General features: G+C 39.3%; 1 protein-coding gene across 1 annotated transcript; it reads right to left on the bottom strand.

Annotated features, from left to right (window-relative positions):
* Positions 1-342: 342 nt before the first annotated feature.
* On the bottom strand, positions 343-32,458 carry TSNAX (translin associated factor X). The gene is made up of 6 exons (XM_043596307.1): positions 32,288-32,458; positions 31,735-31,839; positions 28,315-28,429; positions 24,956-25,086; positions 5,242-5,369; positions 343-2,187 (listed from the first exon to the last, which is right to left on the bottom strand). Exons 1-6 carry the CDS (start codon positions 32,301-32,303, stop codon positions 1,810-1,812), a joined length of 873 nt encoding a protein of 290 aa, XP_043452242.1. The 5' UTR covers positions 32,304-32,458; the 3' UTR covers positions 343-1,809.
* Positions 32,459-72,089: the final 39,631 nt, after the last annotated feature.

Raw genomic sequence — 72,089 nt, forward strand, 5'->3', positions numbered from 1 at the left:
TCTTGGGGCACCTGGGTGGCTCAGTCGGTTAAGTGTCCAACTTCAGCTCAGGTCATGATCTCACGGCTTGTGAGTTCGAGCCCCATGTTCAGCTCTGTGCTGACAGCTCAGAACCTGGAGCCTGCTCCAGATTCTGTGTCTCTGTCTCTCTCTCTCTCTGACACCCCCCCTCCCCCAACTCATACTCTATCTCTCTCAAAAATAAACATTAAAAAAAATTTTTTTTTTTAAGTAATAAATCTCCATATTAAGTTAGTCTGTACTAGGCTTCCTATTTAGGCCCAAAATTCTACAACCTTTTGATTAAATATTTCTCAATATGATCAAAAAATAAGCTTTAACTTTTCTTTTAATATTTTATTTAAAGACTTCAGTTTTAAACATCTTTAAGACATTCATCAATCCATTTATTTATGTTACCTTTAACATTATAAATTTAACTTCAGAAACAGAAATACGTAATGAGACTATATTTTAGCAGTGTGTCTTCAAATAGGGAAACCGAAAGAAATGCTACCACCAAAACAAACCAACCAACCTAATTTATCAGGCATGTCTATGTTTTATTTTCCTTTACATGATTATTTTTTTGGAAAATTTCACTTTCAAAGAATCAGGCCTTGCAAACAGAGCAGCTAATCGTTCCAAAAATAAAATCCAGTATCTAGATTCTCAAAACTCACAAAACCAAATGGAAATGTCTGGTTGTCAGCCAATAGTGTCATGCTCACATCAGTTTCACATCACAGGGAATAATCTAGAACTAATTTCAGTAGGCAAGTTCCAATTCTAAATATTACTAAAGACTACCACTGTTATTCCCAACTGTGTTGGCAATTGTCTTATTGCTGAATTGTACATGATAAATTTTCTTTGGCAGCTTTTTATACTATTAAGTAACACAACTGGACAACTATAAAGGCTTGAATTAACTCAGTATTTCAAAAATTTCAAACTTCACTGTAATTATTTAAATGTAATTTCTTATAGATGCATCTATAAGAAACATGCCTAATGTAATAGAACGACAACAAAAGAATTGCTAAATAATCACTACTAAAAGCTTTTCAGATGTATGTACAAGTATATAATTGAACTCAAACACCAGGGAAAATATTACCATGTTAGCTCCAATTCACTACCAGACTTTATGTGCTAAAGGATAAAAAAATTAAATGTAGAAACTAAAATCTAGGTTACCTGTTAATTTTTCTGGAAGGCTCTTTCAAATGGGTTCAAAATGGCCTAAAAACTGGCCAGAATATAATATGAATTCTCACTATAATACTTCATAAAATTAAGTCTACTGATAACTTAATAATTTTTAATTCTTGTTCTACGGAATAAGCCTATTTTGGAGGCTTCACAAAATATTACCAAGAAATTTTAACGGGAAGCTCAAGTCCAGATGTGTAGCTAGGAAATCTTTTCTATATATAACAAAATCACCAACTTAAATTATAAATGGCTTCCGCTAAATACTACCACTCCACACTTCACACAACGTAAATTGAAATAGGTATGGCAGAAAGTGCGCTCCGAAGCATGTTCACGTTACAAAGATAAACGATCAACTACAGCCAGCAAAAATACAGATAGGCATATATGCAAACCTTTGTATGCAAACTTTCATGGGGAAGATGTAAGAAATGATTCGTTTCGATAATTTTATGTACAGCTTGTTTACAATTTAAAACAAGTACCACTGAAAACATTTCTATTTAAAAGCCACAATAAAGCCCCCACGAGATACTAAATAACAGTCTTACAAACTGGTCTCTCAAGAGAATAACAACTGAGGACGGTATTCTAAGAAATGCCCTCTTCTTGATCGATCATTTCTGTTTTAACCGAAAAGACATCTGCCAGCATATGTTTTGGAATTTCTGAGCCTCTGACTCTCAAGGCGTAACAAGCATTCTCCACTTTGGCCAGACTTTGTTTCAAAGTATACAACTTCTTAGAAACCTCGTAAGGTCCAGTATTGCCAATGAATGAAAACCCATCATAAACCTGACGTAAAAACTGGCTCACTTCAAAGGGGGTGTCAATGTCCCCATTCCCCACACTGTTAATACACATCCGCATCAACTCTCCAGTTAAATCAGCCACTCCCAGAAGGTAATCAACAGGTGTGATTTTCAGTCTCCAGGTACCAAACTGCTTATCCTGTGCATCAGAGGAGGGCTGGTAAAGAAAACACACACACACACAAAGAAAATACAGCGTGAAAAAGAGTGAATATGCATGTATCACATTTATTATAAAGTATAAAATCAAGAGCAGATCAGTCATGCTAATCTCTAAATAAAATGATCTTTTTTGCTTAATGACCATTTGGGACGCTACAAGAAGAACTCATGCCCTGGGTAGAAAGTGGAACTAAATGACTTCAAGATAATTTCAAAATCTAATACTGTAGCATTTTAAAATCAACTATTCCCAACCTCACTTGACATACAAAATAAAATTAAAACATTCTGAAAACAAAGTCTGATGACTTTACTGCATGACGGTCACTTAGTTATCTAAATGACAAGTCACAAAGCCCTCTAGGTTGGTGATACACTCACGTTTTCCTAAGTCCCTTACAGTCCCTTTCTGGCCTCTCTTCCATCCCCACTCAGCACTGACCATCACGATTTATTACTCTCTTGTTACCTCCTCCTCAGTGCCCTTAGATTCCTTTGTGGGTTTGTTTGTTTGTTTGTTTGTTTGTTTTTTTACTGCACCTGCCCAACAAAAACACAACCCTGCATCAATATTAAAGTCTACTCGCACTAGTGCTTTGTTCAAGTGGCTGAGTACCACAGAGCTAAAAAAAAAAAAACAACCCCCCAAAACAGTAATGATAGTCACAGCTATACAGAATTTATACAAATTACTCACCAATCCTTTTTACTTATTCCTCTAGTTCTGTCTCCTGACTCTTCAGACACTGTTCCAAACCTTTACCAGAACTCTCCTTAGCCCCCTACTCAATCCCAAACCTCTCCACTCTGAGTAGACAATCTTGTCTACTGTCACTGACCTGGCCATGTGCCAGATCACCTGGCACAAGCTCTCTCAATGACCTTATTCCTACAAAACAAAACAAAACCAAAAAAAACTTATTTATGTCCATATCCATCTTTACCTTCTATCCTCCAGTCTCAGATGATGAGTTGTCCCTCCTCTTGTTTGAGGTTAACTCTTCCAAATGACCTTGACCCATCTCCTCCCACCTCTTCCAGGACCTTGCTTCATAAGGTGTATGCCCTTGGGCAAGTTATTTCATCTCTCTAAACCTCAGTTTCCTCATCTGTAAAATGGGATAACAGTACCTACCTCAGAGGTTTATTTTAAGGATGAGATAACATTTACCAAGTTCTTGGCATAATGCCCAACACAAAGTAAATACTCAATAAATGTTAGCTGCTATCACCATTACCATCATGTCAATCTCCTCTTTCCACAACAATTTTTTCCTTGCTCTATTGGAGCCTTTCTGGAAGAGGAGATGCCTAAATTGTTATTCGAAGTCCATAGGAGACTCAGCTAGGTGAAGTTGCAATTATACTGGAGGCCATTTTAGGCAGAGAGCACCGCAAAGGCATGCAGGTGAGAACTGTGTCGTATGTTTGAGGAACGAGTGAGGTATCTCCTCGAGTCAAGTTTAAAGTAAGAAATGGTACAGGATGACTCCAAAAGGACAGTCAGGGGTAGAAAGTCACATTAAGGAATGTGAACTTCAATCACTGAGAAATTTAAATGGTTTTGACAATATTCTCAACAGGCAAGTCAGAACAAAATACCTTCCCCTATCAAATCCCAGAAGTTTTAGCACCAAGAATCTTTAGCACTAAAAGGAAAAACTATCTATGAACGTGGCCTGGTTTTGAAAAGCATATGTGAATATTATGACACCATAATCTTCAAATAACTTACTACCTAAATCCTGAAAACAGCGCATTTACTCTCAGTTTCTCTTTACACTCTTGCCCTGATATTTTCATTCTGAATTAGAAAGAACTTGAAAGAAGGGTGTGGTAACTTCGGATAGAGGATCAAATAGGCTCTTTACTTCTTTCTGCGATGCAATCTTCACCAAACACATAAAAGACATACAGGAATTTTACTTCTCAAAAGTGAATATCCTCCTTAATAAACTTCATATAATTTTAAAAACTGAGAAAATATATACATGGCTTCCTTAAAGTAAGTTGTATCTGTCATGCCAAATTAACTCTGACCTTTTGATGCTAACATTTTAGTTAATATTCAAGAAAACAGTATTTCTACAGCTTCCTCCATCTTCTGCCTGCCCATTCCGGCTCTGAGTAATGTTAAAAAAAAACAATAAAGAAAAAATTATGAAAAATAAAGACAGGAAAAAACTAATTTTATCCTTAAGTGTATTGGTATCTCAGGAAGTACCAAATATTCAAAATCTCCTCTTTCATTGCCTGAACACTATATATTGAAACCCAGCATAAAAATAGTATTCACTTAAAAGTCACACTGCAAAAGTTTCTCTTTTCTTAATTCGGAATAGCTATATAATTTTCAGATACAAGTTTTAGGGAATTAGTAAGCGATTAAGAGCTCTCACCTAATATAATAACAATTTTATATTAACTGACTATTGAGCACGTATGGGTCATATGCTATATACACTGCCTAATTGAAAACCTTTCAATCAAATCCTGTAAAACACTCCTTTGAGGTAGATACTTGGTGCAAGGGTTCCTGCAGCACACTCTGAGAAACAGTGGCAGGGTGGACAAGGGCACCTGGCTTACATTTCAAAACACCTGGTTTCAAAGTTTAGCTCTGCCACACTTAATTAGTTGTGTGGCTTTTGAGAAGTTATTTAAATTCTCTAACGCCCACTTCTTTGCAAAATGAGAGTAAAAATTCTTACCTCATACAGTTAATGAAAGAATTAAATGAGATAGTGCTTACGAAAGGCACACTGTAAATGCACAATAAAATCAAAAGTGGACTTAACAGGAATCACTTAACAGCGCTTTAGGTGAACAGCATTGTTTTCCCTCCAACATACCCATAGCTGTTCTTGTTCCATCCACTAACAAAACTATTTTAAAAGACCATTTCCTTAGTTGGGAATCTTGGAAACCACACTCTAGAAAAGAACACTACCGTCTCAATATTCTTAGCATTATAAGCCAGCAAACCTCCTATAACCATTATACGGTTACATAAATTATATAAATATGTGAAGTGATTTTAAATTCTTACGGTCTTATTTTCTTTTCCATATTCTTCTGTTGTAAATATCAATTGTTTATTAATTTCATCCATACTGATAAGTGATCGTGTTTTGATGAAGTGTTGAAAAGAGACTGCCTCCACATATTCCTGCAGTCCTGAAATACCAACCAAGAAAATTGCTAAGGAACAACCATTACATTAGTCAGACCGTCATTAATAAAAAAAACTTCAAATTGCACAACACCTAGCTCATCAAAAGCTTAATGGATGCCTACTATAATGGTGGCACTGGATTCAATACTTAGACTACGAAGAATTACCTGGGGATAGATGGTGGGGATCAATACTGAACACAGCAAACATTTCTGTCACTGAACTTTACGAACAGCTCAAATACAAATGGATTCAAGTTCTTCTTTCTACTTCATGCGGCATTAGTCTTAGAAATCTACTCTCTCTGCTATGGGGAAACGTCAAAGATTTTTAGAAAAAAAATTGATTTAAGGAAAGGCTATTATAAAAATTACTAAGGCTTTAACAGAAACTATACAATTAATTTTTGCTCTCTAAGGCAACAAAACATAATGATTTAATCAAATGAAGCATAAAATTAAACACCATTTGGATCTTTCTTGAAATTTTAATAGGTAGAAAACACTTTAAATAATGCAGAATAAAGTGTCAAAATACAAAATACTATTTTTCTCCTCCTACTCCAAAATGGATCTAAGAATAGGTAACTCCTTTCCACTTTGATAATTTAAATTAAAAAAAAGAAACAGGGGCACCTAGGTGGCTCAGTCGGTTAAGCGTCCAACCTTGATGTGGGCTCAGGTTATGATCTCATGGTTCACGAGATTAAGCCCGTGTAGTGCTCTGCACGGACTCACTGACAGAACAGAGCCTGCCTGGAAATCTCTCTCTCTGCCCCTCCCCATGTGCATTCTCTCTTGCTCTCTCTCTCTCTCTCAAAATAAAAACATTAAAAAAAAAAATGAGCAATACAATCTTGTATCAGATGTAAGTTCTACAAAATTAACACTGAATTAAAACAAATTTTGGTAAAGGTCGAAAGTAGTACTATACTTTTTCAAGTGTTTTAAAACAACTAAGTTCTAGGACACCTGGGTGGCTCAGTCAGGTAAGCATCCGACTTCAGCTCAGGTCATGATCTCATGGTTCATGAGTTCGAGCCCCACATCTGGCTCTCTGCCGGCAGTCAGCATGGAGCCTGCTTCGGATCCTTAGTCTCCCTCTCTCTCTGCCCCTCCCCTGCCTGCACGCGCTTTCTCTCTCTCTCAACAATAAAAATAAAAAACAAACATTAAAAAAATACATATACATATAAAAACCAAAGTTCTATGGCCACAATTTTCAATATTAGTTTATTATGGCATAATCTATAAGATGATACAGGGAAAAAGTATTTCTTAAAATGATTATCATTACTGCTGAGTTAAGAAACAGTATTCTTTGTAAAGGCTTTATTGTAGAAACAAGAGAAGAAGGAATTCTGACTCCAGAAAGAAAACTCAGGACTGAGTAGAATCCCCAGATCCAAGCTGTCTCCCTGGCACCTGGGAAGAACACTCCCAGCCCTGACACCGACAGTCAGGCGTGGCGGCCGCAGCGTTGAGGCTCACCCCACTGTGGTATCGTCGCATCAAATGCCGCAGCAGGGTCAAAGACACAAAAGGAAGTGGATGACTTGGTTCTGATAGCAGTAAGAGGAAACAACTGAATGAAAATATCCTGACTCATTTGGGGCCACGAGTGATGTTGAAGCAAGGTCAGAAATCGGTGCCTTTAGCTGACAGAACAGGACAGAATAGAATAGGTCACTGTTTAATAAACTATAACATGCTGAGAAATGAAACAATAAACTTCAGGTTGACAGAATAGATAACATCTTCTACGTTTACAATAAAAAATATTTTTGTAAAATTTTAGTTTTAAGAATAGGTGACCACCCACTTCTCTTTCCCAAAGACAATCTGTACTTCACATTTCCTTCCAGAAAGAACTTCGTGCACACAAAAAGAAAAAGCAAAACCTAAGGACCACTCTAGTATCTGTCAATAGGCTCTCCTTCGGTCAGCTCTTATGAATGAGCCACACAGAAGACACGTGTGCAAGGATATTCATCATTATAATCATTATAGCAAAACAGTGGAAAAAGTTTTAAAGATCAATAATAGACATCACTTGCCAATTTACCGTCTCTCAGCTCCACTATTTCGGATAATGGAGGCGGACTCTAAAACATTTCTCCTTTGCCAGCTGGCACGATATTGAACTTTGTTGGTAGACAGCACTGGAAGGAAAGCAGAGGAGGAGAAGGTGCTCTTCCTCGTTCTAGTGTGTCCCCCCCCAGCAGCCTTCTACATGTGGGGCAACCTGGTGCTTGAGGTGGCCAGTAGCACGTGGCATTTCCTCGGGAGCAGCTTCCCCAGGGAGCCACCACCGTGCGCAAGGAGCCTGATGGCACAGCACCTCCCCATAGACAGCTTCCCAGAGAATTTTATCTGCTCCACACCTCAGCAAACTCCCCTGACACCCAATGGGCCACGCCCTCAAGGGGCTGAGGGGTGCACTCTTCCAGATTTGTTCCTCTCTTGGATGCCCTGGCCTTAGCCCTGGGGTAGTGGCTGTCCCTCTGATATTCCTATACTCTTTAGAGTACAATTTTCCTCTCATCAGATAATCTCCAACACAGTTAATTCTTTTTTTCCCCTCATACACAGTTAATTCTTTGTGTTAAACTTGCCCTGTTCAAATTACTGTGCGGCTCGTTTCCTGTTCAGACCCTGATGAATATAATAGGGAATTAGGAAAATAAAAAATGGTATTATTTCCCCTTTACCCCATCATTATAGAGGAGGTACTTTATCTTTTGAGGTTGTACTGTCCCCAGGATCAGGATAAAGATGCGATCCCAGTGGGAAGCTGAAGGCAGATTCTCCCTTCGATGCTCCACATTATTTATGTTCTCTGTTGGATGCTAATGGTCAGTAAAACATGCTCAGATCTCTCCATCTATTGGTCCTATCTCTCTTCTCCTCTTCAGAGCTACTTTCTGCCACATTCCTCGATAACCGCACCTCATACTTCTCAACCTACTTCATCCTAGTTTGAGCCCATCTCTACACCACAACAGCTCTCACTAAGATTATACTATCTCGTAAGCTGAATGGACATGTTTTCAGTCTCAATCTTAGCAGCAGTCAGTAGTCTGACCACTTGAAAGGAGGGATTCTTTAAACAAGTTTTCATTTGGTCCCTTTGAATGCATCATCCTCCGATTTCCCGTTTTTTCTACTTCTCTGGCCAGGTCTTCTTAGTCTCTGCCTCTATCAGCCCCAGGCTCTCTCAAATTCACTTACACTTGGCTTCAGTGAACCCTGCCATCCCCCAACTTCACATCTCTGGCTCAGAGTCACATATATCTAAATACACACTTGACAATTCCATCAGAAGGACCTCAAAATCAATACGCCCAACAATGAATTCACAATCTTCCTTCCACATGCAGTCCCCTCCCCCTCTTTGTTTTGCCAATTCTAAGAGTCTCCTGATCTCCCCACCCCATCCACTTCTGACCTTTTCTCATCCATTCTCACACTACTGAATATTTGCCTTTTTAATAAAGAATTATCACATCACTCTCCTGCTTAAAGCCCAAATAGCTCTCCATGGTTCTCAGAATAGAGAGCAAAATCATTAACATGGCTTGTAAGACCCTGCTTAATTTCACCCTCCACCTACATCAGCCTCAACTTATACTACAGTCAAGTTACAACGCACAAAAGGTTAAATTTCAAAGATGGGTACATAAACCCATATTTGTATAATGTCAGAATTGTTCTTAAAATCCTTAAAATCAGTAAGACTTGTATATATTCTACAATACAAATTTTCCCTACAGTTAATAGAATTCACTACTTCAGTATTTCTAGGCATAACCTGTCCCCAAATTCCTGCAGCTGGCTTACATTTCAGGGCCAGGTTTCACAAAAATAGCAGTGCTTTAAATGTTAGAATCAAACACAAGTGGCAAGGCTCCTGTTCTACACATGTTAATCGACAGGGATGGGAGAGCACAGGAACCAGGACTATGTCATGTACCAGCTGAAGGTGGTAACATAAATTTCTCTGAACCTTCAAGCTATGGCTCAGTGACACCACCAAGCAGTCATCGTCTCAGCTGAATAGTGTAAGCCTGAAGGAGGATAATCACATCTATACACCGATAATCTCAAGCTGATCTGATGGTCAAGGTACGAGTTCCAATGAGCAAGTCAAGGTCGAAGATACCAGAAGTGAGGTTATCGCTTAAACTAAACCAGCCTATTTTCTATTCTCTTACAGCAATACTGTGTACAGTGGCTACTTTTAGATGTGATTAATATTTAAATCAGTAGAACTCCCGAGTAGAGCAGATTACCCTCCATAATGGGGGTGGGCGGAGGTTGTTCATCTAGTCAGCTGAAGGCCTTATGAACAAAGAACACGGTTTCCCAAAACTGCAACAGAGAAAGCTTGCCTGCATTTCCAGTCTGTAGATTTCAGACTCCAGACTGCAGCATCAACTCTGTATTAAAATTCCAGCCTTCCAGTCTAGTCTGCAAATTTCATACCTGCTAGCCCCCACAATCACGAGTCAATTTTTTTAATTTTTTTTTTTTTAATGTTTTTATTTATTTTTGGGACAGAGAGAGACAGAGCATGAACGGGGGAGGGGCAGAGAGAGAGGGAGACACAGAATCTGAAACAGGCTCCAGGCTCTGAGCCATTAGCCCAGAGCCTGACGCGGGGCTCGAACTCACGGACCGCGAGATCGTGACCTGGCTGAAGTCGGACGCTTAACCGACTGCGCCACCCAGGCGCCCACGAGTCAATTTTTTTAAACACATGTATCAATCCCTCGCTTGCTCGCTCTCCAGCTTCTCTGGAGAATCCTGACTGTGAAATGCTAGTAGGCAGAATGCTTAAGCTGAATTCAGAGAACATGAATGTGTCTATAATGCAAAACTTTTGTAACCTCCTTCACTTTCTGTGCCTACGGTTTTCAGTTCTTCACCTATACTGTGCCCTCCCTTGCCTCAAGGGATTTTATATGCTCTTCCCTCAGCATCATAACACGGTCTTCTCACTCTTTCACCTAATAAACTGTTACTAATTCTGTAGGGTTCCAGGAAGTATCGACTTCTGAAGAAACTGCCTCAGACAACCCCCATTCTAAGCCAAACCCCTATTAGATGTTCTCCTAGTACCGTGTGCCTTTCCCTTCTAGGACTAATCAAAGTTGTATTTCAATAATGTAAAATTCCTTATCTAATACCTAGCAGTATCCCCTGCTAGGAGGGCAGTACCACAACTACCTTGAGCACAGTTCTATCCCTAGTGCTTAGCCCATCTTGCACAAACAGACACCAAAAAACATGATTAAATGAGGTAGATCCATTTCTGAAAAACTATTTAATAATTTTTGATTATGTTTTATAAGAACATTCAATTAACAAGGAAGTGCCCATTTTGGGGGAAAAACCCATAAAATCATGGAGAAATAAAAAATTAAAATGTAATACACATGCAGTGATTACAAACAGTGGGAAACAGGAAACCTGCTACTTGAAACAACATCTGGAGGGGTGGCACCTGGGTGGCTTAGTCGGTTAAGCATCTGACTTTGGCTCAAGTCATGGTCTCACTTGAGACCGAGTTCATGAGTTCGAGCCCCGCATCAGGCTCTGTGCTGACAGCTCAGAGCTTGGAGCCTGCTTCAGATTCTGTGTCTCCCTCCCTCTCTGCCCCCTCCCCCAGCTCATGCTCTGTCTCTCTCTCCCTCAAAAATAAATATTAAAAAAATTAAAATAAATAAGTAAATAAAACAACATCTGGGGGCACTTAGGTGGCTCAATTGGTTGAGCATCCAATTCCTGATTTGGGCTCAGGTCATGATCCCAGCTGTGTGGGATTAAGCCCCGTTCAACATGGAGCTACTTAAGATATTCTCTCTCTCTCTCTTCCCCCACACCCCCCCACCCCCAGCTCACACTCTCCCTCTCTCTCAAAAACAAAAATATTTAAAAAGTTAAAACAACATCAAAAGGATTCTGACCACCTCAGCTCTCTAAACATGGTGGCTTAAATCATTCTAGTGATTCTAGAACAAATACCACTATATTGCACTAATTTGCTTACAAAGATCAGCAAGGGCAAATCATGTCAAATCATGTGGAAGAACTTGATCCTGTTCAAAACTGAAATTCTAGGACCTTCTTCATGATGCTTAAGGATAGCATCCCAGAGTAGATGTCCCTTTGTTTAGAAGTCCTTTAAGGAGTGGTGGGACATGAAAGGGTAGAAATGGAGCTAAATTTAGTACAGGGACCATACAAATGAAATGCCTTGAATAGTCAAAGAGAAATAATTTTGTTTTATCGCTCAACAATGGGAGGGGGGGACAAGCAGTGAAATAGCAAACCAGTATTTTAAAAACTATTCCTGGGGCACCTGGGTGGCTCAGTCAGTTAAGCATCCAACTTCGGCTTGGGTCATGATCTCACAGTTCGTGAGTTCGAGCCCCGCATCGGGCTCTATGCTGACAGCTCAGAGCCTGGAATCTGCTTCAGATTCTCCGTCTCCCTCTCTCTCTAACCCTCCCCTGCTTGTGCTCTGTCTCTCTCTCTCTCTCAATAATAAATAAGAAACCGAAAAAAATTTAAAAAAACAAAAACTATTCCTGATTCTTAATGGACTTTCTTTAACCAAGATGCTATCTATAGTGGTAAAACCACACTCCTCTGTGACTGGAAAAATATATTTGGCAAAATTCATCAGTTGTACAGTTGTTTTATCCACATGAGCCCACTCAAAGCACGGAAAACGGTTCCAACAAATACATTCTTAAAATGATTTGTAGTTAATAAAATCAACTAAGTCCAACCAACTCCCAGGCCTGTCCCTCATTTGTAAAACAGAAGTACTAGATACAATGATCTCTATGGTACTTTTCAAATTCAGAATGGTAGGAACTAATCTTCCTAATGACATGTCAAAAAAAAAATCCATTTAGTGAAACTAGATTATACGGCAACAACACAGAAACGTCATTTGCTTCTGCAACAAAGCACTGCCGAATGACGTAAAAATCAGTAGTAAGTTGTTGCTAAAATGTTTGCATTCTTACAAATGAATGCATATGCAGTAGTATTAAACTCACCAAATAGAGCAGACGACATAAAACTAACCATTTTAACAATTTTTAAGTGTGCAGTTTCGTGGCATTCATTCACACTGTGGTGCAACCGTCACCACCATCTATTTTTTCTTACAAAACTAAAACTCTATACCTGTTAGATAACTCCTCCTTCTCCTTTCCCTCAAGCCCCTAACAACCAGCATTCTTTTCTCCGTCTCTGAATCTGACTATTCTACTTACCTCGTGGAAGTGGAATGGTATGGAACTTATCCTTTTGTGGCCGGCTTATCTCACTTAGCACAAGGTCCTCAGGGTTCATCCACCCTCTAGCCTGTGTCAGAATTCTCTTCCTTTTTAGGGCTGAATAATACTGCATTGTATGGACGTGTGAAATTTTGTTTATCCGTTCATCCATCAATGGGTACTTAGGTTGCCTCCACCTTTTGGGTATTGTGAATAATGCTGCTATGAACAGAAGTATACAAACATCTCCCAGTCCCTGAAGCCTCCAACAAAACTTTTTAAAAATATAAATAAAATATTAGTAGCAGCTTACTAAGTCTTGAGGGTCAGTTATACAGAAAATAATGTATCTGGTACTTTACATCCATCTTTTTAATGTTCATTATAACCTTACATGACTGTATCACTATCCTTCCTTTATAGATGAACCGAGGCCCAGAAGAAATTCAGAAATTCACCCAGGTCACATAGTAAAAAAACATTCCTACAACCCAGAAGCTCGTGCCCTTCCGCTTTACCTGCCTCCTTACGTTCAAGTCCATACAAAACATTTTCACTTTTTCTCAAACTTTTCCCCCACTAAATCCCCAGTTCAGCTGTTCTCCAGGCCTTAACCTTATTCTCCAGGCTCTCACACCATATACTTTCATGATTCTGTGCTATTCTGTGCCTATGTTGCCTTCTCTCAAATCTTCTTCTATCTGTAAAAAAAAAGTTGACATGTTCTGATACACCCAGTCAAGGCATTTCTTCATAGCCACTACATAAAACTTAGTCAGCCAGCTCCAAGTTATGAATGCCTGTTTTTTTGCACCACAGAGTTTTGAGGGAATGAATGATGTCTTCACAACTTTCTCCTCTCCCCACCCCAAAGCACCTTGAGAAAGAGACTCAAATGTTAGTAAATTCTTCAAAATAATCTCTCTCTCCTCTTACTGGTTTTAGGAAACTTTAAGTGCTCTGGCAAAACTATTTTAAAATCTGCTATTCAAATGTTCAGAATTCTCCAATTTTACTTAATATATAGTACTTTGGATTTAAGTCCACTAAGAAAGAAATATTCTTATAAGATAAGAATCAAACTTTATCAAACTGATAAAGTTCAGAATTCGAGGTCTTCAAGGTATCGGATTTATTTTTCACGGGGGCAGAAAGAGATACAGACAACAGCCCTCAAAATCCATCTGTGGTGTCAGTCTATATTAATGTGCATGGCTGTCAAACAGTACATTTTCAAGTGTATCTAAAGTCACCATCTAAGTTGTCCCTGGGATGTGTTTGTTTAAAGTTACTTCATGGATGAGGTGGCCATTTTTGCTCCATGGTTATTAGGTTTCATGATATACCGCACAGAGAGTTCAAGGACATCTGGCCCCAAACACTGAAAAGCATTTTTGGTCACATCTAGGTAAAAGGATGTTTAAACAAGTTATGTTTCAACTTGATAAAAAGGACATCCGCTATTTTCAGTGAATAATCCCCAAGGTGAAAAATTTCAACCTACTGCCATATTCCATCAAACAATGCCTTCCCCTTCTGCTTTTGCCTTGGATGAAATCCAATTAGAATTATTTACAGAATCAGCTGCCAGTAAGAGAGAAGTCTGTAGGTTGTTTTTATGTAATTTGCTATTTTTCTCCATGTTCTCCTATTAGAACATATACAAGGAAACCCAATTAAACGCTTCTGATTATTTTCACTTATTCTTATAATATTTAAGCAGTATACACCCAGTCCAAATCTCCATCAAAAACCATATATAAAGGGGGTGCCTGGGTGGCTCAGTCAGTTAAGCGCCCGACTTCGGCTCAGGTCATGATCTTGTGGTCCATGGGTTCGAGCCCCGTGTCGGGCTCCGTGCTGACAGCTCAGAACCTGGAACCTGCTTCGGATTCTTTGTCTCCCTCTCTCTCTCTGCCCCCTCCCCCGCTCACACTGTCTCTCTCTCTCAAAAATAAAGATTAAAAAAAATTTAAAAAAAAAAAAAAACATATATAAAGAAAGGCAAACAGACCAGGCAGAGGTTTCATTCTAAACTAGCCTTTTTTTCCAGGCTTTCAGTGTTTAAAAAAATTTTTTTAATGTTTATTTATTTTTCAGAGAGAGAGGGAGAGAGAGAGGGAGAGAAAGAGAGAAAGTGTAAGTGGAGGAGGGGCAGATAGAGAGGGAGACACAGAATCCGAAGCAGGCTCCAGGCTCCGAGCTGGCAGATCAGAGCCCAACACGGGGCTCGAACTCACAGACCACGAGGTCATGACCCGAGCTGATGTCGGACGCTTAACCGACTGAGCCACCCAGGCACCCCTAGGCTTTCAGTGTTTTAAAAAAATTGCCTGCCATATGACCCAGCAATTCCACTCCTAGGTATATATATACCCAAGAACCTGAAAGCACAGGTTCACAGAGGCTTGTGGACACATGTTTATAGCAGTATCGTTCACAATAACCAAGGAGCAGAAACAACCCAAATGCACATCGACTGATGGATAAGCAGAATGTGGTATATATGCGCAAGAGAATATTATTCAGCCTTAAAAAGGAATAAAGTTCTGACATGTGCTAGGACATATACGAGTGCCTTGAAAACATTATCGTAAGTGACAAAAGCCAGACACAAAAGGCCACATTCTGTATTATTCTATTTATATGAAATATCCAGAATAGGCAAATCCATGGAGATGTAAAGTCAAATAGTGACTGCCTAGGCTTGGCATGGGGGAAGGAAGATGGGGAGTGGCTGCTAATGGGTAGGGGGTGTCCTTACAGGGTGATGAAAACATTCTGGAATCAGTGGTGAAAGCTACACAAACTTATAATCACAGTAAAAAGCAACGAATTACAGGGGCGCCTGGGTGGCTCAGTTGGTTAAGTGTCCGACATCAGCTCAGGTCATGATCTCACGGTTTGTGGGTTCGAGCCCCGCGTTGGGCTCTGTGCTGACAGCTTGGAGCCTGCTTCCGATTCTGTGTCTCCCTCTCTCTCTGCCCCTCCCTGCTCACACTCTGTATCTCTCTCCTCCAAAAATAAATAAACACTAAAACAAAACAAAACAAAACAAAACAAAAAAGAAACCAATGAATTACACAATTTAAAGGGGTTAATTTTATGGTGTATAAATTGTATCTCAATTTTTAAAAATTACATTTATAACTTTTTTTTACTGTTTATTCATTTTTTGAGAGCCAGAAAGACAGCGTGAGCGGGGGAGGGGCAGAGAGAGGGAGACACAGAATTCAAAGCAGGCTCCAGGCTCTGTCAGCACAGAACCCACGAACCACAACATCATGACCCAAGCCAAAGTCAGATGCTTAACTGAGCCACCCAGCTATTTTTAAGAATACCATCAGATTTTTTTTTCAAAAGTTAGCTTTTTCAGATCCCTGAAATGTTTAAGTAAAATCAGATGCAGGTTTGATTCACATGCCACTCTGCTAAAAAAAAAAATCTACTCTCAAATATATAAATTATACACCGAAAATATATCCATAAGCCTTAGCTTTGTAGAGTATATCCAATTATACTATCAACAGTAAAACTTAAACACAAGTTCACCAATTTGGATTTTGCCTAATTGGATACTGTCTATTTGAACAGGGCTTTTTCTTCAGCACTGAAGAGTATGTGTTCAGAAAATAAGTATTACTGAAAATAAATTTAATTTAGCACACTATTACAGATTAATTCTGCTAAATTCCAAAAGGGAACACAAACACATTAACAGTGATGTGCCAAACAAAGTAAGAAATGCCTCCCATACACATATTTCATCTAGTTTTCAAAACAACCCGTGAGGCAGCTACTATCGTTCTCCCATAACAGGTGAGAAAGCTGAAATTTAAACAAGTTGCATACTGTGCTCCAAGGTTATGGATCTAAGGAACATCAGAGAAAACACATAAGCCCAAGCCTGTCTGACAGCAAAAGCTCTCTTTCTACTTCACCTCCGTCAGTTTTTATCTGTTCAAAAAGCAAACATGAATGAGTAGAAAAGTTAATAGTAATCTGGGGATCTTCTAAATCCTTCCAAGATGACTCTGCTAATACCAGAGGATCACATTCTCTTCCTATCTCACTTACTCGTGATAGCAATCCCTTAAACGTCTCCTGTCAGCATTGTCAACTCCCTTGTCCCTTGCAGTAATATTCCAACTCTTTTAACAGGAACATAATTGTTATGTAAGGCAATATAAACCGCAAATTTCAAATACATTCTTGTACTATCGTACTATGCTAAACTCTGTTTATTATAAAACTGCTTATCAAGTGCTATAAGATACAGCATAAGTTATTTATCAAATCATTCTGATAACTCTCAAATTATTTCTTGATTTTTAGGTGCTGATGGAAAGATCTTTTGTTGCATTTGTCTTTCTTTATCTAAATGAAGCCACTGTCAGAGGCATGATTTGATATCGGGAACATCATCAAACTCTTCCCATGACTGTCTCCGTTAAAATGACAGTCATTTGGTGACCGGGGACCCTGACTGTGTGGGGAGCCTGCCTCCATCTCAGCTTCCAACTCTCTCCACACTCATCAAATCTCTGTTCCTCTCTCATCATCCTCTCTCTAACCCCTGGGATATATATAAAGGGAGTGGAAGAGAAGAAAAGTTTGGATGTCACTTTTTGGGGGGGCTGGGGGGAAGGGTGTGCCCAGGGCAGATTCCCTTCCCCCAGACCTCTCCCCTATGTGTTGCTACCCTCACCATCATGGGGTATGTCTCAAACAAAGCAAAGCTCTGCTGAACCAACCTCAAAGACTATTACGCAATCTGAGCACATATGCTTTGCATGAAACACCTGTTTATATCACTGGTTCCTGACAAACCTCCCAAATGCTATCTGCTTGTCCCCTTAGCACATTTCTTTGGAGGTTCACAGATGGGGGCCACAACTCAGCTGCACAACACAAATCCTCACAGCTGCATCTCTGGACTTAAAGCAACTCCCCAGTCTCCCCACCCCTCAAATAACATAATTCTGCAGCTTGCCCCCTAGCTGCACTGCACAAAATCAGAACGTATGTTGAAGCGTGAAGAGATGTCCTTCCTGAAATTCTCCCACCTCTGGACTTATTTTAAGAAATAACAGTGGCACCTGGGTGGCTCAGTTGGTTAAGCATCCGACTGTGGCTCAGGTCATGATCTCACGGTTCACGAGTTCAAGCCCCACATTGGGCTCTGTGCTGACAGCTCGGAGCCTGGAGCCTGCTTTGGATTCTGTGTCTCCCTCTCTCTCTGTCCCTCCCCTGTTCATACTCTCTCTCTCTCTCTCTCTCTCTCTCTCTCTCTCTCAAAACTAAATAAACATTAAAAAATCTCAGGGCACCTGGGTGGCTCAGTCAATTAAACATCAGACTTTGGCACAGGTCACGACCTTGCAGCTCGTGAGTTCAAGCCCCACGTCGGGCTCTGTGCTGACAGCTCAGAGCCTAGATCCTGCTTCAGATTCTGTGCCTCCCTCTCTGCCCCTCCCCCGCTCTCACTCTGTCTCTGTCTCTGTCTCTCTCTCTCTCAAAAATAAACATAAAAAAATTAAAGTCAACAGGTAAATTAAATCCATATGGTAAGAAACCAACCATATCTTATAGTAACTTATCTTGGGCAAGTTGCTTAAACACTGTGAGACTCCCCACTTACTTAGCAGTAAATATAATATCTCTAACTTAGGAATACTGCGAAGGTCACAAAGAACAATGGCTTAAAAAAAATCTCTGACACAAAACATCCACTGAACACATCATTCACATTCCTGAATAAGAGAATCAAAATATTAGTTAGGGTCTGAACTTAGTTATGTGCACCAAAATGTCTCAAAATTAAATAATTTCATTATTATCAGAGTGGTATAAACAATTGTTTTCTTTGAGATGGGTAACATTTTCCCCCAACTGTTAATTCCTCCACAGGAGAAAAACACAAAACAAAAACATGACAGAGCCCAACATTTTTTTAAGTGACTTATTTCAAGCAACTAATTATTTGTTCATTTGTTTAACCATCCCTTGGGACAATCTGTAATCTACTCTGATAAGAAATGTGTAGAAAACAGACCTAAGTTTTTGTTGTTGTTCAATTATTAGGAGGATACTCGACATTTGAGCTCACACAAGTATCCCTTAGGGAAATGCTCTGCGTGCCATTAGCACTATTCTTAATGAGGAAAAGCACAGAACTCCTTTAGTTCAATGCCAGAATTGTTTTATCTTCGAGTCAAAAAAACAACTATTTGGAGTAACACCAAAACAAGCATTTAACAATTATAAGCAGCAAGCTATTCAGAAGCATCATATTGTTAATGCTTCTCTAGTTGTAAATAACCTTATGGTATCAAATAAAATATCTGTCAGCAAAAATTTAAGTCCCAGATACCTCTTTATTGAACTGCTTTATTCCTTAACTTTAAAAGAAAAAAAAAAAAAAACAACTTTTGTTTCCACTTAAAGAACCTCATTTTAAGGACTTACTACAGAAAAGTGAGATGTAGGGAACCCTTAAAATTTTAATCCATACGTAGCTAATCTTCCAAAAAAATGACAAAGGGGCCCCTGGGTCGGTTGGGTGTCTGACTTCAGCTCAGGTCATGATCTCACAGTTTTTGAGTTCAAGCCCCGCATAGGGTTCTCTGCCATCGGCCCCGAGCTGGTTTCAGATCCTGTTCCCCCCTCACTCTGCACTTCCACCGCTCGCCCTCTCAAAACAAAAAAAAGAACATTAAACAAATTTTTTAAATAAACTGACAAAGAAGAGACAGGGACCTAAAATGAAATATGGTGCTTAAAATAATCCTCAATGATACACTGAAGTGGGAAAATCTAAAGATCGCTCCCATTTTATTAATGCCCTACCTAAGCTCTTTCCAAGAGTGCAGTGTTTCTTTCCTAAGAAACACGACTGATACTCCTCTGGCCTTTTTTTCTGCATTTCTCTGTTTTGTTCTATGAGCGAAGTGCAACTTTCTAGTTTCTTTTCATATCACTATCCATATGGTCCTTGCTCTGGTTTAAAGTCTTTCCTTACACTTTACTCAGTGATGAATGAAGAACATACCAAACACATCACTGGGCCAAATCAAGCAGATCTACAATGTCCCGCCAGAACTTTAAGTTGCCTGGGTTCGTAGGGCTTAACCTTGAACTAACTTGAAATTCAGATCTAAATACATCATCACATGACAACGCACCAACACTGTGAGGAAAATATGCAAGTTTTTACCGAAGTGTAAAAGTTTTAAGCACGGATTGAAGTCAAAGTGAAGACAACTGTAGTCAGCTTTTAGTATATGTATTATGTTGCCATGAATTTTTATGAGATAGGCTTACTGCACGATGTGACAGAAAAATGATCAAGCTTATGGAAGTTATTCCAACTCTTGCCTCTAGTTACCCAAGTTAATCGAATGTTTAGAAGGTGTAGAATGGGATTTGGTTACTCTGATGCAGGAAGACATTAGACCATACTGCTTCTTCAGATCAAGGACTTTCTAGAAACTGAGAGAGATCCAACTTGCTCCCCAGTACCAACTCCACCACCTAGTACAGTCCTTGAGATTATACACGCGTGCCTATTTACGCATAGCAGGACCACCGTGACTGAAATCTGCCTGCCATGGATCTCTCTAGTGTGGTCAAAGCTACTACTCCAGCTCTAGGGGAGGGAACAAGAGCACTAAGTCACTGGCACTCCTCACGGCAGTATACTACTCACGTATCAACAAATGATAAATACCACTCCTCCTGATCTCTAGCCACGAAAAGACCTACAACATGTCCGTGGCCTGGAAATGCCACTTTTGGATTCCAGTCAACCCTGAGCACTGACAAAGGTCAACGTGCTGGATGTCTAAGCTTACCTCCTCCCCAATCCACTTCCACTGGAAGAGGCAGATAAAAATTTCAGGAGATCAAAGAGAACAAGGCAAACGTTGCCGCAAACGTTATCTGCCCAGCCTAACAACTAGAAATGTCAGGGTGCCCAAGAGAAACCTCACCAAAGGGATTCTGACAAAGGACGTCATTAATATGAATGGTATGGCTGTTTTCACTAAACATGGCACATATTTTCACCACAAGACTGCCATGAAGGGTTTTTTTTAAGTTTTATTTATTTAAGTAATCTCTACACCCAAAGTGGGGCTCGAACTCACAACCCTGACATCAAGAGTCACACACCCTTGACTAAGCCAGCCAGGTACCCCTGCCGTGAAGAGATTATTGATGTGATTTCCCAATACAAAGATCGGCTCTGGAAAAAGAACTAAGAAAATGTCAACAGTGACTTTGTAAAAAAAAAAAAAAAAAAAAAAAGAGAGAGTTAAAATTTATATATAAGCTGCATAAATCTTAAATATAAATCTCAAATGTTTAACTTAATGAATTTTTACATACGTGTACAACTATGTAACACCACCCAGCTAGAAACAAAACATTTCTATCACTCCAGAAGGTTCCCTCATGCCTCCAGTCAGAAACGCCTGCCCCCAACCTCTAACCCCTAGATAACCACTATCCTGCCTTCTAACTCCCTAGATTAATGTTGCGTTTTTCAACTTTACATAAGTGGAATTATACAGTATAGATACTCCTTTGTGTTTGCTTATTTTGCCCAACAGAATGTATGTGAGATTCATACTTACTGGGATGCATGTTTCTCATTTTTTATTGCTATGTAGTATTACACTGTACAAATATACCATCATGTACTTATCGACTCTTCTGTCTGGGTCATTTTTCAGTTTCAGAATATTATGACTACAGCTGTTATAAGTTTTCTTGCCTTTGTCTTTTGGTGACACAAGCCTCACTTTTATTAAGGGTACATATCCAAAAGAAATCATACAGTAGGAGCATGTTTTTAGCTAGATACTGCCAGAGTTTTTTAAAGTATATTGTCAGTCTCAGTGCATCTGGGTGGTTCAGTCGGTTGAACACCTGACTCTTGATTTCAGCCTAGGTCATGATCCCAGGGTGATGGGATCAAGCCTGCTTGGGATATTCTTTCTCTTTCTCTCTCTCTCTCCACCCCCCCCCCTTTGCCTCTCTCCCCCACTCATGCTCTCTCTCTCTCTCTAATAATAATAATAAAGTGGTATCATCAGGGGTGCCCAGGGGGCTCAGTCAGTTAAGCATCTGACTCTTGACTTTGGCTTAGGTCATGATCTCACAATTCTTAAGTTTGAGCCCTACATCTGGCTTTGCACTGACAGTGCAGAGTCTGCTTGGGATTCTATCTCCTGTTCTCTCTGCCCCTCCCCGCCTGCTATTTCTTTCAAACTAAATAAAAATAAACTTAAAAAAAAAAAGTGGCATCATCAGTCTTTATAATTAATCATGCCGGTGAGTGAATAGTATCTCATTTGACTTTACTTTGCATCACTCTAGGCAATAATGCTCAGCACCTTTTCATAGGCTTCTTAGCCATATGAATATTCACTTTTTTTAAGGCCCCTGTTCAAGTTTTTTGTCCATTTTTTTAAAATGGAATCTCTAGGGGCGCCTGGGTGGCGCAGTCGGTTAAGCGTCTGACTTCAGCCAGGTCACGATCTCGCGGCTCGTGAGTTCGAGCCCCGCGTCAGGCTCTGGGCTGATGGCTCAGAGCCTGGAGCCTGTTTCCAATTCTGTGTCTCCCTCTCTCTCTGCCCCTCCCCCGTTCACGCTCTGTCTCTCTCTGTCCCAAAAATAAATAAACGTTGAAAAAAAAAAATTTAAAATGGAATCTCTACACCTAACATGGGACTCAAACTCATGACCCAGAGATTAAGAATCACAAGCTCCACCAACTAGCCAGCCAGGAGTCCCTGTCCATTTTTAAAATTGCTTGTCTTTTCATTGATTTGTAGGAATTCTGTATATGTGTCTTTTACCGAACACATAAATGTAAACGTCTTCTCTCAGACTTCAGCTTGCCTTTTCAACTTAAGAAAAGGAGGTCTGATAAATGATGTCTTAATTTTGATGAAATTCAATTGATCCATTTTTCCATCAGCAGTTAATGCTTGTGTCATTTTTTAAAATTTATTTTGAGAGAGAGAGAGAGAGAGAGAGAGAGCGAGCATGAGCATGGGCATGGGAGGGGCAGAGACAGAGAAGGAGGGAGAGAATCCCAAGGAGGCTCTGCACGGTCAGTGTAGAGCCCGACACAGGGCTTGACACGGGCTCGACGTGGCTCGATCCACAAATTGTGAGACCATGACCCGAGCCAAGACCAAGACCAGATACTCAATGGGCTAAGCCACCATGGTGCCCCAATTTTTTTTTAAGTTTATTTATTTATTTTGAGAAAGAGAGAGAGCATGCGTGCACCCATGGGCAAGTGAGGGAGGGGCAGAGAGACAGAGAGAGCCCCAAGCAGGCTCTGCACTGTCAGCACAGAGCCCGGTACAGGGCTCAAACTCACGAACTGTGAGATCATAACCTGAGCCAAAACCAAGAGTAGGATGCTTAACCAGTGACTGAGCCACCCAGGCACTGCAATGATTGTGTCATTTTTAAAACATCTTTTCTGCTACAAGATCATGAAGATATTATCACTTTTTCTTCACGAGGATTGTCTCAGCTTTTGCTTCACCCATCTTACCGATACTCCGATCTTCTCTCCGAGCCGTGCCGAATCTGTCATGGTCAAGGTCGTGCCACATGACAGTACAGACTGAGTTCATTAAACCTTTTCCATTATATGCACTATTACTTAAAAAAACAAATCCCTGGTAGTAAATAACAATGACAGAAATATACTATAATGACTCTTCATTAACTGTTTATCACTTCAGTTTCTAGTAATACACCCCAGCTTTAACTGAGGTGAGCAGGTACTTTCTTTCACTAATATCAAAAGATATTTCAAGTGGTTGCCAGAGGCGGGAGATGGGCAAAATGGGTGAAGGGACTCAAAAGGTACAAACGTCTATAAAGTCCTAGGGATGCAATGCACAGCATGGCAACTATAGCTAATAATATTGTATTGCCTACTTAAAATGTGCTAATAGATCCTGAAAGTTCATCATAAAGAAAAATAATTCTGTATGTACAGTGATGGATGTTAACTAAACTTATTTTGGTGGTCATTTCATAATATATACAATGTACACCTAAAACTAATATAATGTTATATGTCAGTTATACCTCAATAGAAAATACACACATACACACACACACACACACACACACACACACACACACACACAACAGGTGACCCTTGAACAACATGGGTTTCAACTGCAATAGTCCATACATACGTGGATTTCTCAATAAATTAGTACAGAACTATAAATGTATTTTCCTTGTGTTTTTCTTAATAACATTTTCTTTTCTCCTACTTTATTCTAAGAACACAATAAATACACATAATATACAAAATGCATGTTAATAAACCGTTTACATTATTGGTACAGCTTCCAGTCAACGGTTGGCTATTGGTAGTTAAGTTTGGGGAGTGTCAAAAGTTTTATGTAGATTTCTGGCAGTGCAAGGGGTCAGCGCCCCTAATCCCAGCATTGTTCAAGGGTCAACTGTACATGTAATCATTGGGCAACAACAACAAAAGACATCTGAACATACTACAGATTGACATTTCTGAAAACAAGTGAAATTATAAATGTTCACCCTAAAATTGGACATACACTGAGCAGATACCACATAAACTCATTTCTCATGATGAAATGCCTGGAGTTCAGTGGAATCTGCTATTTGATAGAAAGAACATATAATTTCACATACTTCTATAATTCAACCTTTGAATTTGTGTTTCTTAATTATACAGTACCTCTCCTGTCAGTGAACTCACATTAAAAAAAAGGTTGAAGAGAAAAGAACCAAGCACTTCACTATTTATGCGATTCATCTGTATATATTTGAAGTGATTCGTGTTTATATAAAACCCAGTACTATCTTAAAATTCCACTATGGAGTCGTCCTGCGAGATGTTTGGGTCCATCTGGCTAGGTGATACATTCCCTGAAACTGAAGCTTAGAGCCACCAGTAAGATATCCCCATAGTGGGAAATGCAACGTGCCTTGTCTGAATACACCCTATGCCCTCAAGGCTAAAGTTCACTCTGTTAGATCTTTTTTCAATTACTTTATTAAGAGCTATCGATGACTATTCTACTCAGAAAAATAAAGCCAATTTAATGTTTTTGGATTACCTTTACATTATTATGCAGAAGTCCCAATTTTTAAAAGCTAATAATATTTCACCAAGTGTCAATTAAAATTAACGCAACCCACACAGAAATCATGTAACACACTGGTTTAAAAAAAAAAAAAAAGTTACCATTGACGTGAACCTGGACTTACCTGTGGTAATGGCTCTGTGAAATTGATGCATGTCTTCTCCTGAGAGCTCCTGGGCTACTTGCAAGATCTTTTGTCTAACACCATCCAATTTCACTTCTGATTCTGTCAAAATCTCTTCCATATCAGGAGCACTATAATCAATATACCAGCCAGATGCTTTGTTAGTGAAAAACTGAAATCATCTAAATATCAATAAACAGGGGCACCTGGATGGCGCAGTCGGTTAAGCATCCAACTTCGGCTCAGGTCATGATCTTACAGCTTGTGAGTTCCAGGCCTGCGTCGGGCTCTGTGCCGGGCTCTGTGCCGACAGCTCGGAGCCCAGAGCCTGCTTCGGATTCTGTGTCTCCCTCTCTCTGCTCCTCCCTCCCTCTCTCCCTTTCTCTCTCAAAAATAAACATTTAAAAAATTTATAAAAAATAATAAGTATCAACAAACATAGGACTGAATTAATATTGTATCTGGATGCTCCTAACTCAAAACCATAATTTTATTTTATTTATTATATTTATTAAAAATACATAAAATCAGGGGCGCCTCGGTGCCTCAGTTAGTTAAGTGTCTGACTTCAGCTCAGGTCATGATCTCATGGTTCCTGGATTCGAGCCCCATGTTGGGCTCTGTGCTGACAGCTCAGAGCCTAGAGCCTGCTTTGGATTCTGTGTCTCCCCCTCTCTCTGCCCCTCCCCTGCTCATGCTCCATCTCTCTCTCAAAATTAAATAAACATTAAAAAAATATATGTAAAATCAATTTAAGAAACAAAACAGATGAACATGTGGGAAGTGGGGGGGGGGGAGAAGAGAGGGAAATAAACAAGAGACTTAGAGAACAAACTATGGGTTGATGGAAGGAGGTGGGTGGGAGATGGGACTACATGGGTGGTGGGTACTAAGGAGGGCACTTGTGATGAGCACTGGCTGTTTATGTAAGTGATAAATCATTGAATTCTACTCCAGAAACCAATATTCCATTGTTTGTTAACTAAAATTTAAATTTAAAAAAAGAAAAAAAATTAAAAAATCAAATCAAATCAAAATATGTAAAATAAAAAAAAAAGTAAAATCAGGGGTGTCTGGCTGGCTCAGTCAGTAGAGCATAGGACTCTTGATCTCAGGGTCAAGAGTTCAAGCCCCACATTAGGCACAGAACTTTAAAAAAAAGTGCATAAAATATGAAATCTGCTCACTGACAGTAGTTATCTTTGGTATTATGACTGACTTCTTTCATTCGGTATCTTTATTTTTCTACAATTTATTCTGAGGATTACTATTTTCTAAGTTTACTATAATAAGAATTTATTATTTTTGGTAGAGAAATCCTTACAAGATGACTTTACAAAATAACATGGCTTTTTCTAAAATATTAAGATGCTCTGCCACAGTTCTGTTATTTCTTTAAACCGATGAATATTGATGTCAATTGTTTTTAAATTGCAATATGTATTGAAAAACTGTTCATAATTAATCAAAACAGTGTTGCTTCTTCCATAAGCTCAAGTTCAAAAACAATTTAATTTCATTTCATAATATAAACTGAGAACTCATTAAAAAAAACAAGCAAAAATTTTAGTCAGGTTAAGATGAAGAAACGGTTAACAGTGCCTAATTCCAAGAAATTTATGTATGGCAAATTCACTTCCACTTAATAGAATAAAAACTAAACTATTAGAGAGTTATCTTGAAAGTTGCAAATGAGTGAATAGAACACTTCAGTAATATTTTTAATAATAAAAAATGGTAAATTATATTTGGATTTCCCTAAATGCTTTATAAGATACATAGTGCAAATCCTTCTAGGGGCATTTGTAATTTGTAACAATCTCTCCCTGGGCATTGGTGGGAAAGGCACTTTTTTTTTTATTTTTTTTAATGTCTTATTTTATTTTTGAGAGAAAGACAGAGCGCAAGCTGGGAAAGGGAGAGAGACAGGGAGACACAGAATCCGAAGCAGGCTCCAGGCTCTGAGCTGTCAGCATAGAGCCTGATGTCAGCACAGAGCCTGACACGGGGCCTGAAAGCATGGATGCTACACTGACTGAGCCACCCAGGTGCCCCAGGGTGGGCACTTTCTAACCTCACGTAAAACAGAGAAGCAAAGAAAGCTGATAAATGAAAAAGGATGCAAACAAAGAAGCAAAGATGAAAGACGAAGATACTCAGCTGCATTCATAAGAAATTCCTGAATCTTTAAAATTTATTTTCCTCCTCTGCTTAGGCTAGTTTAAGCTGTTTTCTTTTACATACATACAGCCAAGGAATCTAGGATATATACAGAGCCTACGTAGAAAAATAAAATAACAAAATCCTACAGAAAGGAATTTCAAAGAAAAGATGTCTCAGAGCTGTAGGAAAAGGAACTTTCAAAAAATTAGTCAGTAGTATCATATGCTGCAAAAATGTAAACTAAGAGTATGTACTAGATTTAGCAATATGAGGGTAACAAGGGCAATCTCAATAGCTGTGAGGCAGAAAAGCAGATTGCAATGAGTTGGAAAACGAATGGGAACATAAATAAAGCAGATTTCCACATTTATCTAATATTGAAATTTTGCATATATCACCTAAGTAAAGCTTTAACGTAATAAGCTCTGGTAAATCACTAGAAATTTAATATTTTCACAAACAATACCTGTATCACTGAGTGCTCTTAACAACACAAAATTCCTAGTTGCTCTGAAAATAAGAACTTTCCCTTTTGGGGAGCCTGGGTGGCTTAGTCAGTTAAGTGTCCAACTTTGGGTCAGGTCATGATCTCATGGTTTGTGGGTTTGAGCCCCACATTGGGCTCTGTACTGACAGTGTAGAGCCTACTTAGGATTCTCTCTCAAACAAAAATAATATAAAAACAGGGAGGGGGACAAAACATAAGAGAATCTTAAATATGGAGAACAAACAAAGGGTTACTGGAGAGGTTGGGGGGGGGGGGGATGGACTAAACAGGTAAGGGGCATTAAGGAATCTACCCCTGAAATTCTTTTAGCATATTGTTGCACTATATGCTAACTAACTTGGATGTAAATTTAACAAAAAGAAAAAAGAAATACCTATTTCCTTAAAAATCAGAAAACCAAAAAAAAAAAAAACAAAACGATTCTCTCTCTCTGCTCCTCCCCCACTCACACTCACTGACTCTCAAAACTAATACTTAAAAAAAAACTTTCCTCCCTATTCTGATTAAAATATTTATTCTTAAAATCTTCTTGCTGCTAACATCCTCCAATCCCAGTATTCATAGAATAAATCACAGAATCTTCTAACAGCTAGGTACTGTCCACTGAAGTATAAAGCATTACAAAGTACGTACATAACACATATCAAAGTGTATGCCACTGGAACAAATTTTAGAGATATTTACTCACCTTGTAATTCTATGGAGGAGAAAAATTGTCCTTTTACTTTCCACAGTTATATCCCGACTAAGTTTCACAAGTCTCTCGTATTTGTCATGTCTTGCATCAAGTTCCTGCTGAAATGCTAAGAACACATTATTACAACCATAAGCATGCATATTCTATACTTTGAGCCTATCAAACATTGTTGATAGGCACAATAGAGCAACTATTATTGTTATTAGGCACAACAGAGCAACTATTATTTACTCTATTTAACTCTTATCTACTTACTCTTAAACTATTCACTCTTATTTAACTATTATTTACTCTATATATAAGATATAAAATATAAAAATAAAGAGCAAATCATCTCATTTACTTTTAAAGTATTTGGAAATTACAGACTGTGTTCTTTGAACACAGGTATGCTTTAACTGGGTTTTGCCACTCACAGCCTCACAATAAGATGTATATACTGTAAAAAAATACCCCATCTAGTAAACATGAGATTGTTATCACAGAACTATCACACAGGACTTTAAAAAATTCCTTCCAACTACCTAAGTTACATAACATTTTTAATCACCTTGTTTTAATCATATGCAATATTATCTCCCCCTCAAAAAAATTGATTTCATTAAAAAATTAAAGTTTTTAACTTTTAATGATATCAACTTTCTGAATTTCCAAGCCCTAGTCACTAAAATACCCATAAACCACTTAACTCTTAATTAATAACCGCTTTATTTCAGAAGCATTGTTACCCCAAAGACCCAGCAAACTGCCTGCCCTATAGGGAGCACCCAGATGTATTTTGCATGAATTAAAAAAACCCAAAACTTGAATAAACTATTTTTTTTTCAATGTTTATTTATTTTTGGGACAGAGAGAGACAGAGCATGAACGGGGGAGGGGCAGAGAGAGAGGGAGACACAGAATCGGAAACAGGCTCCAGGCTCTGAGCCATCAGCCCAGAGCCCGACGCGGGGCTCAAACTCACGGACTGCGAGATCGTGACCTGGCTGAAGTCGGACGCTTAACCGACCGCGCCACCCAGGCGCCCCTTGAATAAACTATTAACCAAATAACAGGCTGACAAGAACCAAAGACATCTGCCCTTTTATTATTGAGATTATAATTAAGTTCGGATTTTGTCTACTATTTCAAGACAATAAAAAGTTTTTACTTATTATGAACATTAATGACTACTGTGAGTTAAATACCATGAATACAAAGTTACATAAGACAAACCCTATCCTCGAGCTTAGTCCAGTATAAGACAAAACTGTAAATAAGTAAATAAAATACACAATAAATCTATGTAAAGGTTTGGGAAAGCAGGGTCCACATTCTTCTTGTTCACTCCTAACACATACTAGAACATGATAGATGATCAGTATTTCATGACTGAATGGATGAATGGATAATTAATAAATGTAGTATCTGTCAATAAATTTGCTTGAGAGAAAAATCACAAAGGCTTCAAAGGAAGAAGCTACTTGAGCGGGGTCTTGAGGAAAAAAACCACAGTTCACCAGATGGACAATGGGGGTACCAAATGAGAAGCAACCCCGAGCTTAAAGAATTACATGTGAAAAGGCACAGAAACATACAAAAGCAACATGTGCTTGGAAACAAGCAGCTCTGTGTCAGATGTGCCACAGAGTATCAGGCTGGGGAATAGGTGGCCCATTGCAGGTTTTCCACTGTGTATACAGTCCTATCAATACACTCTCTAATCAATCACAAGTGGTCTTATACCTCTGAAGATCACTGTAAGTGCTGTGGTGGTTTTAAAACATGCCTGCACATTAAGGAGGGAACTTGTTGGGATGAGCATTGGGTGTTATATAGAAGTGATCAATCACTGGGTTCTACTCCTGAAGCCAAGACAGTGTATTTTTTGAGAATAAAAATAATAATAATAATAATAAAAAAGATGTGGTGTATGTATACATACACATACATACACACACACACACACTCTCTCAATGGAATACTACTCAGCGATGAAAAGTAATGAAATCGTGCCATGTGCAACAATGTGGATGGAATTGGAGGGCATTATGATAAGTGAAATTAGTCACAGAAAGACATATCGTATGATTTCACTCATATGCAGAATTTGAGAAACTTAACAGATGAACATAGGGGAAGGAAAGGAAAAAGAAGATAAAAAAGAGAAAGGAAGGCAAACCGTAAGAGACTCTTAAATACAGAGAACAAACTGAGCGTTGATGGGGGGACAGTGGGTTAAATGGGTGATGGGCATTAATAACAAAGGGCACTTTTTGGGATGAGCACTGGGTGTCATATATAAGAGATGAATTATTGGGTTCTACTCCTAAACCTAAGACTATACTGTACATTAACTAACTTGAGAACGAATGAATGAATAAAATAAAATATGCCCACAAATTATTCCTTCAGTAGGTGGAAACTAATTCCCTTCCCCTTAAATATTAAGTTTTTAAGCTGCTTCATTTCTAAGAGAGGGTAGCAAAAGTGACTATGTATCATGTCTGAGATCAGGGCATAAGGACACTATGGCTTCCTCCTTGCTCTGACTGGGGGAAGCTAGATGCCGTAACATCAGGACCCTCAAGTAGTCCCATAGAGGAGACCATGTGAGGAAGTGAGAGCTGGCTGTTGGCAGAAGGCCTAACTTGCCAATTGCTGTGGATCCTGCAGCCCCAATCTAGCCTTCAGATGACTACAAGTTAGAATGGACAGCTCAAGCCCTCTCAGGTTCCTGAACCACAAAAACTGTAAGGTATAGGAGGGTGGCTGGAGGATACAGGGAAGGAGGATTTTGTTTTAGGGTTTGTTTTGAAATAAAGAGCAACTTGACCCAGTTAAAAGGACAACTGTGAAAAAGTACATACATACACATAAACATTATATATACGAATAGTATATACATAACACGTATATATATGATTTACTAACAGAGTTCCCACTCTGCGCAAAATGTTAAGAGTCAAAACAAAAGTGTGGTCCCTGTCTTCAAAAGTCTGGCTGAGAAAACAAAACCATCACATGCTTAAAAGTTATTAACTACATATATATATGTATATATATACATACATATACACATACACACACATATATATACATATATATACACATCTGACGTTTATTTATATATCAAGTACACAATAATTTTTAGTTATATGGCATGTCTGATGTTAACTGTTTACCTGTAGACCTGTAATGAAAAAAAAAAAAAAAAAGTCAAGACTTCAGTAATCTCGACTTTAATGGCAGACCTAGCACCATAGCCAACCTCCAGGAAAAGTAAAAGATTCACACACCCACATCTTAAATTCTGATGGGCTGGTTTTTTGTTTTTTGGGGTTTTTTTGCGTGCACAACATGTCTAAATTATCCTTGTTACAACCTCTTTAGTTCTCTTCCCTTCGTCAACTTACATTACAGAGAACTTACATTTGAAGGCCAACATCACAGGTGAAGATGAATTAACATCCTTCCCTTCTCTTCTCTGGTTATGTGGGAAATTGTCATGCTTCCTTTTCCTGAACCCTCCTGATCCTTATGTAGAGAAGGAGAAAAAAGTTGGACAGGGCTCTTCCACCAACAAGACTTACAACGTAACGTCAGCTAACCCCTTCCTTCCTCTTAAACCAGCGTCCACGGGGCTCTCGCCTTAGAGGCTTTCCCAGCGGACTCGCAGAAAACCAGCCTTGCTTTTTCTCCCCAAACCTTCAGCTCACCTCACTCAGGCTTCCACCAATGGCTTCCCTGATCTGGCACAAGGTGGAGCAATTACCGAACTAAGATTAAAAATAACAGGTCTTTAAGAAAAAGAGAGGTGTCAACAGGACCAATGTGGCCGGGAAATCACCGGGGCCGCCGCCTCCCCGAGCCTGCAAGGGGAGAGGGCATCCCTCAAGGGTGAAGAGAGGTGGAAAATCCGACAAAAAGGATGGAGATCCTCCCCCTTTGAATAAATAACGCCCAGTGCCGCCGAGGACGCCACCTTCTTTGCTGCTCATGTCGTCACGGCCTACGGCGAGATGAGCGGAGACTGAGGGCCTTGGAGCCAGACGAGTGCGCAAGGTGCCGGCCGGAGACCTGCCGAGGAGCCCTTTGCAGCCGGCCGACGTCTACGCACTGGCCGGAAGCGCGCGGCTGCAACCACTCACGCCTCTCCCTCCGCCCTCGCACACTTCCGGCCTGCACGACGGCCCCCGCCCCCCCGCCCCTGGCTCCGCCCCGCGCACGGCCCGGGGACCTCGCGCCCGCGCTCTGTTGTTGTGCCTGCCCTCTGCTGTGCCTGAAGACAGAACGCCTTCACACACTTCACTGCATGGTCTGTTAATAAAACAGACGACGGAAGCGAGGCGTGTGTGAAAGTCGAAAGAGGCGGAATATGTACGTGATTTTTTTTTTTTCCTCCAGGCTGCCTTGGAACACCCCCGCGTTTCCTCCGTGTGGACCCAGCCTTCCGCGCGATGAGTAGTGGGGATTGTAGTTCGCCCGCCGCTGCTGGCCCTGCGGCTGTCCCGACCAGGTTATGAGGAAGAGCGAGCCCTCGATCACCAATGGGAAGGTCTTTTCAGCCTCGAGGCCGAACCTTGGGGAGTTGGGAGTTTACACTTTCCATTCCTGGGCGTGACACCTGGAGGTCAAATGATGGAGATATGAAAATCAGTAAGCGTTCTGTCTGACGAGGGCAAAACCCGCCTTCTGCGCTCCTCCCCCTTGCTCCCCACTTGTCTCCCCGTTTCTGCCCCCTTCTCCGCCCGGTCTCGCTTTACTCCTTTTTCCTTGTGTCTCTATAGCTAGACGGCCTGCTGGCTCCGCCACTGAGTGACTGTGCGACCCTGAGGGTAGTTAACTTCTGTTCCTCAGCTTCTTTATCTGTAAAATAGGGATAGAATGGTACCTGCGTCCTAGGGTTATTTGAGGACAAAGTGAGTTCATGCTAAGGCTCTTAGAAGAGTATCTTTTCGCATAGTAAGTGCTCAATTAAATATTAGCTTTGATACCCTTCTCCCAACGTCGCCCTCCAAAAAGGGAGAGACAGAGAGAGAGAGGTTGGTAATAATAATAATAGGTGTGCACCACTAAGTTGAGAGCTTTTTATTTGGGACAGGTACTGCCATATCTTACTAGACTTACTACTACGAGGTACCACCACCCAGAACCCATAGCGCTTGTAAGTCTCTGTAAGTGTTTTTTTTTTTTTTTAATTTTTTTTTTTTCAACGTTTATTTATTTTTGGGACAGAGAGAGACAGAGCATGAACGGGGCAGGGGCAGAGAGAGAGGGAGACACAGAATCAGAAACAGGCTCCAGGCTCCGAGCCATCAGCCCAGAGCCTGACGCGGGCTCGAACTCACGGACCGTGAGATCGTGACCTGGCTGAAGTCGGACGCTTAACCGACTGCGCCACCCAGGCGCCCCAGTGTTTTTTTTGAAGAATGAGGTTCGTGTCATCAAGATGGGTAACTAAGTGGCAATCCAGCATCTTCTAGATAAAACTCAGGGTAAGACTTGGTAAATTGGATGGCCTAGGCCTAGTGGGGAAAACACAAGTATATTTGGTGACGCTTGTGGGCACGTGTTGTACACACGGTCTTTCCTCCTTGTTAATTTAGGAGCAAAGAAACAGTAAATGAAACAATTTGGCTAGAACATGGCGGTATTTTCGAGCCGCAGGCCGGAGTGTGTCATAGGAAGGTTTTCTGCCCTGGGTAAGCTTTAGGGCCTCTCCCAACTCGGAAGCTAGAAAGTAACGACCATCTATCCATACCTTTCTGCATACCTACTGCTCTCTGAATACGTGAATTGATTAACCAAATTCCTTGTAGATTAAATAGGCTCTGAAGACTCTTGCTTTGTAGATTTGGGACGAATAATTCTGAGTTTGTGGGAGGTCTGACCCTGCTAACATCCACCAGTATCCTCCTTCCCTGATTAGAGATGACTTGACCATGGGGGGGGGGGGCCCTGGGGGGGGACCCCTCTGATAGAAATATAATCATTTTAATATGTCTCCCTCTAGATCCAGAGAAGCCCATAACTTACAAACACTTTTAAAGTCAGTATTTTTTATACCACAGTCTGAGAAAGGGTATTTTTTCCTAATTCTGCTGGACTGGCCCCTCTGAAGACCTCAACTGTCCAAAAAACATAGATCAGCCATATTCATTCTCTTTCTCCAGCCACCACTCCTGTTCAGCTGTTGACAGCTGTGTTACTCAAACTGCTTTTCACTGCTTCCCATAACGATTAGAACACAAAGTTTCATAACCCGTGATGACTTCTCAAAGTACTTCAGGGACTCTTTGCCAGCACTTATTTGCATAGGCATTGCTCCAGGTGTCCCATCTGTAGCTGCCCTTTGGGGAGGAAATACTTCTCAACCTTGGGTAACCTGCAGAAGGTAACTCCACCTTGTCTCCTTGCTCTGTTGCTTCAGATGCATGCACATAGTTTGGGTATTTGACAAAACATATTTTTGTTCGCTTTTAAAGGAGAACCGCCACCCCAAGTTGGGAAGCAGAAGGTAAAACATTTTCAGCAAGAAATGTTGGTGTGGTTTTCGGAACGGTTTTCCTTCCCCCTCTTATTGTTGCATTCCATTTGCCCACATTTGACTCCAAATAAAGCTCTAGGCCTTTGGAGCACACCAGTGTTTATAAATCCTCACATTTGTCACCTTTGTAAGGAAAAACATCTGCTATCAAAATTGGTTTGAGGTATTAAAAAAAAAATCACAGGGGCGCCTGGGTGGCACAGTCGGTTGAGCGTCCGACTTCAGCCAGGTCACGATCTCCCCGTCCGTGAGTTCGAGCCCCGCGTTGGGCTCTGGGCTGATGGCTCAGAGCCTGGAGCCTGTTTCCGATTCTGTGTCTCCCTCTCTCTCTGCCCCTCCCCCGTTCATGCTCTGTCTCTCTCTGTCCCAAAAATAAATAAAAACGTTGAAAAAAAAAAATCACATAATCAACTAAGAGGAAAAATACAGGCTCTCAGGATATTTTCTATTTTAGCTTTTGCCTGGTTATGTAGTTATTAAGTAAATTCCAGTGGAGGCGGGGAGGGGGGGGGATCATGGGAAATTGCTAGAACCTTCAGGGACCAGTTTTAAAGCAATAACCATAATATTTAAAAGATACCTAAAGGGTCTGAAGGGGTATTGTGAAGTGTATACATACCAATTCACAGATTTATTTTTCAAGCAATGCTAGGACATGATAGGAGAAAAGGATTTTCCTTCTAGTTCTTTACTGGAGAGGGAAGCTGGTATTGGAGGGAATAAAAAGGGATGGGCAAAACCACAATGAGATACCACTTCACAACCACAAGGATGGCTATAATAAAAATAAATAAACACAAGTGTTAGTGGAGATACAAAGAAATTGGAACTCTCATCATTGCTGGTAGGAATGTAAAATGGTGCAGTTGTAAGAAGACTGATAGTCTCAAAAAGTTAAGCACAGAATTATCACATGACCTAATAATTCCACTGCCAAATGTATGCCTTGGACACGGATGTTCATAGCAGCACTATTCACAGCAATGAAAAGGTGGAAACCAGCCAATGGCCAGCAACAAATGGATAGATGAACAGAATATGGAACATCTTTGTAATAGAATAATACTTAGCAACGAAAAAGAATGAAATACTATCCATGCTATAATATGAGTGAACCTTAAAAACATGCTAGGTGAAATAATCCCATTCCAAAAAGGGCACGTAGTATAGGATTGCGTTTCTTTGAAATGTTTAGAATATGCAAATCTATACAAAGCAGATGGGGGTTGAGAGGCTTGGGAGACAGGGATAGGAGAAGGATCGCTGAAGTGTATGGGGTTTCTTTTTGAGGTGATAAAGATGTTCTAAAATTGTGACGATGGTTGCACATATCTATGGATATATTGAAAACTTGTATTTGTCACTTAAAAAAATTTTTTTTAATTTTTTTTAACGTTTTTATTTATTTTTGAGACAGCAAGAGACAGAGCATGGACAGGGGAGGGTCAGAGAGAGGGAGACACAGAATCTGAAACAGGCTCCAGGCTCTGAGCTGTCAGCACAGAGCCCGACGCGGGGCTCAAACTCACGGACCAGCGAGATTGTGACCTGAGCCGAAGTCGGCCGCTTAACCAACTGAGCCACCCAGGCGCCCCGTATTTGTCACTTTCAATCAATGGAATTGTAGATAAATGAATTATATCAATAAAGCTATGAAAATTTATTTTTTGAAAGAATGATAGGAAACATTCATTTCAAATCCTGTAACTATATCCTGGTAGATATATAGACATACTTCAGTGTTACTGAGGAAGAGCCTTAAACAGTACAGCTTCAATTTATTTTTAAAAATCTATAATTGGGGCGCCTGGGTGGCTCAGTCGGTTGAGCGTCTGACTTCGGCTCAGGTCATGATCTCACAGCTCGTGAGTTCAAGCCCCGCGTCGGGCTCTGTGCTGACAGCTCAGAGCCTGGAGCCTGCTTCCGATTCTGTGTCTCCCTCTCTCTCTGCCCCAACCCACTCACATTATGTCTCTGTCTCTCTCAAAAATAAATAAACATTAAAAAAAATTTTTTTTAATCTATAGTGAAGAAGATGCAAAGTACTTTAACCTTACAGATTTGATAATGTTCAGCCGACATTTCCTGCCTAATTTGTGCCTGGCAATGTGATTTGTGCCATAGAGGACACAACCATTTTCAACTACTTCAACAAATCTTTGCATGAACAGAACCATGCACAGGTACTGTTCTAAGGATTGCTGATTCCGAGGCACATGAAGTTTATTTTCTAATGAGATGAGACAGATGAGGACACATTAAGCATATAGTATTAGAAAGTGATCATTGCTATAAAGAAAAATAAAGTGAAGGCAAGAAAAAGATGAAGGATAGGGTTGCCAGCAGTGAGGGTGAGAGTTGCAATTGACAGAGGGTAGTTGGGAAGTACCTCACTGAGAAGGGGCCATGCCTTGCAAAGAGCTGGAGTATTTTTCCTTCCCTGTGTGCTAGTAATTCTTCCCTTTCTCTCCTATATTATTCTTCTTTCTCCTGTCCTCTACTGTGTCATTCCCATCACCATACAAACTTGCTGCCCTATCATCCATCTTAAAAGAGTCTGCTGACTCCACTTCTATCTCCAACTTACCCGCCATTTGTCTCCTCTTTGCAGTAAAACCTCTACAATACCTCTATTCCCATTCTTCCTGGGTCTGTCCGTAATCAGGCTGTCACTGCTCAGAAATTGCTGTTGCCAATATCACTAATGACTTCCACATTGATAAATCTGGTTAGCCGGTTTAATTAGCCAGTTCTCAGTCCTTTGTCGTTCCTTCTCATCTCCCCAAACCGAACAATCAATTGTTCAAAAGACTTCCTCTCTGATACACTTGTTTTCGTATTGCTCTCATTCTGATGATTTTAAATGCCATCTATAACCTAATAACCCCACTTTATGTCCCTACTGCAGAAAATTCATATCCAGCTCAAACCCATATCCCAGTACCTTATTCACATATCTGAACATATCAATCCCCCAAAACTCAGCTCTTCAGCATTATTCCCTATTTCAGTTAATGTGAATCTCTTTTTCCAATTGACCAGACTAAAAAACTATAGTCATCCTTGACTCCTCTTTCTTTCACATTCTACATCATGTTTGCTATGGACTGAATTGCATTCCCCAAATTGCTATGTGGAAGCCCTAACCCTCAATGTGACTATCTTTGGAGATAGGGCTTTTAAAAGGAGGTAATTAAGGTTAAATAAGGTCATGGGGTGGGGTCCTAATCTGATAGGACTGATGGCCTTACAACAAGACGGGGTGGGGGAGATCTCTCTCCGTGAGCATACACCAAGGAAAGGCCATTTGAGGACACAGCAAGAAGGTGGCCATCCGCAAGCCAGGAAGAGAGATCTCACCAGAACCTGACCATCCTGGAACCCTGATCTCAGACTTCCAGCCTCCAAGTGTGAGAAAATAAACACTTGTTTATCCATTGTTTAAGCAGCCCAGTTGATGGTATTTCGTTACAGCAGCCCAAGCAGACTAAGCCACTATTCCTTACCAAATCCTATTGGCCCTACCTTCAACATATATTCAGCTTACAACTCCTCTCCTATTCTATTATACAATAGTAGAACCAATTCTATTATCCCCTTCCCCAAGCTACCATTATCTCTTACCTCAAATACTGTAGTACCCTCCTAACTGAATGTACATGTCCATCCTCCTCATCAAGAGGTGGAGTCAGTTTTCTCACCCCCTAAAACTGAGTTGGCCTTTTGATTTGTTTTGACTAATACAATGTAGGGGAAGTGGTACTGGGTCAGTACCTAAGCCTAGACCTTAAGAGACCCAACAGCTTCCCTTTTAGCTCTCTTGGAACCTTAAGCCACGTAAGATGTCTGACTATTCTATGAGAGAGACCTGAGCAGCCCCCCTTCCTTAAAAGCAAACCAGCTGAGGTGCCAGACATGTGAGTGAAGCCATCTTGAACATTCTAGTTCCAGCTGAACTCCCTTCTGAATGCAACAGAATGAGAACACCAGCGATCACCACCATGAAGCAAAAGAACCACCCAACTAGCCCACAAGAATCATGAAAAATAATAAGTCATGTTAAAGTCTTTAAGTTTTAGAGTAATTTGTTACGCAGCAATAGATAACTGATACACACTGGTGTCCCGTTTTCAATTTTGCCAACTTTCAGTCATTTTTCCACACAGCACTTAGTGATTCTGTTAAAATATACATAAATGGGGGCGCCTGGGTGGCGCAGTCAGTTAAGCGTCCGACTTCAGCCAGGTCATGATCTCGCGGTCCAGGAGTTCGAGCCCCACGTCGGGCTCTGGGCTGACGGCTCAGAGCCTGGAGCCTGTTTCCAATTCTGTGTCTCCCTCTCTCTCTGCCCCTCACCCGTTCATGCTCTGTCTCTCTCTGTCCCCAAAATAAATAAACGTTGAAAAAAAATTTTAAAAAATATATATATACATAAATGGTGTTACTCCTCTACTTAAAACTGCAAGGATACTCACGTCCCTCAGAGTAAAAGTCAAAGTTATTACAAGACCCTACATAATTGGCACCAACCACCACCTCATTACCTTGTTCTCATCCACTGTTTGCTAACTCTACTCCATCCTCTTTGGCCTTCTGTTTCAAACAGGGTAGGCATAGTCCTGCCTCAAAGCTTAGCACCTACTGTTCTTTTGGCATGGATTGCTCTTTCCATGGATTTCTCCAAGACTTGTTCTTTTCCTCCTACATATCCTCACTGAAAATAGAGGATGCCTTCTGTGGTAGACCAAATAATGGCCTTCCAAAGATGTCCACATCCTAATCACCAAAACTTGTAAATATGTTACCTTAATGGCAAAAGTGACTTTGCAAATGTAATTAAATGAAGGATCTTGAGATAGGGAAGCTATCCTGGATTATCTGAGTGGGCCCAGTGTAATCACAAGCATACTTATAAGTAAATGGGGGAAGCAGAAGAGTCAGAAAAGGAGATAAGACCATGAAAGAAGTACAATGATGTTACTGGCTGGAGGCCATGAGCCAAGGAATGCAAAAAGCTTCAAGAAGCTGGAAATCACAAGGAAGCAGATTCTTCCCTAGAGCTGTAGGAAAGAATACAGCATTACCAACTCTAGATTTTAACCCAATAAAATTTTGACCCATTTCTGACTTCTGACCTCTAGAACTATGAGATAATAAATTTGTGTTGCTTGAAGCCACGAGTTTGTGATCATTTGTTATGGCAGCAATAGAATCTATCTACAGACATAGACTCCTAGCAATCCATGTGAAATGTCCCCTTTATGTCCCTATATCCCTTCCTCTATCCCTTCTATGTACATTTATATGTATGTATGTATGCATACATTTATATGTACATATATACAAATATATAATACATTTTATTAGTTATTTTATTTATTGTCTGATCTCTTTCACTAAAAATGTAACATCCATGTGGATAGGGATTTATATCTGTTTTGTGCTTTGCAACATCCGCATTGTTTAGTACAGCATCGGACACATAAGGCACATTAAATGCATACTTACTGAATGAATGAAAGAATGATTTATATACCGGATTTGTGCAAATGTATGTATATGCACACACTATATGCCTGTGATCATTGTTATAAAACTTAAAAATTGGGGCGCCTGGGTGGCAGAGTCGGTTAAGTGTCTGACTTCGGCTCAAGTAACGATATCGCGGTCTGTGAGTTCGAGCCCCGCGTCGGGCTCTGTGCTGACTGCTCAGAGCCTGGAGCCTGTTTCAGATTCTGTGTCTCCCTCTCTGTCTGACCCTCCCCCGTTCATGCTCTGTCTCTGTCTCAAAAATAAATAAACGTTAAAAAAAAAATTTTTTTTTAAACTTAAAAATTGGAAATTACTGGGGCGCCTAGGTGGGTCAGTTGGTTAAGCGTCCAACTTCAGCTCAGGTCATGATCTCACGGTTCATGAGTTCGAGCCCCGCGTCAGGCTCTGTGCTGACAGCTCAGAGCCTGGAGCCTTTTTCAGATTCTGTGTCTCCCTCTCTATGCCCCTCCCCCACTCATGCTCAGTCTGTCTGTCTCTCTCTCTCAAAAATAAATAAACATTAAAAAAATGTTTTAATTGGAAATTACTTAAATTATTGTAATGTCTGCCATATTTAGTTAAATTTGGATGTACTCATAGAATGAAATACTATGTTGACTTTTAAAAGAGTAAGATAGATTAATGCATTTATGTTAAAAGATACCCAAGATACATCATCAGAAGAAAAAGGCAAGTTGCAAACCAGTATTTAGAGTGAGATTTTATTTCATAAATTTTTAAAAATGTAATTTAGGACACATGTATATGTAATTCCCGGTATCGTAATCTGAGCTGAAATCAAGAGTCGGAAGCTCAACCGACTGAGCCACTCAGGCACCCCCACATATTACTTTTATAAAAGAAAATACAGGTTTTAAATTTTGTTGTAAAGATGAAAGCAAATATGTCTCAGTGTTAAAAGTGTTTTTTTCTAAATGATGCAATTATGGGAAGTTTTATTTTCATTTCCCAAATTGTTTTTAAGTGTGCATTATATTTATAACAAGGGAGAAGATGTCATTTGGAAAAATATTAACAGTGTTTGTCTTTGAATGTCTGGATATGGGGATTTTTTTTCCTCTTCTCTCTGTATAATTCAAAGTTGCTATCACCAGTTTATTGCTTACTCCAAAATGGATGGAGTGAACTTTTATTCCTTTGTTCTGCCCCGCATTCCCTCCTTGCATAAATTACCCCTTCACACTCTAGTTTTAAATTGCCTTTCAACATTTCTGATGTGGCTGCTATTTGGAGGATGTTCAATATTCCAAGCATAGGTTTTACTAGTCAAGAATTGATAGTAATGATGGGGCACCTGGGTGGTTGATTCGATTATGACTTGAGCCAAAACCGACTCCCAGTTTGTGAGTTCAGGCCCCAAGTCAGGCTCTGTGCTGCTGGTGCAGAGCCTGCTGGAGGTTTTCTCTCTCTTTTCCTCTCTCTCTGCCCCTCCCCTGCTGGTTCATGCTCTCTCTCTCTCTCAAAATAAATAAACTTAATAAAAAAGTGATAGTAACAAGAAAAGAGCATTCACTGGGGAAAACTGGACAGAGACTCTCGCCTGTCCCTTTGGGGCTCTTCGAAGAATTATCCAAAATGTCAATAGCACAGAGATTGAGCAATCTAGCACTAAACAGGTAGAGGGTAGGAGGTACTGGGTAGGAGCAAATCTACTAATCACCCTTGACCATCAGAAGGAAATAGGATTGCTGCTTCACAGTAGATGCTGGGAGAAGTCCAGCTAGAACAGTGATCCCCAGGGGTCCTTTGTTGTATACTGTGTGCAGTGATCAAAATTATCAGCAGATTATTGTAGTCCTTTACAAGTAGCACCGCTAAGGATTTAAGGATTTACACCCCACAGAAAGAAAGATGTAGGTTGCCCCATTAAGCAAAAAACTTCAACCAGCCACAGTGTTAGCCAAAGATATGCAAAATGTGGAATACATCGTAGGGGAGGATAATGCAAGTTATAGCCTCAAGACCAGCTATAGAAACAAGAACGTAGGCTCTACCTCCGTTTCCTTGCTGGTGTATCTTACATAAAATTTCTTTCTTTCCTTTTCTTTACCCATGCTATTGTGTCAACCTATGGTGTAATAATAATTGTTACACTTACTGTTTGTATGGTGATGGTATGGACCATAAACTAGGATAGAAATGAACTAAGAGGATCTTGAACTCAGGGAACAGTGGCCCAAAATATCCCTTGGAATATTTGTCTTCCAATTCCATCAGGCGGCACAAAGATTAAATTCAAAATAAGAATTTCCTGAAAAACTGAACCTCTCTAAATGCCTAAGAATAGAAATCACAAACTCTGGATAGCACAGAAGTCTCCAAAAAAAAATGTATCTGCATGTAGATAACTAATAGACACAGAAAATTAAGAATCTCACTGATGGCTATCATAGGCAATTTTTTTTTTTATTTTAGAGAGAGAGAGAGAGAGAGAGAGAGAGAGCAGGGGAGAGGGGGAGAGAGAGAGACTATCCCGAGCAGGCTCTGTTCTTAGCATAGAGTCCTGATCTCGATCCCACAACCTTCGGATTATGACTTGAGCTGAGATCATGACCTGAGCCAAAATCAAGAGTTGGATGCTTAACCACCAAAACGCCCTGAAAAAAAATGTTTTAATATTAAGGTAACCAAAATGGGTGAAGGGGAGTGGGTGATACAGACTTCCACTTATGGAATGAATAAATCATGGGAATAAAAGGCACAGCATAAGGAATATAGTCAGTGATATTGTAATAGTCTTGTATGGTGACAGATGGTAGCTACACTTATGGTGAGCACAACATAATGTATAAACTTGTTGAATCACTATGTTGTACACTTGAAACTAACGTAACATTGTAAGTCAACTATACTCAAATATGTGTGTATATACACATATATGCATACGTGTGTGTGTGTGTGTGTGTGTGTGTGTCTAAGGGTGTGTGGGTGTGTATACATATATATACAAATGTGAATGTAATCTAAGTCAGGTGGGAGTATGCTACCCTTTCAGGAAATTATCAGTGAATATCAGAGTTTATTTACTTATTTAATTTTTTTTTAGTGTGTATTTACTTTTTGAGAGAGAGAGAGAGAGAGCACCAGTAGGAAAGGGGCAGAGAGAAGAGACACAGACTCTGAAGCAGGCTCCAGGCTCCGAGCTGTCAGCACAGAGCCCGATGTGGGGCCTGAACTCACTAACCGTGAGAACATGACCTGAGCCAAAGTCGGACACTTAACCGACTGAGCCACCCAGGCGCCCCAGATCAGAGTTTATTTCTTAGACGTGTTTTCCAGTGTTTGAGGAAGTGGGGAGGAACTAACAGTTGCATTTTCAGGATAACCTCTAAGTACGAAATCATATGAATAGACTTCAAGGGTTGTGCTTGAGTTAAAAGTATATTCCTCTTGGGAATGGTACAGCCACTCTTGAAAACAGTATGCAGGTTCCTCAAAAAATTAAAAATAGAACTACCCTATGGCCCAGCAATTGCACTACTAAGTATTTATCCAAAGGATACAAAAATGCTGATTTTAAGGGGACATGCACCCCAATGTTTATAGCAGCACCATTGACAATAGCCAAAGTATGGAAAGAACCCAAATGTCCATCAACTGATGAATGGATAAAGAAGATGTGGTGTGTGTGTGTGTGTGTGTGTGTGTGTGTGTGTATTATATATTATATGTTAATAATATAATATATAATAATATATATTATATATATTGGAATATTACTTGGCAATGGAAAAGAATGAAGTGTTGCTATTTGCAAAACATGGATGGAACTAGAGTGTATTATGCTAAGCAAAATAAGTCAGAGAACAACAAATATCATATGATTTCACACATGTGGAATTTAAGATACAAAACAGATGAACATAAGGGAAGGGGAACAAAAATAATATAAAAACAGAGGGAGACAAGCCATAAGAGTCTCTTAAATACAGAGAACAAACTGAGGGTTGCTGGTGGGGTGTTGGGTGGGGGGAATGGCTACAGGGGTGACGGGCATTAAGGCATTAAGGAGGACACTGGTTGGGATGAGCACTGGGTGTTATATGTAAGTGATGAATCACTAAATTCTATTCCTGAAAAAAATATATATTTTGATTTAAAAAAGGTATCTTCCTCGTATTTAAACTACTCCTTCAATTTGGAGATCAGTACAAAATCCCTTACCAAATTCCTTTTCTGATAACTAGTTGGAATGGATTATATAGTTACAAAGAACTCTGATTGATACAGGAATTGTGGGGAACAGTTACAGGGCACAGATCCTCAAGGAAATGGTTATTGAGCGTAATTGGTTCTGAGGGCCTGGGGATTAGTGAGAGTGTCTCTTGGATGGACTATGGCACACAGAGTCAAGAGTTGCTTCCATTATTACCTAGGCCAACTGTAATGAAGTGCCTGCTGAAGGAAGGCTGGGCGACAAGTGTCTTCGTGTGCTGAAGAACTTTAAAGAAAGCTAATAACAGACTTAAGATCAAAGTTCTTGGCTCAGCATAGAGAATTAAGAGCTGCCTTGAACTGTGCGAAGGACCTTTTAGGTTACTCGCCTCAATACTGATGTCACAGAAAATCAACCTCAAATTTCCATCCTGTGGGTTGCCAAATTGCAAGGTTAAGTTGCTTTTGACAGCATCACCAGACCTCATGCAAAATTAGGACACCAAGTGGAATAGAGTGGAAGATCCCAAGAATTGAAATAGAGGAAAATTTGAATGATGTAGACCACTTCACATTCCACTGAGCATTCCTCGCAGGCAGAAGTGGAATGTCTCACTCCACGCATCTGATGAAGATGTTCGCGCTCTGCCTAGAGATCTTATAATGAATGACCTCGCCTCAATGGTTGCCAGGTAAGAGGTAGCCAAATTGCCTCATGCCTCATTTCCATCACTTTTCATTTGCTTCTGTGTCTACGGTGAGGCCACATCCCAGCAGGCACCTGGAGTCAGTTGCAAAGTGAAACCCTAAATGGGAGAAGGCCCCCTACAGGAGAAAGCTCACACAACAAAAGACTTCTGTTCATGCCAGAACCCAAAAGAACAGCCATGGAAAGCATTGTGAGAGTGTCAGGCTAGGGAATGAGGAAGAATTTCAGATAGAACCAAATTTGCTGATAGTTGCTCAGGCAGATGAGAGTGATTTTAATAGTTTGCTTACTCAGTTATCTGAAACCTGGCCTCGGTGGTGACCAACACTAAATGGAATGAAGTTGCAATAATTCCTTTTTATCAAATAGAGAAAGGGAGATAGGAATGCTAGATTGGATTTATCAAATCCATCTACTCACTCATCCTTTAATAGGAGAACTCTAAATACATTTTCCCCATTACGACGTTGAAAAGTACAATGGTTAGAAAGGGATCCAAATTTTCAAAGTGCTGTAGTGACTGTTTTCAGTAGTCAGGGGATGAAGGTAGTTACCAATGAAGCGGGCTCCATGTTTCAATGAGGTTAATAGCATCCTAGGCAATAGCCAGAAGATACACCTAAAAAACAAAATATTATAGTCATTATTATAATAGTACGATAGGAGTAATAATCAGAATGGTTCAAGATCCTATAGACCCCAGCACCAAACTGCCCACTACATTACTAGCAAATAGAAGCTTCCCTTGAATATCCATACTCAGATGCTAGTCAGAATTATAGGCAACACTTTGCTTTATGTTGCATATATTTCTGCAGTGTAACCCGCATGTCTATGTTTGTTATGAGGAAAAACTTTCAACTTTAAAAGTTTTCATGAAAGCACGAATACCACCAAAATGTAAAGTTGTTTGTGTCTGCTTGCATGTTTATTGGCAATTTTTATGAGTGATACGCATTGGAATCGTTCCAAATACCTATGGTATTTTTCCTAATCTATCAAGGAAAATATTACTTAGAAAACTAAAAACAGTGAATATGTTTGTTTAGTGGATCCTGGTATGTTCCCATTTCTCCATTTCCTAATTTTTTCATTTCCAAAAATGGGCTCATATTTGAGTGTATGGTATTCTTGTGTTATGTAATATATTGTTTTGCCCTGCCTACTATCACTTCCTTTAATCACTTGTTCTTCTTGTGCTATATTAATCCTAAATCAATCTATTCTGTCTCCTAGAATTTAACTCTAAAACAGACACGCCCTGGGAGGAAAGGTGGTTTTCGATGAGTCATTTGCAGGTCCATGACTTCCCTGAAACCACACTGGTTCCTATCCTCCCCAAGGATTCATTGTTCATCCTTTATTTATTTTATTTAAACTCTACGCCCAACATAGGGCTCGAACTCTCGACTGCCAGATCAAGGATCACATGCTCTACTGACTGAGCCAGCCAGGCACCCCATTGTTCATCTTTTATTTTGATGCTGGATGCTCTCCAGAATCTCATGCAAATTCTTTTTTTTTTTAATGTTTTTATTTATTTTTGAGAGAGACAGAGACAGAATGTGAGTGGGTTAAGGGCAGAGAGAGAGAGGGAGATACAGAAGCAGAAGCAGGCTCCAGGCTCTGAGCTGTCAACACAGAGCCCGACGCGGGGCTTGAACTCACGAGCTGTGAGATCATGACCTGAGCTGACGTCGGACACTCAACCGACTGAGCCACCCAGGCACCCCACAAATTCTTTAATATTGCTTAAATTCGTTTCTGTTGCTTGCCACATAACATCTTTGACTCAGAAATCATAACCAGAGTGGATTGAAGGATTTGTCGAGAACATAGGGTTGGTTATAAGAATAAGAAGCAAAAGAGAACCATTTTATACTCCAGAATGGGAAGGTAGCAGCTCATAGTACATAATGGCAAAATGTTATTATTTGTGGCCACCTGGAACCATGAGCGCTCAGAGTTGTTCTAGGGGAACAAGGAGGTAGTGCAACAAGCCACTTTATTTTTTATTTTTCTAAATAATTTCTACACCCGACGTGGGGCTCAGACTCATGACCCCAAGATCAAGAGTGGCATACTCTACCAACTGAGCCAGCCAGGCACCCTACACAAACCATTTTAAAGGAAACATAGAAAATGTGAATTGTGAAGGGTAATGTGGTTGTTTTTAATAGATGTAAATAATTTAAGAAATAGTAGGAGCATTTGCTTGCATTTGATAGGGACAGCAGTACACATTTACTCTCCTGGCTCAGGATAGTTAACTCTTGTTCTTTGCCACACATGATGGACTGGCTTGTTATACTTTAGGGCAACACCCTAATTTGCTACATGGATGATAGCATGCCAGTAGGATCCAGAGAGCTGGAAATAGCAGACCCCAGATGCTATGTATGCCATATATTTACAGCATCTCTTGGTGGGGGGGGGGGGGATCTGTGAAAATATAAGATCCTGCCACATTCCAGAAGTTATGCCTTTAGTGGGTTAGACACTGTCGAGATATTTTCACCCATATCACAGAAAAGATATTTCATCTTTTGTCCACAACCCCAGAAAAGGTGATACAATACTTGCTGGGTGTTTGAATTCTGGAGGCAGCATTTTTAATTTCCTATTTTCCTGCTCCAATACATTTGCCAAGTGACTGAGAAAGCTGCCAGATTTGATTTGTGTCTAGCCAGTTCAGACTACAGTACAAACAGCTCTGGTCCTTGTGCCTCAGCAGATCCAATGCTTCTCAAAGAACCTGCACTAATTTGGATGCTCTAAGAAGTGTGTTGCAAGTCACAACAGGAAAATCACAGCATAGAGCCTGAAGATTTTGAAACAAGATCAAACCTCTTTTAGCAAGTGACTTTTTTTCTTTAAAGAACCCACCTGCTTAGCTCCCAAAAATTCAACCTCACTTCTCTTGTAATGTTTGAAGTCAATGACACAAATATCTTACTTAGCACCATTTTAGTTGTGTTCCACCAGATTTTCAGGTACTGTATTTTTTTCATTTCTTTCTGTTCAAGCATTTTCAACTTTCCAATATAATTTCTTCTTTGACCTGTTATTTTAAATGTGGCTTTAAATTTCCAAACATGTGCTATTTTTTGTTTTGCCTATCTTTTATTATTATTTTATATATTTAATCGCATTCTGATTAGAAAAGTTGGTCTTCATGAGACCAATTCTAAAATTTGTTGAGATTCATTTTAAATTTCATACATATTCCACCTCCTTGTGATTTTAATCTACATTTTTCTGAGGACTACTGATGAAATATGTGTTCCTATGTTCAGTGGTCATTTGGATATTTTCTCATGTGAAGGGCCTCTTGAAGTCTCTTGCCCATTTTTAAATCGTATTTTTGATGTTTTTAAAAATTGCTCTGTAGATTTTTGGGGGTATATTCTGCACACAAGTTCTTTGCCATTTATATGTATTGAAAGTATCTTCTTCAATCTTTGAATTACATTTTTACTCTTTCAATGGTGTCTTTTGAAGGATAGAAGTCTTTATTTTTATTCCAGTTAAATTTAACAATCTATTACCTTTATGGCTAGGGTTTTTTGCTTCTCTTTCAAGAAGTGTTTCCCTATGCCAAAGTAATGAAGATACTTTCCTATATCAATTCCTAGAAGCTTTGTTATTTTGCCTTTCACACCCAAAGCTCCAATCCACTTGGAATTGATTATTGTGTGCAGTTTAAGAGCCAAACTTCATTTTCTTCCAACTTAGATGTCCAATTATGCATAATTTATTACAAATCCATTCTTTACCCACTGCTCTGTAGTGTCACCTTTGTCCTAAATTATGTGTCCATATACTACACTGTCAAACTTAACCATAATTTTGTAGTAAATCTTGGTATTCAGTATAGCAAATGTTGAACCAAGCTTTCACTACAGGAATAAGCACAATAAATAAACACAAATTTGTTGAGATCCACTGTCCTTTTAGACAAGCTGAATTAGCATTGCTATTGTTTTGTTTAGGATTTTAGCATCAATCTTTCTGAGACAGATTGTCCTTACTGTCCCTTAATCTTCCTGATCAGATTTTGGTATCAAAATGATGTTGTCCTCCTAAAACAAAATGGGGAAGTGTTTCTTTTATTCCATTTCTCTGGAAGAAGTTTTGTAATATTGGCATTATTTATTCCTTTAATGTTGTTGGAATTTATCACTGAAATAATTAGTCCATGAGTTGTGTGTTTGTATATGTGTATGTGAGGGTTTTTATATTATGAATTTCTTTAATAATTATAAGACTGTTTATATCTGTGCTTCATCTTGTGTCTGTTTTTGTAGCTTGTATTTTGCCAGGAGCTTTCCCATTTATCCAAATTTCCAACCATGTAGCACAAAATTCTTCATGATTATCTTTTTTAAGGATATTTAGTGATGTCTCCTCTTGAATTCCTTGGATTGGTTATTGAGGCACAAGCCTGGTCACCCAGTGAGCAGTAAGCATATGTATATATGTGTATGTATATCTATATATGTATATCTATATGGGTATACACATATATATTCAAGTTAGCTCCATACAAAGTATATATATTTATATGCAGATTATATTCCTGTTAAATTGAACTATTTTTCATTAAGAAGTGAACTTCTTTCATTCAGTAGCAGTATTTGCTTTAAGATCAACTTTTTATATATTAATATGGCAGTGACCAGCTTTCTTCAGATCAGGTTTGCATAATCGTTTTTCATCTTTTAGCTCTTCTGTACCCTAATATGTTAGATATGTTACTTCTAAACAGCATATAGCTGGGTTTTCTTCTTTCATTTAATGCACCTATCCTTGTATTTTGTTTTATTTTTAAAATTTTATTTATTTAAAGTAATCTCTACAGCCAAAAGTGGGGCTTGAACTCATGACCCAGAAATCAAGAGTCACATGCTCTTCCAGCTGAGCCAGCCAGGTGCCCTGTCCCTGTATTTTAATTAGACCAATTAATAGAATTACATTTAGTGTAATTACAGACATATTCACTTTGAATTTCATTTTTTTAAGAATAATCTTTGTGCCCAACGTGGGGTTCAAGTTCATGACCCCAAGATCAAGAGTTGCATGCTCTGCCAACTGAGCCAGCTGTGCATCTCTGACATATTCACTTTAAATCTACCCCCATTTGCTTTTCCCCCATTTGTTTCACCTGCTCTGTGTCACTCCTTTACTCCTTACTTGCTTTCTTTTGGATTTACTTCATTTTTTTAAATTCCTTTCCCCCTCTTCCATTTCTTAGTCTTGTACTTACATGTTTTATTATTTGTTAGTGGTTCCTTAAAGATTGCAGCATATATCCAAGACTTATTTTTAAAAACCTATTGTTATTTATTTCTTTTACCCTCCTCTTGAACAGCGCAAGTACCACTTCCCTTGCTTTAATTTATATGCTATTGTTGTCATGTTTTAAAATGTTTTAGGCGTGCCTGGGTGGCTTAGTTGGTTGGGTGACTGACTCTTGATTTTGGCTCAGGTCATGGTCTCATGGTTCCAGCCCCATGCCAGGCCCAGGGCTGGCAATCCAGAGCACTTTCTCTCTCAAAATAAATAAATAAAAATTAAATAAAGTATTTTGTATATTTTAAATTCTACAAGCCATCATTATTATTATTATTAGTTTAGGTAATGTGTTGACTGGTTTTGCTCACATTTTTACCATGTTTCTTCTTGCATTTCCAGTCTTACATCTGGCATTCTATTTTCTCTTGCCTGAATGAAACCATTTAGAATTTCCTTTAGTGTGCGTCTACATCTTTGCCAACACTTGCTGTATTTTGTCTTTTTGATTCTAGCCATTTTGACATTTGTAAAATGATATTGTGGTTTTCATTTACATTTCCCTGATGATGGATGCTGTTGAGCATCTTTTCATGTGTTTCTTGGCCACCTATATGTCTTCTTTGGAGAAATGTCTATTCAGGTCCTCTGCCCATCTTTTAATCAGATTATTTATTTTTTGGTGTTGAGTGCAGATCTGTTCAATGGCCAATTCTATGAATTTTTGTTGGTCTAAAAACATATATATGTGTATATATATATGTGTGTGTGTGTGTGTGTGTGTGTGTGTGTGTGTGTATATATATATATATATATATATATATATATATTTGCTCTTTACTTGCTCTTTCCCTGGGCATAGAATTATAAGCCAGTAGTTATTTTCTTTCAGCTATTTAAAATGGCATCACATTGTATTCTGACTTGCATTGGTTTCAGGCTAGTTGTCAATCAAATTGTGGCTCTTTATTATTTTTATTAATAAATATTTCTAGAGTCTTTTATTTTTGTTTTGTTCTTTTGGAACAGATGGTAGAAAAATAGAAGAAAAATGATTATTTATTTACCAGTCCCTACGTAAGCCACTGGTCAGTGCAAATAATGGGCTTTTAGAAAAGGAGGCAAGGAAAACACATTTTTTTTTAATGTTAAGAGCTGGTTTTTGAATCTACTGCTTATTTCTTGTTACTGGAAATCATCTTCAAATTACATACAATCAATAAAACTAGTCAAGCAGAAATGTCTCTACTGGTCATATTTGAAGAGATCTAAGAGGTTTTCTTTATTTGTGCATCTTCATTATTTTTTAACCACAAAATACACTGTAGGATTCTTTATTTGTTGGAAAACTGGATTACAGATGCGACTGAGTTTTCTATAGTCTGTATTTTGCCGATGGCACTTCCATGGTGTGGCTTAACATGTTCCTCTTTCTTCATATGCAGTGTTGGTAGTTTCTCAGATTCAGGTTAAAGTTTTTGGCAAAGCTGCTTCAAACATGCTCCTGTGTTCTTCCGTGAGGGAGCACATCATGTTTGTTTCTTTTAGTGTAATGTCAGCAGGTATGGTGAGCATTGGTAAGTTCCATTAATTTATAGCAAATGAATAATATTCAATTCGATTATTTCCTCTTTATTATACTTCTCAGAAAAACAGCTTCCTCTAATCTATTAAGTTACTCAGTAGTGAGTATAGAAAAGGCAGAATAAATGCCTGATTCTTTCCCTTTATTTACTAGTTTTCTAAATGATGAATTGCTTTCCTGGCATCCTCTAACAGTGACCTATGAGGAACTTATCTGGGGGAGAGGAGAGTGTAACTATGAACTTGCGGATTTAAATATATTCAGTGTGTTTCAATCTCTTCCAGTCATCTGAGTTCTCAAATTGTCCCAGCTTTGCCTTGTATAGCTCTCTCTTCACGTTCTGTTCTTTTCTTAGTCCTAAAACAGTTTTCCACTAGCCTTGGATTAACTTCAGCCTAACTTTAATTTTATTTCTCCTCGTCTCACATGTCTCCTAGAACTTTCATGTGGGATCTCAGCAGTGGCTAGTGGAGTGCGCTCCTCCCTAGAAGAGTGTCTGCGCAGAGGAAAACAGCACAGATGGGGGGCACCACACAGCACAGCGGCCTTTCTGTCATTCGAGCCACGCATCCCTCTCATTCTCCACTCTTTTCTTTTTAATGCTTGTTTTTGAGAGAGAGAGCATGCGCAGAGTTGGGGAGGGGCTCAGTGAGAGGGAGAAAGAGAATCCCAAGCGAGCTCCACGCTGAGCACAGAGCCCAATGCGGAGCTCAATCCCACAGGCTGAAATCAGGAGGCGGACGCTCAACCCACTGAGACACCCAGGCACCCCTCATTCTCCATTCTTTAAAAAACATTTTTGTATGTCTTTATTTTATTGAGAGAGAGAGAGACAGAGTGCGAATGGGGGGAGGGGCAGAGAGAAGGAGACACAGCACCTGAAGCAGGCTCCAGGCTCCGAGCTGTCAGCACAGAGCCCGACATGGGGCTCGAACTCACGAACCGTGAGATCATGCCCTGAGCCGAAGTCGGATGCTTAATTAACCGACGGAGCCACCCAGGCGCCCCTCATTCTCCACTTTTAAATTTTGTCGGAGCAAGAAGGAAACTTTACCACATCCAGAAAACGTAGCTCCCAGAAGTGAAAGACTTTGATCTGCACCTGATCAGGCTCTCTTACTTGGTCAAACAACTTTAATTCTGTGGTCTGTAACATGGATTCTAAGTCTTGCTTCTTTGAGAAGGATTGGCTCTTTGTGTCAGCTTTCTAATATTACTGTCTTTGCTAGTCTTAAATGCCATTATAGTGGGTTTAAGTGTGGGTTTTTCCTTATCCGTCCTCTTTGGTACTCTCTGAGCACTTTAAATCTAGAAGTCTTACCACCGTTCACTCCAAATATTTCCTCCCTTCCCTTTGTTTTTTTTCCTCAGACTCTTTTAGCCAGATATTGGTACTTCTGTCCTTCATTTCACTTACGTTTATCCTGTTCTCCTCCCTTCAATTTGATCTTGTTCACTAATTCTTGCTTTGGCCATATCCATTTGCTGTTTGTTTTCTGGAGCCAGAAGACCTGTGTTTGAATCCTAGTCCCAACCTGAACAATTCTTTTAACCTCTTTGTGCCTCAGTTTCTCCACCTGTAAAGTAGAAATAATAGTAGTACCCACCTCATAGAGTTGTTGTTGAATCTGTAACTGTAAGAAATGCACGCAGAGTACTGCCTGGTACAAAGTAAATAATATATACTTTTTTTTTTATTTAAAAAAAAATTTTTAACGTTTATTTATTTTTGAGACAGAGAGAGACAGAGCATGAACGGGGGAGGGTCAGAGAGAGGGAGACACAGAATCTGAAACAGGCTCCAGGCTCCGAGCTGTCAGCACAGAGCCCGACGCGGGGCTCGAACTCATGGACCGGGAGATCATGACCTGAGCCGAAGTCGGATGCTTAACCGACCGAGCCACCCAGGCGCCCCAATAATATATGCTTTCTAGCCGTTACTATCATTATTATCATTATTGTGTGCTGTATTATATTTTTCATAACTTATTTCCACTTGTTCTTTTTTTTATCTCCTGTACCAGCTTCATATTACTAATAACTTCTGTGAGAATATTTGTTGCTTATTTGAAATTCATGATCCATCTGTACGAATAATTCTGCTCTCTGAATTCATGTGATGTACACTATTCAATTTTGTCACGTTTCTGGCTAACTCTACATGTTAGCGAAGAGCCAATGCCCAGGCCCAGTCTGTCTTCCCCTTGGTGACTTTAAGATAATAGAGGAGATGAGCCTCAGGGCAGAGAACCCCCAGGTACCACAAAGCGACAGTCTACAGCCACCACACTTGGAAACTCATGGTTGGGTCAGGGATTTGCTCTTCAGTCACGGCAACATGCTGCTGTGCTGGTAAGGAACAACTTTCTTGGAATGTGTCGTACCAGTCCCGGTGTCTAGGGTAGGAGTGGGTGCAGGTGTGGGTGCTTAGGAGAGCCTGGTGGGTCGGCACCCGTCTTCATCAGTGCCTCACCTAACCCCAGCAGGCTTCTGGGCCGCCCTGTTGGTAACCTGAGACACCAGCTGGCCTGGCTATCACTTCCATGTGATTCTCCCAAGGCAGTGTAGGGGAGAAGCTAGCGGAGAATAGAAAAGTTCTGGCCTGGCTCTCTGGGGCCAGGCCATCCTCCTCCCCCAGGCTGAGGCTCCCGCTCGCCATGCCCTCACTCTCGCCAGTTTAGGAATCCTCCCATCTCTATCAGTGTTTGTCCGCAATTTTTAGGTTGGGTCCTCAGAGTCTTGCTTTACTCTCAGGTCTGCTTTGGGGAGACGGAGCCAGAAGCCTATCCTGATGGCCTTCTTATCAGGAGCCAGGAGCCTCCTCTTCCTAGAAAACGTCTAGGCCTTTTCCTCTTCAAAGCTGAAACTTGATGGTCAAACATTGTGAGTTTCTTGGATGAACAGTACTTTGAAAGATGCAGTCATTCGGAAGCTCAGTCTGACTTTACTCACTCTTAGGACACCACTGACTTGGGCTCTTTGAAATGGAGCTTCAAGGAAAGATCAAACACTCCCCACTCCCAACGCCAAAGGAGATACTTTTTTGCCCTCCTTTTTTTTGCTTTTTTTCTTTTTCTCCTCCTTCGCCTTCCTTCACCCCTCCTCCTCTTCTTCTTCTTCTTCAAGCACAGGACCCTGCATACCATGGCCACTTAATAAAGATATGTTGACTTGATTTGGATCGATATCCAACTCTTGCCATGAGATGTTTTCAAATGAATTAAGCCATCTACAATAGAATGCATCTGCCTTTCTTTCTTAAGTCTGAGTAGCTGAAAATTCTGGTGAAGGGTGTGTACAAGTGTAAAACACGTTCCTTATGTGATTAGTCAAGCTACCTGACTTCAAACAAGTTTTATTTTTGTCCGTATTACTGGTAAACTGCTTGGCCTACTTCTGCCTGGCTCAGATCAAGTTTGATCAACATGTTTAGCAAGAGTAAATTAGTAAATCCCTAAATAAATCAACTTGTTTGGGCAAAAGAAGCAAATCTATTATGACATGAGCCAAGCAGAAACTTCCCCTGCAATTTTCCTATGAATATGACACATGTTTGGTGCCTAAGGTTTCACCCACCACTGCAGGAAGCCGAGCTGTACCTGCCTCAGAGCACGTCGAGGTTTACACAAGTTTACGAGTGCGGGTCATGCTGTTGCTTTGACTCAGAACTCAGTGATGGACAGATTAATGTCACCTGGAGAGTATCCAATCTTAATCTCAAATCTGCCTCTGGTTTTGGTGAGGCTGTTCAGAACTCTGAGAAAGAAACCAGAAATGCTCTCTTATCTGGCATGTGAGAGAGAAATGAACCGTGTACATTCCATTTTTTTACAGCACCCTTTCAAGTGCATGAACGAGCCCATGCAAGTAGAACTTTCTGCCATATGCATGTTGCTTTCAAGTCCACTAAAAATATAGTTTCTCACACTTGGTATTTCCTAATGGATTATCTCAGTTCTCAGTGATGAGTAGGTACCTGTAGAACAAGAAAATTTGTGGCCCTTGACAGTTCACACATAGAAATTCCCTACTCGTTTATAGATATTCGAGATAAGAACTGGCGGGCTAAGTATGTTCTTGGATTGCAGTAGGTCTCCTATGGTGAAGCAGCACAGTGGAGAAAAAGAACATAATTTTAAGTACTAGGTGAACGTTGGTTTGAGTATTGGCTCTCTCACCAGGCTAAAGCTTCACGTTTTCAGGCTTGTAACTTCATCTCTCTGAGCCTCAGTTTCCTCATCTGTATATGATGGTAGGTAATTAAGTGAGATGATGTATAGAAAGTGATACATAAGAGATACTCAAGCATTAAGGAGCCACTACAGTTACAACATTCACTTATTTATTAATATCGTGAACTGATTGCCAGGAAAAGATAAAACATAGATGTTCTTTGTTTTTCAAACGTGGATTTCACAATATATAGAACATTTGTTACGTATGTGCATATTAGCTTCATACATATAAATAAATGTTGCATATCTTCCATATAACTCTGAAAATTAGAAATTGGAGAATTTCCACTTCTTCTTATCAGAGTTTAAATTGTCCCAGACCTTTGAAATAACCATAATACCAACTGAATATAAAATGAAGTATTATATATAAGGGCACCTGGGTGGCTCAGTAGGTTAAGCATCTGACTTTGGCTCAGGTCATTGTCTCATGGTTTGTGAGTTTAAGCCCCGCATCAGGCACTGTGCTAGGCAGCTCAGAGCCTGGAGCCAGCTTCGGATTCTGTATCTCTCTCTCTCCCTGCCTCTGCACCCCCTCAAAAATAAAATAAACATAAAATAAATAATAAAGGAGTGCCTGGGTGGCTCAGTCAGTTAAGCATCTGACTTCAGCTCAGGTTGTAATCTCATGGCTTGTGAGTTCAAGCCCTGTGTCAGTCTCTGTGCTGACAGCTCAGAGCCTGGAGCCTGCTTCAGATTCACTGTCTCCCCCTCTCTCTGCTCCTCCCCCACTCACGTTCTGTCTCTCCCTCTCAAAAGTAAACATTAAATAATTTTTTTAAGAAAAATTAAAAAAAGAATAAAATAATCACTTTATTTAAAAAATTTGGGGCGCCTGGGTGGCGCAGTTGGTTAAGCATCCGACTTCAGCCAGGTCACGATCTCGCGGTCCGGGAGTTCGAGCCCCGCGTCGGGCTCTGGGCTGATGGCTCAGAGCCTGGAGCCTGTTTCCGATTCTGTGTCTCCCTCTCTCTCTGCCCCTCCCCCGTTCATGCTCTGTCTCTCTCTGTCCCAAAAATAAATAAACGTTGAAAAAAAATTTTTTTTTAATTTAATGGAAGTATTATATAGCTCCTGATTTATCACACTCACTTGTTTGGAAATGCAGTAAATGCTGTAACATTCCATCACTTTTATTCATGATCTGAGATTCAGCACTTTTTTATTTCAAATTTTAGAGATATATGAAATAAATTATTTTAGACCAGGTTTTTAAATTTTTGCATAAGAAAGAATACTTCCAGTATTTTATAAAATTAGCACAATATTATTACATCAGAACTTTATAAAGATAACACCAAAAAGAAAAAAAATCTTTTAGCCCAATCTCGCTAATACATATCACTGCAAAAATTGTAAAGAAAATTATGTTCAACGGGACCCAGTCAAATAATACATAAAAATCAGGTAGCACTTATTCTAGGAACATAAAAACAGCGCAATATTAATTCTATACATGTAGCTCACTGTATTAATGTGTGAAAAACAATGTACAATCTTGTGGTGGCTTTGTTAATGTGTCGACTTGGCTAGGCTGACCAGAGCACCACTGAATTCTCTTTCCTTAATTATAGAATAAGTCAGATGAGGGGCGCCTGGCTGTTTCAGTCGGTTAAGCGCCCAACTCTTGATTTTGGCTCAGGTCATGATCTCACAGCGTGGGAGATCGAGCCCCTTGTCGGGCTCTGCACTGTTAGAGTGGAGCTTGCTTGGGATTCCCTGTCTCCCTCTCTCTCTGCCCCTCCCTCACTCATGCTCTGTCTCTCTCTCAAAATAATCAATAAACTTAAAAAAATTAAAGAATAAGTCAGTTGATGTGATGGAAATATTAACAACCATGAACAATTCGTGCATACACAAACAATGACAACTCCTTCACCTGACCGTTAGCAGTAATGAAAGGTTACCGATTCTAAAACATATTCTGATTTAAAAGGTTTTAAAATGTCAAAAAGATGTGCATCTAATAAATAATGAAATATCACATATGACATTTCAAATTGTTGAGGGAAAGATGGGATTATTCATTACAATTAATATATTTTATAGTGCTAAAACATTTCTTTTTGACAAAAATATACAATGTAAGAAGAATGACAATTTAGAACAGTTTTTTTTTTTTTTTAGAACATTTGTTTTTAAAACATGACAAAGGGAAAACATTACAAAGGGTCCATTACTTTACTATAAAAACAATTCATGTAGAGGCCCCTAGGTGGTTCAATCAGTTAAGTGTCTGGTTCTTGGTTTCAGCTCAGGTCATAATCTCAGGGTTCATGAGTTCAAGCCCCGCATCAAGCCCTGCATTGGGTTCTGTGCTGACTGGATTCTCTCTCTCTTCCTGTCCCTCCCCTGCTTGCTCATGTTCCCTCTCTCTCTCTCTCTCTCTCTCTCTCTCTCTCTCTCTCTCTCTCTCTCAAAGTAAATAAATAAACTTTATAAAAAAGAGTTCATATAATTAACAAGAAAATGTTCAATACTTAGGAAAAGTACTTAGGAAAATACTTAGTAAGTATTCCTTAGTAAGTAAGGAAATTCCTTAGTAAGTAAGGAAAATACTTAAGAAGAGACAACCAGACAGATCTCTGCAAAACAGATATAAATGGACAATAAATCAGTGACAATGTGCTCAACTTCACCCTTAATTATAGAAATGCAAATTAGGGGCACCTGGGTGGCTCAGTCGGTTAAGTGTCCGACTTCGGCTCAGGTCATGATCTCCCGGTTTGTGGGTTTGAGCCCCGCATTGGGCTCTGTGCTGAATGCTTGCTCAGAGTCTGGAGCCTGCTTCAGATTCTGTGTCTCCTCTCTCTGCCCCTCCTCCACTCATGCTCTGTCTCATTCTGTCTCTCAAAAATAAATAAATGTAAATAGAAATGCAAATTAAAAGAAAATACTATTTACACTTACCAGATTGGCAAAAATTTTAAAGTGCAATAACATCCAGGATAGCTGGATGTTAAACTTATCTTTTAAGTTTTTGTTTTCCAGGGGAAAACAAACATATTCTTACATTATTATTGGTGGAATTATAAATGGCACATCCTTTTTGAGACAAATTGTAATGGTATATTAAATTTTATTTTTATTTATTTTTTTAATGTTTGTGTTTGAGAGGGAGAGCACAAGCGAGGGAAGGGCAGAGAGAGGGAGAGAGAGAATCCCAAGCAGGCTCCACACTGTCCACACAGAGCCCAATGCAGGGCTTAAACTCACAACTGTGAGGCCATGACCTGAGCTAAAGTGGGACACTCAACCAACTGAGCCAACTGGGTGCTCCATGTTATGGTAAATCAAATTTTAAAATGTGTTCCCAACCTTACAGAAATTAATTGATGGCAGTGATTTATAAAGTCCTCTATAATAGAGCATTTGAATTCAAATTTGTCAATTGTGTTTCCATAATGAAATTAATCTAGACAAAGTCTAGGCCTTGGGATTTGTTGTAGAGAAGTTAAAAAGCTGGGGCTGCAGGTAACCATAAATCTGTATATGTCATAGTTTTTTAATGTCCTTTCATAACTCCATGTAAGTACTTACATAGATGGTTCTGTGCAGTTATGAGAAAATAAAATGCCTGTAAATGCTGCTTGGAAATGTGGAGATACCACAGAGCTTGCAGCCAGGCAGACCTGTCAGTGCCTCTCATTTCTAGCACTTACTTGCTTTTGGACTTGGGTAAGACATTTTCATTAAGATTTGGAAAATAGGGGGCTCAGTTGGTTAAGCATCCAACTTTGGCTCAGGTCATGATTTTGCAGTTTGTGGGTTCGAGCCCCCTGTCGGGCTCTCTGCTGTCAGCACGGAGCCTGCTTTGGATCCTCTGTCTCCCTCTCTCTGTCTCTGTCTCTCTCTCTCTCTCAAGAATAAAGAAATATTTAGGGGCTCCTGGGTGGCTCAGTCGGTTAAGCATCCAACTCTTGATTTCTGCTCAGATCATGATTGAGATCAAGCCCTGCATTGGGCTCTGTGCTGACAGTGCAGAGCCTACTTGGGATTCTCTCTCTCTGCCACTCCCCTGCTTGCACTCTCTCTCTCTCAAAATAAACAAAGTTATAAAGAAGTAAAAAAAAAATATTTTTTTAAAAAGATTGGAAAATAGGTAGAACAATACTTCACAGAGTTGTGGTGAGGTCAGAATAAGATAACCTATCTAAGCCTTCTGTGATGTCACCTGATACATAGTATGTTCTCAATAAATAGTATTATTAGCTCACAATAATTTTGTGCTCTTCTTGTGCTTAATTTTGTAGGATCCTGGATAAAATGAAGCTATTTGAATTCAGTAATTCATCTGTAATGCCTTTCTTATTGTCACCATGTGACAATTTGTTGTTCGTTGCTTTTGTGTTAGGTCTTGCCATAAAGTTCTCACCTCATATCTTTAGTCAACACGCAAGTACTGTTCCTGGCCTCTCTTGCTTTACGATGACGTTAGGTCAGTACAGCCATATACAAAACTGTCCTGCATTTCATGATGGTTCAACTTCTTTGTAGAAGCCAAGTGAACACAAGGGACAGCTAATCCCAAAGAATGTTACAATGTGCTGGTGTTGGAATCTGTAGTTGAAACTCTAGTAGCATCTATTCATAGCAGTCCCATGGGTGACATTACATTTGTGTTTGGGAGATTATCTGAGGAAAAGCCACTTACTATTTTTTGGAACTGAAAAAACTCTAGGTCAAAATCAGTGAAGTTTTTTATTGATTCACAATATAGTTGTATCTTGCTTCGAAATAAGAGAATCTGACATACTAAAGCCTGGCATAAAGAGTAGAGATTTTTTTTAATGTTTGTTTGTTTATTTTTGAGAGAGAGACTGCACAAGCAGGGGCGGGGCAGAGAAAGGGGGACAGAGAACCGGAAGCTGGCTCTGCACTAAAAGCAGTAAGCCTGATGTGGGGCTCGAACTCACAAATTGTAAGATCATGAGCTGAGCTGCAGTCAGCCGCTCAACCAACTGAACCACCCAGGCACCCAAGAGTAGAGATTTGAATGGACTGTATAAAGACCTTAATTTGAACCAAGTGGTTGAACACGAAGTGACGTTTACTCTGGAATGTGCTCATGTCAACTGATATGTGATTTGTCCTATTACAGGGGTCAGTGAGAGCTAAGTTATAGACACGTGTATTGTGCTAATTGTATGAAGTCATCTTAACTATAGAACATCTTCTAGGCCTCAGGCCTAAAGAGAAAGTTAATTATTGCTGAGTTAATAGAACACAATATGCTCTGGAAAAATTGGTATTAATATATCTAAATGGAGAAGGCATGAGTCAGAAGGAGATGGTGAGCATCAGAGAATGAGGCGTGAGGCAGGGGCACATCCAGCACTGTCTAGAGTAAATTGAAGAACCACAAACATCTTCTGTACTGACTGTATGCTCTCTCTGGAAGATGCTCTTGGCTGCAAGTAACAGAACTCTCAAACTGTCCTAAATGTGTGAAGGAAAGGTATTATTTCACCAAACAGGAAGTCTAAGTGTAGAACAGGCTCCAGCTGCCTCATAAGAAAGGCTCTGGCTCTGTTTATTTTTACTGTTCTGCTTCTTGTGAATTTGCTTTGTCCTCAGGCTATCTTCCACTGTTACTATAAGAGGAGGGGGATGGAGGGGGGAGAAGGAGAGAGAAGAGAAGAGGGGGAGTGGAGAGAGAACTTTCTCATCAGTCTGATTAGGCTGGTAGAGGTCAGGTGCCCACTATTGCATCACTTATTAATAAGGAAATGTCAGGGTTACCTGGGTGGCTCAGTTGGGTAAGCATCTGATTCTTGGTCTTGACTCAGGTCATGATCTCATGGTTCATGGGTTCAAGCCCTGCATCGGGCTCCATGCTGGCAGTGTGGAGCCTGCTTGGGATTCTCTCTCTCTCTCTCTCTCTCTCTCTCTCTCTGCCCCTCCCCTGCTTTCTCTCTCTCTCTCCCTGCCTCTCTCCCTCTCTCCCTCTCTCCCTCTCTCTCTTAATGAATAAATTTTTAAAAATATGGAAATGTCATGCACTGACTAGCTTACTTCATCCCTCAGTCAATTATTTGACCAGAGGATAAAATTAATGGTACAGGCTTAGACCAGATAGAACCTTTCTCCCAGTTTGAGGATGGAGTCAGATTCCCTGTGATCACACAAGCTGCAAATGAACAAAATTGGCACTCTGTTAGGAAGGATATCATAGGGTCTAGTGGAGAATAGATGCCAGGTACATGGCTAGTAGATTATGCTTCTTATACTTCTTAAGCAACCTTCTAACCAGAAATCAAAATTTAAAAATTCACTGTCTATAGGGCACAAGGTCTGATCACTTTGCCAATTATACTTTCCACAGGTTAATATATTGGTATCTGGGTTTATACTTTTATCTCTCAAGATCTTTGTAAAACTGAACCATTCTTTTTTTTTAAGTTTTATAATTTTTTTTTTTGAATTCCAGTATAATGAAAACAGTGTTATTCTAGTTTCAGGTGCACAATATAGTCATTCAGCAATTCTATACATTCCTCAGTGCTCATCAAGATAAGTGTGTCCTTAATCCCCTTCACTTGTTTCATCCTTTCCCCCACCCACCTCCGCTCCGGTGACCACCAATTTGTTCTCTGTCTGGGAGTCTGTTTTTCTGGGTTCCCTCTTTTTTTCTTTGTTTTGTTCCTTAAATTCCATGTATGAGTGAAATCATGTGGCATTTATCTTTCTCTAACTTGTTTTGCTTAGCATTATACTCTCTAGATCCATCTATGTTGCTGCAAATGGCAAGATTTCATTCTTTTTTAAGGCTAAGTAATATTCCAGTGTGTGTATGTGTGTGTGTGTGTGTGTGTGTGTGTGTGTGTGTGTTCACATACCATTTCTTCTTTACCCATTTATCTATCAGTGGACACTTGGGTTGCTTCCATAATTTGGCTATTATAATAGTACTGTAATAAACATAGAGGTGTACATATCTTTCTGAATTAGTGTTTTTGTATTCTTTGGGTAAATACCAGTAGTGGAATTATTGGATCATATGGCAATTCCATTTTTTATTTTTTGAGGAGCCTCCATACTGTTTTCCATAGTGGCTGTACCAGTTTGCATTCCTACCAAGAGTGCACAAGGATTCCACTTTCTCCACATTCTTGCCAACATTTGTTGTTTCTTGTGTTTTTAATTTTAGCCATTCTGACAGGTGTGAGTGATATCTCATTGTGGTTTTGATTTGCATTTCCCTGATGACTAATAATGTGGAGCTGCTTTTCACATGTCTGTTGGCCATCTGTTTGTCTTCTTTGAAGTAATATCTGGTCCTGTCTTCAGCCCATTTTTTAAATGGATTTTTTGTTTTTTGGGTGTTGAGTTGTATAAATTATATATATATATATATATATATATATATATATATATATATATGTTGGATACTAACCCCATATCAGATATACCAGTTGCAAATATCTTCTCCCATTCAGCAGGTGGTCTTTCAGTTTTGTTGATTGTTTCCTTTGCTGTGCAGAAGCTTTTTGTTTTGATGTAGTCCCAATAGTTTATGTTTGCCTTTGTTTCCCTTGCCTAGAAAACTCATCTAGAAAAATGTTGTTACAGTTGATGTCAAAGAAATTACTGCCTCTTCTAGGATTTTTATGTTTTCAGGCCTCACATTTAGGTCTTTAACCCATTTTGAATTTATTTTTGTGTATGGTGCCAGAAAGTGAGGACTGAGCCATTCTTGATGTATTAACAAAATCGTGCCTGGGCCTGCATTTCTGAGGACAAACTACAGCACATAATATAATGATTTCACCAGTCACATCACCATTATGGGACTTCGGTTGGCCTTTCTTTGATGGCTCCCTTCTTGTCATATTCTGTGCTTTCATCATTCATATTTTATATATGCATTCAATACATAATTCAATACATAATTGCTATAAAGTCATCATGGGAGTATTCTAAGTCTGTGTGCTGTGTTACCCCCTTGGTTCAGTACAAATGAGTCCAAATGATTTCCTTATCTCCCCATTAATTATGTTCTTTGAATCCTTACATATTTGTATATATGGTGCACATTTTTTTATTATGTTACACCCACTGGAATAAGGTAAATGAGAGCAGAGGCTTTGTTTGTTTTATTCACCACTGGGACCCAGGGCCTAGAATAGTACCAAGCATATATATTAATGCCAGGCAATACATTATAGGCAGTCCTTGCTTTGCACAGTAGTGTGGGGCCATAAAATGTGATGAAACTGAGCAAAGCATTCTTTTTTTAATATCTTTTTGAAAAAATTGTAATTGAAGTATAACTGACACATAATGTTATATTAGTTTCAGTTGTATAAGATCATGATTCAACAACTCTATATATTACTCAGTGCTCACCATGAGAAGCATAGTCACCATCTGTCACCATACCATGTTATTACGGTATTATGACTATATTTTTTAGGCTGTACTTTTCATCTTCATGACCTATTTTATAGCTGGAAGTTTGTTCCTCCTAATCCTTTTTATCAGTTTTGCTCACCCCCTTCAACCCACCCCTTTTTCAATTTTTCTCACCCCCTCCAACCCACCTCCCCTCTGGCAACCACCAGTTCCCTTTACTTAAGAGTATTTGTTTTTGTTCATATGTTTTTGAGATTCCACATGAGTGAAATCATATGGTATTTGTGTTTCTCTGTCTGACTTATTTCACTTAACATGACATTTTAGGTTCATCTGTGTTGCAAATAGGAAGATTTCTTTCTTTGTCTATTTTTCCTTCTTTCTTTCTTTCTTTCTTTCTTTCTTTCTTTCTCTTTCTTTCTTTTTCTTTCTTTTTTTCTTTCTTTCTTCCTTTTCATTGGGAGAGAGCAGGAGCAGGGGAGGGGCAGAGAGAGAGGGAGAGAGAGAATCCCAAACTGGGTGTGGAGCCTGATGCAGGGCTCAATCCCATGACTATGAGATCATGACCCAAGCTGAAATCAAGAGCTGGATGCCCAACCGACTGAGCCACCCAGGTGCCCCAATATCTCATTCTTTTTTATAGTGAATAATATTCCATTATATATATGGAAAATCTATAATATATATGTATAATTAAATTTAATGGAATACTACTCAGCCATAAAAAATATACATGTATGTGTATATATATATGTGTTCATCTATCAATGGACACTTGGGTTGCTTCCATATCTTAGCTATAGTAAACAGGCAAAACATCTTTTTTTTCCTAACAATCATTTATTTTCTTTGAAAATAAAACAAAAACAAAAAAAGAAATCATTTATGATTTTGTACAAAGGCCCAACAGTCTCATTTTCAAATTATAGCAGAATTCAATGGATCTTGCTTCTACAAATCAGGACAACACGCATGTGAAAATTAATCTCCAGGAGGATGTGATATTCATGACCACTCCAATATCAATTCTAGTTTATGGAGAATTTATTATGTTCCAAGTGTCCTGCTATCTCATTTAATATGTATAAGTTATAACAATCCATGAGGTTGGTACTCTTATTTTCCCTAAGTTTTCTGATGAGGAGAGTGAGGCTGGAAGAAGTTAAGTAACTTGCCCAAGGTAGCAGAACAGAAAGAAATTAAGTTAAGATTTGAATTCAAGCAATCTGATTCTTGAGTCCTTACTGGTAAATAACAACTATTTTTTAGGAAGCATCGATGGGTCAATGTTGAAAACACAGAAATCTTATCTTAAATTCATCCAGGAATATTTACGAAGATGGTTTCTTAATGTGATTCATACCTTCTCTTCAATCAAATGCTATAAAACTCAAAATACTAAGTTAGATTTATGATATGCAAGTAGATGGTTGAAATATGAATACATTGCAGATAATTACCAAAAACAAGCAAAAACCTGGATGCTTCCATATTTAGTTACACGTTAGCCCTGGCAAAGCATTCTTAATAAGCAATAGAAAAAGTTACAATTGTTCTGTGACCATCAAGTTTTTTGTCAAAACATTAAAAATGCTCTAATGTCAGTTACAAGTACATGATAAAGTGAAAAAGCAGTAAAACTAATATTTAATTTACCGTACTTTAAAATTAGAAACATGGGGGTGCCTAGGTGGCTCAGTCAGTTAAGCAACTAACTCTTGATTTCGGCTCAGGTCATGATCTCATGGTTCGTGAGTTCGAGCCCCACATTGGGCTCCACACTATGACAGTGTGAAGCCTGCTTGGGATTCTCTCTCTCCCTCTCTCTCTGCCCCTCCTGTGATTGCTCTCTCTCAAAATAGATAAACTTACAACAAATATTTTTAAATAAATAAATAAATAAAAATGAGAAACATGGAAAAATAAAATGTTTTTTTTCTCGGGTTGGACAGTGCTTGCCTTCTCACTGTGCAACTTTTCACCTGGAATGGGGGTATCTTCTCTATGCCTTGGCACATTGTCAAAGTTTGGATCAACTTTCTAATTTTATTCTTTGAACATTCAATGTGGGGAAATACCGCTGAGAGTTCCTTTAACATGAATTTTTTTTTGCCAGCCTCAGTTCCTCTGGGCATCTTCATCTTTTTCAGTCACAATCCCTTTCTTCATTTATGTTGTTAAGATTGCCTTCACTGATTAGCTACAGCTGCATATTTAGATCTCCTCAAATGGCAGTAGTGCTAACATTCCCATGATGAGCTATTTCTTATTAATCCCGTTTACATGTGATCTGCATTGCACCCCTGGTTGTCACTTTGCTTCCTTTGTTCCACTTTTATCTTTGTTGGCCAATTCCTCTTTCAATTATCCATTTTTCTAATGGATCATGTGGGTTGAATCATTGGGAGACAGGAGGCAACACAACTACAAGCTTTAGAGTCTGTACCTGAAGAGTCTTTGTACAGAGTGAGGACTTCCTGTAGCATAATGAATAAACGAATGAATAATTGACCTCTTGATTGTAGGGAAATATTTGTTATATAGATCGTAAGGACCATTTTGCAAAGTTTATATAAACAAAGCTATTAGAATAATGTGGTGAGCAAGTTGGACATGATTTGGATGGACCCTCTGGAACTTACATTGTACAGGAGGATTAAGACAAACAAATAGTCAATCACAATACAGCATGAGAAGTACTATAATGGGAAGAATAGTAGAATTGGTAGAATTCATCTCTGGAACCATCTGGGCTTTGTGCATTTTTGTTGGATGGTTTCTTAATAATTGTCTCCATTTTCTTCTGTGGAATCTGATTAAGTCTTCTAACTCTAAAGGGGTCAGCTTAGGTAAGATATATTTCCTCAAGAAATTGTGCATTTCATCTAGATTTTGCAATCTATTTACATAGAGGTCAGGAAAGTAGTATCTTAAGACTTCTAAAAATATTTGTTCGAAAGGCTTTTGCCTCATCATTTCTCATTCTATATATTTGTACATTCTTTTTTCTTGACCAACCTAGCTAGTGATTTGTCTGTTTCATTAATTTTTCCACAAGAAAAGCGAACGGGAAGGTGCCTGGGTGGCTCATTCTGGTTAAGCATCGGACTCTTGATTTCAGCTCAGGTCATGATCTCACGGTTCGAAGGTTAGAGCCCTGCCTCAAGCTCTGAGCTGACAAGACAGAGCCTGTTTGGGATTCTCTCTCTCCCTCTCTCTCTGTCCCTCTCCCGCTCAAGATAAATAAATGTTAAAAAAAAAAAAAGCCAACAAGATTTTGATATATTAATTAGAGGTACTGTTTTTTTATTCTCTACCTCATTAATTTCTGCTTTTATCTTTTAATATTTTCTTCCTTGTGCTTTCTTTTGCTTTATACTGTTCTTTCTCTAGGTGTTTAAACTACAAATTAACTTGTTATTTTTGGTCTTTCATTTTTATTGAAAAAGTATTCAGTGCTATTAATTTTCTCTAATCATTGCTTTAAATGCATTTCACAGATTCTGATATGTAGTGTTTTCACTGTCTATTGTTTGTCTAAAATGATATGCTTACAGGGGCACCTGGGTGGCTCAGTCAGTTATATGTCTGACTCTTGATTTCTGCTCAGCTCATGATCTTGTGGTTCAGTGGGATGGAGCCCTGAGTCTGGCTCTGTGCTGACAGTGCAGAGCCTACTTGGAATGCTCTCTCTCCCTGTTTCTCTGCCCCTCCCCAGCTCACTCACATGTGCTCTCTCTCTCTCGAAATAAGTAAATAAAATCTTTAAAAAAATAAAAATAAAAAAAAATGATATACTTTGAGCTTGAATTCCCCTTTTAGCCAAGAGTTAATATGAGGTTTTGTTTTTATATTTTCAGGTCTACTTTGTCTGATATCAGGATTGCTACCTCTGTTTTCTTTTTGTTTCCATTTGCCTGATACACTTTTGTTCATCCCTTTACATTTAACCTCTCTGAATCTCTTTGTTTTAGGTATTATCTCTGTATACAGCATATAGTTGAGTTCAGTTTTGTGAGCCAAATTGAAAATCTCTTTGTATTAATAAATAAATTAAGCCCATTCACATTTATTATTATGGCTGAAATATTTGATATTAATTCTATCAAAACATTTTATTATGGGGGCGCCTGGGTGGCGCAGTCGGTTAAGCGTCCGACTTCAGCCAGGTCACGATCTCGCAGTCCGTGAGTTCGAGCCCCAAGTCAGGCTCTGGGCTGATGGCTCAGAGCCTGGAGCCTGTTTCAGATTCTGTGTCTCCCTCTCTCTCTGCCCCTCCCCCGTTCATGCTCTGTCTCTCTCTGTCCCAAAAATAAATAAACGTTGAAAAAAAAAAAAAATAAAATAAAATAAAAAAATAAAAAGTTAAAAAAAAAACATTTTATTATGTTTTGTTTTATTTTCTGTTTCTTAATTTATGAGCTGTGCATTCTTTGCTCTTTTATTTATAATTTTTAGAAAGGTTTATATTTTTGTTTTAGTGGTTACTCTTGTACTTATACCTTTTTTAATGCTCTCAGTCCCCTGTTTTGTTAATTAACCTTTTATTATCTGGTTTACCACAGTTTTTAATTTTTTTACTATCTTTTATTTATTTATTTAAGAAACTTTTCTTAATGTTTATTTACTTTCCAGAGACAGAGAGAGACAGAGCATGAGAGGGGGAGGGGCAGAGAGAGAGGGAGACACAGAATCTGAAGCAGGTGCCAGGCTCTGAGCTATCATCACAGAACCCGACGGGGGGCTCGAACTCAGGAACTGAGAGATCATGACCTGAGCCAAAGTCAGACGCTTAACCAACCGAGCCACCCAGGCGCCCCTTATTTATTTATTTTTTGATTTTATTTTTAAGGAATCTCTACACCCAATGTGGGGCTCAAACTCACAACCCCAAGGTTAAGACTCACATGCTCCTTCTACTGAGCCAGCCAGGCACCCCAAATTTCTCAGTATCTTTTAATACCCACCTAATACCTATCTAACAATGAACTTTTTCTATTTTCCTTTTACCCTTCTCCTATCTTCCCCATTTTTAAAATGCATTATTTCTACTGTGTCATAATATATAATACTTGCATGTTAGTGGTCCACCCTCATACCCTACTTTGTTTTTGTCTTGCATGTATATTTATAGATTATTAAATGCTTACTCTCAGCCCTTTTGCCATGGTTATTCTGGTCATCACTTGGTTGGATGAAGTTCATTCTCTAGTAAATTTCTCAATAAGGGCTTATTGATGTAGAATTCCATACTTTTTTTGTGTGTTGAAACTCATTTTCTGTAGCTTTGATATTTGGGTAACTTGGCTGAATATAAAATCCTTGATTCACACTTTCTTTGACTAAATGCTTTGAAATTTCTCCTCAATTGTTATCATACTTTGTATTTGGTTTTGAAAAGTCTGATGCTAGTCTGATTCCTTTGCCTTTTCATATTACAGTTTTACCTAGAGACAGTGAGAATTTTACTTTATCTTTGAATCTAATGACTTTATTAGGATACGTCTTAGAGTTGATGATTCTGGGTTCATTTTCTCAAGAGCCCAGTGAGCCCTTTCAGTGTATAGAGCCAGTCCTGTTTGCATTTCCAGCAAGTTTTCTTGAATTAATGGAATTAAGTACTAGCTCTTTTCCATTATTTTGTTTCTTCTCCAGGGACTCTGCTAACAGGATATTATTGCTTTTCTGCCTGTCTTCCAGTTCTAGTTCTCTATTTTTCTTTGATTCTTTTTACAGAAAAATTTGCCTTTGGCAAAATTGCACACTAAAAATAATAGATTTACAGGAAAATTGGATTAAGTAAAATCACTTGAAACCAATGCAACTTTATCAACTAGAAGACTAACAACTGTAAAAAAATGGAATAAAAATATTAGCACAATTTAAAAAACATTTTAAGTTCCTAAAAATAAATAATACAATAAACATAGGGCATTATCTTAAACAAAGAGAGTGAAGATAGGGAGATAGTGACATTTTACGAAATCACTGGCTTCTAGTCTTCAAAAATACCTGGGTAATAGAAGACAAAGGAAGGCTGAGGAACTGATTCAGATTAAAGGAGACAAAAAAGACATGATAAAAGAAAGCACAAAAGAAGTGGGTGAACGTTTAATGCATATTGCTAGGTATAAACCAGTCTGCAAAGGCTATGTGCTGTGTAGGAGAAAATGATGAATAGTGGAGAACAGACGATTTTTTGGGAGTGGAACTCTCCTATATGATACTGTAGTTGCAGATACCTATCATTGTACATTTGTCAAAACCCATAGAATGTACAACACAAAGAGTAAACCTTAATGGAAACTATGGATTTTAATTAATAATAACATGTCAGCAACATTGGGTCATCAATTGTAGCAAAAGTACCACATCAACACAAGATGCTAATAATAGGGGAATCTGGACAAGAGGAGGAAAGACAAGATCTATGGGAACTGTGCACCTCCCACTAAACCTAAAACTGCTCTAAAAAAATAAAGCCTATTAAAAAAAAAAAAAAAAAAGAAAAGACATGGCAGCGAACTGAAACACATGATCCTGAACCAGGAAAACCTGTTTTTTCCCCTTTGCTATAAAGGATATGACTGAGATAATTTGTTGAATTTGAATAAGAACTTTAGATTAAGTATCATAATCAAAATAGATATACATATTATGCCTGATGGAGACTTTAAAGTAACAATCATAAGGATACTCATTGGGCTTGAGAAAAGAATGGAAGACTTCAGGGAGGCCCTGAATGGAAGACACAGGGATAAAAGTCAGAATCAGTCAGAAATGCAAAATACAATAACTGAGATTGGAAACAGGCTTGATACAATAACAGCAGGCTGGAAGAAGCAGAGGAACAAATCAGTGACCTAGAAGACAAAGTAATAGAAAATAATGAAACTGAACAAAAGAGAGAAAGAAGAAGTATACAAGACTTCTTGTATCTAAGAAGTGTGTCTAAGTATATAGACTTAGGGAAATCAGTGACTCCATGAGACATAATACCATTTGTATTATAGGAGTCCCAGAAGAAGGGAGGGAAAAGTGGGCCAAAAAAAAAAAAATTATTTAAGTAAATAAAAGCTGAAAACTTCCCTAATCTGGTGAAGGAAACAGATATTCAGATCCAGGAGGCACAGAGAACTCCCATCAAAATCAACAAAAGCGGGCCAACACCAAGACATATTGTAATTAAATTTGAAAAATATAGTGATAAAGAAAAAATCTTAAAAGCAGCAAGACAAAAGAAGTCCCTGATTTACAAGAGAAGACCCATAAAGCTAGCTGCAGGTCTCTCCACAGAAACTTGGCCGGCTAGAAGGGAATGGCATGATATATATTCAATGTGCTGAATGGGGA

Source organism: Prionailurus bengalensis, chromosome D2, assembly GCF_016509475.1.
Source record: "Prionailurus bengalensis isolate Pbe53 chromosome D2, Fcat_Pben_1.1_paternal_pri, whole genome shotgun sequence".
NCBI lineage: Eukaryota > Metazoa > Chordata > Mammalia > Carnivora > Felidae > Prionailurus > Prionailurus bengalensis.

Coding starts and splice junctions, on each gene's coding strand:
- TSNAX (XM_043596307.1), bottom strand. Junction 28,430..31,734: donor TGTGATGTTGGCCTTCAAAT/GTAAGTTCTCTG, acceptor ATGTGTTCTTAG/CATTTCAGCAGGAACTTGAT. Junction 25,087..28,314: donor CTCCTCCATAGAATTACAAG/GTGAGTAAATAT, acceptor TATTGATTATAG/TGCTCCTGATATGGAAGAGA.